The sequence below is a fragment of the Panulirus ornatus genome, chromosome 30 (assembly GCF_036320965.1).
Source record: "Panulirus ornatus isolate Po-2019 chromosome 30, ASM3632096v1, whole genome shotgun sequence".
Taxonomy (NCBI): Eukaryota; Metazoa; Arthropoda; class Malacostraca; order Decapoda; family Palinuridae; genus Panulirus; species Panulirus ornatus.
Window position 1 is genome coordinate 11310631 of NC_092253.1, and position 72089 is coordinate 11382719.

At 39.3% G+C, this 72089-nt stretch overlaps 1 protein-coding gene across 1 annotated transcript; it reads left to right on the plus strand.

Annotated features, from left to right (window-relative positions):
- Positions 1 to 8637: 8637 nt before the first annotated feature.
- On the plus strand, positions 8638 to 32999 carry LOC139758269 (glutamate receptor ionotropic, delta-1-like). Its single transcript, XM_071679480.1, has 7 exons — positions 8638 to 8840; positions 9123 to 9287; positions 21134 to 21375; positions 22802 to 22986; positions 24019 to 24249; positions 26117 to 26295; positions 32810 to 32999. Exons 1-7 carry the CDS (start codon positions 8638 to 8640, stop codon positions 32997 to 32999), a joined length of 1395 nt encoding a protein of 464 aa, XP_071535581.1.
- The last annotated feature ends 39090 nt before the right edge of the window (positions 33000 to 72089 follow it).

The window sequence follows — 72089 nt, forward strand, 5'->3', positions numbered from 1 at the left end:
AGGAAGTGCCAGAAGAGATTGAGTGCAGAATGGAAAAAGGTGAGAGCAAATGACGTAAGTGGAGCGGGGGAGGAATGGTATGTATTTAGGAAAGCAGTGATGGCTTGCGCGAAAGATGCCTGTGGCATGAAAAAGGTGGTAGGGAGGCAGATTAGAAAGGGTAGGGAGAGGTGGGATGAAAAAGTAAGACTGTTAATGAAAGAGAAGAGAAAGGCATTTGGACGATTTTTGCAGGGAAACCATGCAAATGACTAGGAGATTAATAAAAGAAAGAGACAAGAGGTCAAGAAAAAGGGGCAAGAAGTGAAAAAGAGGGCAAATGAGAGTTGGGGTGAGAAAGTATCATCAGATTTTATGGAGACTAAAAAGATGCTTTGGGAGAAGGTAAATAAAGTTCGTAAGACAAGAGAAGAAATGGGAACATCGGTGAAGGCGGCAAGTGGGGAGATAATAACAAGTATTGGAGGAGTGAAAGGGAGATGGAGTGAGTATTTTGAAGGTTTCTTGAATGTGTTTCATGATAGAGTGGGAGATACAGGGTGTTTTGGTCGAGGCGGTGTGCGAAGTGACAGGGTCAGGGAGAATGATTTGGTAAACAGAGAAGAGGTAGTAAAAGCTTTACGGAAGATGAAAGCTGGCAAGACGGCAGGTTTGGATGGTATTGTAGCGGAATTTATCAAAAAAAGGGGGTGACTGTGTTGTTGACTGGTTGGTGAGGATATTCAATATACGTATGGCTCATGGTGAAGTGCTTGAGGATTGGTAGAATGCATGTATAGTGCCATTGTACAAAGGCAAAGGAGATAAAAGTGAGTGGTCATATTACAGAGGTGTAAGTTTGTTGAGTATTCTTGGGAAATTACATGGGAGGGTACTAATTGAGAAGGTGAAGGTATGTACAGAGCATCAGATTGGGGCAGAGCAGTGTGGTTTCAGAAGTGGTAGAGGACATGTGGATCAGGTGTTTGCATTTAGAAATGAATGTGAGAAGTATTTAGAGAAGCAGATGGATTTCTATGTAGCATTTATATACCTGGAGAAGGCATATGACAGAGTTGATAGAGATGCTCTGTGAAAGGTAGTAAGAGTATATGGTGTGGGTGGTAAGTTGCTAGAATCAGAGAAATGCCTCTATCGAGGATGTAAGATACGTGTACGAGTAGGAAGAGAGGAAAGTGACTGGTTCCCAATGAATGTCGGTTTGCAGCAGGTTGTTTAATTTGTTTATGGATGGGGTTGTTAGGGAGGTAAATGCAGGAGTTTTGGAGAGAGCGACAAGTATCCAGTCTGATGTGGATGAGAGGGCTTGGGAAGTGAGTCAGTTGTTATTCGCTGATGATACAGCGCTGGTGGCTGATTCGGGTGAGAAACTGCAAAAGTTGGTGACTAAGTTTGGTAAAGTGTGTGAAAGAAGAAAGTTAAGAGTAAATGTGAATAAGAGCAAGGTTATTAGGTACAGTAGGGTTGAGGGTCAAGTCAATTGGGAGGTAAGTTTGAATGGAGAAAAACTGGAGGAAGTAAAGTGTTTTAGATATCTGGGAATGGATCTGGCAGCGGATGGAACCATGGAAGCGGAAGTGGCTCATAGGTTGGGGGATGGGGGCGAAAATTCTGGGAACCTTGAAGAATGTGTGGAAGTCGAGAATATTATCTCGGAAAGCAAAAATGGGTATGTTTGAAGGAATAGTCGTTCCAACAATGTTGTATGGTTGCGAGGCGTGGGCTATGGATAGAGTTGTGCGCAGGAGGATGGATGTGCTGGAAATGAGATGTTTGAGGACAATGTGTGGTGTGAGGTGGTTTGATCGAGTAAGTAACGTAAGGGTAAGAGAGATGTGTGGAAATAAAAAGAGCGTGGTTGAGAGAGCAGAAGAGGGTGTTTTGAAATGGTTTGGGCACATGGAGAGAATGAGTGAGGAAAGATTGACCAAGAGGATATATGTGTCGGAGGTGGAGGGAACGAGGAGAAGTGGGAGACCAAATTGGAGGTGAAAAGATGGAGTGAAAAAGATTTTGTGTGATCGGGGCCTGAACATGCAGGAGGGCGAAAGGCGTGCAAGGAATAGAGTGAATTGGAACGATGTAGTATACCGGGGTCGACGTGCTGCCAATGGATTGAACCAGGGCATGTGAAGCGTCTGGGGTAAACCATGGAAAGTTGTGTGGGGCCTGGATGTGGAAAGGGAGCTGTGGTTTCGGTGCATTATTACATGACAGCTAGAGACTGAGTGTGAACGAATGGGGCCTTTGGTGTCTTTTCCTAGCGCTACCCCGCGCACATGAGGGGGGAGGGGGTTGTTATTCCATGTGTGGCGGGATGGCGATAGGAACAAATAAAGGCAGACAGTATGAATTATGTACATGTGTATATATGTATATGTCTGTGTGTGTATATATATGTGTACATTGAGATGTATAGGTATGTATATTTGCGTGTGTGGACGTGTATGTGGGCGGGTTGGGCCATTCTTTCGTCTGTTTCCTTGCGCTACCTCGCTAACGCGGGAGACAGCGACAAAGCAAAATGAATATATATATATATGTATATATATATATATATATATATATATATATATATATATATATATATATATATATATATATATATATATATATATATTATACAATTTCCTCCAACAGCAAGGATTGAAAGCCTGGACCTTATTGTAGCAGGTGAAAACACTAACGTCTCGGCTATGATCGCCCCTAATGGGGAAATGACTATTCGATTACTTGTCCTTCGTCTCTCTTCCATAAGTAACGTGGTCTAGACCGGTCAGTTCCCCTCAGGCTTACATTACCAGTAGCTAGCATTTGACAGACCTTTACTGTTACAAGTAGAAGTATATCAACACGAAATATAGTGCATATGAACGTGCGCTTTCATAAAGCACATGATGTCTTCCAATCGCAAGAACTCGAACCCAGGACCTTGGCATGGTAGTAGAGAACGCTAATTACGATCATAGCACAGTGGTTTGCAGCCCCAACTACCGCGCCAAGGTCCCGGGTTCGAGTCCTTGCTGTTGGAGGGCATTACGTTTTTTATGATGGTTCGCGTTCATATGCACTATATTCGTGCTCATGTATTTCTCTACGTTTGACAGTAAGGTTCTGTAAAATGATAGGTACTGGTAATGTGAGACTGTTAGGATTTGATCGGTCTAGACCCCGTTGCTCATGGATATGAAATAAAGGGTATTCGATACTTGCAATCGTATTATCATTTCCCTATTAGGGAAGATCATAACCGAGCGGTTAGCATTCTTAACAATACGTCAATGCTCTATTTTCCAGTCCTTGCTGTTGAAGGGCATTATGTCACTGTCATGAAAATATAAAGCTTTCCTGAATGAACTTTTTCCTTCTCATCGTCACACACGGCGCTACTGCCTATAGCTGGCAAAAATATGACGTTCCTTTTACCTATCCTCTACTGAACACTGAACATGTGAATCTAATCTTTATGCAGGAAAATGGAGCGGAAGCGGAGGTTCAAACCGACAACTATGTCTGAGCGTGTGAATATTGTATGGATGTGGATTAATGGCGTCCCGACACGTAAAGTAGCACAAGATTCGGGGACCAGTGTGACTACTGTCTGCAGATGGATTAGGCGGTGGAAACATGAAGGAAACGTTTTCAGGAGACGTGGACGTAAGGAACGCCACATTAGAACTGAAGAACATACAGCTACTGCTCATAATATGAGTTGTCCTAATCCTCTATCCTCAATGCATTTTGTTCCAACCCCTCAGTTGTCGAAACAAAACCAATACAATTATATGACGATGTCTTTTCCTTTCACATAATTGAAAAACTTAGGTTCTATGATCGTTACTGAAAACATATATGGAATGTTAAGGAACATCTGGATATCAATTGGATTATCAGATTTTGCAGCCATGTGGGTCGAAAGGTGAGTAAACAGAGACATGTTAATGACCAGAAACAAGAAATGTTCTTAAGGTTTCATAGATTAAATAGTGTTTCTGAAATGATATTCAATTCCAGACTGAACCTCTTTGGTGACTTAAACGCATCCATAGGCCGCCCAGGGTCGAGCGTATAGGTTCGAATCCTAGTTGCAGCAGTCGGTCCACAGTCAACAAAACATTCACATTTTTCAATGAAACGTAATAGAGATTTTTGGACATAACTTTAATATGGCAACAATCACCATACTAGTATCTTGAAATTGACCTTCCAAGCTCAAATATGATATTTTCTCTTCAGATGTTTCCATATCACCGTAAAATATGTAAGAAGACTTCATTACTGACAGTCCAACAGGCCACATCTTATCAGGCTTCCAAAGTTTTTGAGTACCCTCGAGAGTATATGTTTAATGATAAAATACGTTTATCTATGATATCTGGATATCATTTGTAGTGTGATAAAGTGATTAACTTTCTGCCCTAAAGATTTTGATTATCCTTTGTACCTAGTGTTGAGCTGACAGAACTTACACCATATCACTGGAGATCAGACCTGCACAATGATCTCATTCAACCTAAAGGAAAAAAGATGATTATCAGGAATTAAGATAACTAATTATACAAAGTTCAACGATGGAGATAGGGATAGGCTGAAGTATTTGCGTTTGCATATTTCTGTACGTCTCTGTGCTTGTGTTTGCGCGGACAGTTTTTTTAAATTTGTTTATGTATACTTGTATGTATCACTGTATGTTGAGTCATTAAAGATGAATATGTTGTCGAGGATGCGAGATATACCTTCTTAAGCCTTTGATAAAATCATTGAAAAATCAATATTCCTTGAATATATCATTTAATTGGCAGATTTCTTTATGTATATCAAATACGAAAACGTCACTTAAAACTTAGACTTTGAGAAGAAAAAGAGATCTCTTTATCAGAGAACCGGCACCTCACTGCCAAGTAATGACCCATTACACAAGTCTATAAGTGTGACACTGAACCAAGTCTCAACAACCGAATTAGATTATAAATCTAAGCTTCACTGAGTTCTCATTCATCACCAGTGACCCCTTTTACACCCAACAGGCGCCCGTTAGCCTTCACAACATGAACCTGTACATAAATGCCAAATTTATGATCACAGAGGGAGTCGTCCTGGTATGTAATCAATTAGAAATCCTGACTGTAAGATTGCTATTAGCACTTAATTATCAGTTATCATTGATAGGTAAATAACTATCAAGGTCAAGCAAACACAGATATGTTAATGTCACGATTTAAAGACTAGAGAATAGATATATGGCAGGAGTGAGATATGGAACGAGTGAGAATCAATGTCCAGACAACCATGTCCTTTCCTTCATTTGTTTTTGTACCTTCGACATTAGAGATGTGTTTTGATCTGCATTTTCATTGTCTTTTATATCTTACTTTACCTTACATAACAGAACACTGCATTGTTTTCCCTCGATGTTACACACAAATCACAACCACTTTCTATGAAGGTTACACTCACAGCGCTGCCCATCATTCACACAGGAGAATTGAAGACAATGCTCAACTCTCCATATCAGGAGCTATCGGGATTCATGACTTTCATCAGTAAGAACCTATGTTCTACGTCTTTTCTTACCAAAAGTTTCTCAGCTTCTTCTGGCAGTCACCTAACACACTCTTTTCTATCATAACTTAGTGTCATATTCATTGTTGTCTCAATCATTGATCGTTTATCACTCTATGTGTAAACAATGAGAACCTGAAATTTAGGTGATCAACAGTTAAAACTTCCGCCAGTATTTGATCCCACCACCTCACAGGAGAAGCCAAGTCTTGGGCTTCATAATTTTGTGAGTGTCGCGGTTAGCATGATATCCCTCACCCAGTCTGGGCAAAGGAAGATAAGGAGTGGGTCTTACGTTTGCTGGTATAAAGTTCTTCGTGATGACAATAACAATTTACACATATGAAAATGATTTCCCCATTGCGTACCCAAGAGTCGAAGCTGGGCAAGGCGGAGAGAGCTCGCCTCTCTACCCTTCGGGCGCTCAAAGGTAAAATTGTTTAGAGTGATTTTCATGTGAACATTACATATTCTGATATATGCTATATACATTCTATTCTATTGACATTGAAAAGAAACGATTCTATAGCAAAGAAAGAATACATATCACATTCTTCTTACGTCAGACATCTAAGGATATTCAATTTGTATTTGCTTTTTATTTTGTACTGATGATCCGCTTTCCTGGAGACGAGAATTTTTCTTCTCTTAAGATCTAAAGTGCTTGACTAAGAGAGGGATAAACATCACAGGCATTTGTATTAGGATAATAAGAGATCTAAGCTTTTTTTTTTAAAAAATTCCAGAATTTGCATACATGAAAATATTTCTCTCTTCCATGTACATAATGAGTCCTCCAACTCCGAATAATTTCGAAAACGCATGCAACATGATTCATTGTTTCGCACACACATTCCTTTGACCATTTGTATATTGAAAAAAAAGGAAAAAAATCTTTATTTTATATGCAAGTAAGATATCAAAATGGTATCGTTAACTTGTGACTCTGAAATTGAAAAAAGAAGTGCATAAGATGATAGAAAGAGACACAGTTAAATTGATATAAGAGATCTAGAAGTCAAACTGTATTTGAAGATTCAAGAGGGCCAAAAATTATTACATAAGGACCTGAAAGGGAGGAACAAGTGCGAAATAGACTAAAACCCTAAAGCAGTTCATGAATTAATAAAGGATATATCATCATGAGAGAAACAAATCTAAAACCCTTGAAGGAAAAGAGACAGATGAAGATGCATGACAAGATCTGAGGAAGAAACTAAAGATCAGTCTGTTACAATAAGGTTCAGTGCTTACACTCTGGAAAGGGGAAAGGGACTCTACAAAATATTGAAACTAGTCCATAGGAAATAAGGAAGCTCTTTAACAAGCTAAGCCTGCAAGAACCTCATGGACTGCATGATACATCTCCTTACACCCATCCAGAGAATGTGCGATAACCCCAGACAAACTAGTATTAGAGTTATTCAAAATCCCACTTTGCGAGAATAATATCCCAGCAATATGAGACAGACCCTCTGTGGAAATATCTCAGAAAGGCTACAGAATCAGACGAGAACATGCTTAATGATGAAACGTGAAAATAATGAAAGGCCTAAGATGTAGCAGAGAATGCACAGTACGGAAAGAGATATCAAGGCAAAACATAGAAATCGTCGACAAATAGTTACTGATATTCGATCCCGGAAAATGTAAAGTTAAGATTAATTGATTACCCATAATAAGTACCATGTCGGAATCTCCAATGTAAAAGCGACTTGGAAGTTGACATTCTGCTGAACATGTCATAAAAATATGTAGGATTGTGAATGTCTCAAGTAAATTTGGTCACCGATGAAATATTCCACACTTATGTGGAGAGTTACGTGATTTTGGAAGATATATAAAAGACCTACATTCGATTCAAGCATTCTTGTCATCTCACTTGAGCAGTCACAATTGTTGGAAAGGGTCTAAAACAACACAATGAAAATGGTACGAAAAAAGAATGAAATTAATTACAAAAGGTTGAACGAAGTATTCGATCGTCCAACATTCGAAGGAGTGATAACTTGAGACAGGCTGATCAAGCATGAATTATGTAGAGACCATGTCGACGTTGACATCAAACACTATTTTGAAGTAAGAAGAACAATCCCGGCAAAACCACAGACAAGATTAAGCAAGAAAAATGTAAGGAAGGATTATGAGGAAACATTTCTTCAGGAATAATCTAAGCTAAGTTAAGGTAGATGAGAGAAGCAATAGAAGATTCACAAGTTTGCATGACAAAAATTCAGTATGAAAGGCAGAGCCTCAGGAATGTAAAGTTCTCTTTCCAAATATTCTAGCAGGCTATAACAACCAGGGAACGATACAGATTTGAGTGATGGGATGCGGTATGATTGGACCTTAGTGTTATTGATCTCCCTTAACGTATGTTCATCAATATGTCTTCCATTTATAGATTAGGGAAATAGCTTTCCCTTTCAGAGTTCTGCCCTTCCCAAGTATTTCAGTGTTAGTCCGTTAATCATTCTCTGATGAGGAGGGAATTATAGCGGGTATGCATCAAGCTGTGATTGGCTCTTCTTGATAGCAAGCACCGTTCATTTTACTAACCATTGGCTTTGCTTTCCTCTTCAAGATTGCACCTAATTCATACATTTCAGTTCTCCTTATCAAGTGCATTACTATGATCATCACTTATCGTCTTAGTCTTATATTGTTGATATTATATGCTACTCTTGCTGTTTCTTCTGTAACTGCGGCAGATGATTCCAAGATAAGTTTCAGCTTGCGATATAATACCCTTCTGAATGTCTGTCTCCGAAGGTTATTTATACTGGGCTCTTGAAGGTCTCTGTGTCAATTTCACCAAATTGTTATAGATATATAGATTTATTGGAAAAAGAATATTCTTTTTTATTGTTGATAACAAATTCATCATTTCAGTAACTTCTATTGCTTAGTAAATTTACTGTTATCATGAAGAATGATATTGTTAACATTTCATCCTATTGTACACCAATATACGTCTATCCGTAACCATCGCTGTTTTTTCATCGCACCGTCAGACTTCTCTATACGCATATGATCCAGTGGTAAGGAAAGAAGCCAATTATTCTCCTGTTCACGATGCAGCGATGTTCAGCCTTTTTCCTGTTCCTGCTTACTGTTGCGGCGATTGACACAGCGGCCCAGAGAGCTGATACTGTTTTTGAAGATGGTCACCAAGTGGCAGTGGTGGTCGGCCAAGTGGTAGAACAGTACTTGGCTAAGTGTCACCTGGTGCTGGCCGCTACAACACAACATTCCCAGCTGCTACAACACATCAACAGGTAAACTGCTTTGAAATAAGTATTGTCAGTCCTGATATCTAATAGCAATAGAAGCAATAGAAGCAATAGAAGCAATATTCGTACGTGACAGATTCCTCAAAAACTAGTGACCAAAAAAGATTACTGCCAACTGGCTTCTAGTGTGATTATGATTGTTAATGAGCTTGATAGGATCCTTCTCTTATACATACTGAACTACTAGTACTTCTGCACTCTATCATACGTACGGTGCTTTACAGAGAACAGATTAGAGGATTTTAGGTCATCTTTTTCTCCTTCCAGGCAGTTATGTGATGATGACGTAGGCAGCTTGGTGGTGGAGGCGGAGTCGTTGTTTTCCCAGGACCAGCCAGCACAGGACCACCTCCTTCAAGGACTGTGGGGGGAAGCCCGGCACACCTGCCGCGCCCTGATCCTCCACCTGACCGATGACACCCTGGCCTTCAGGTGATGTGTGACAAACACATGTAATAGGGTTCAAACCCTCTCTGACGAGTCTCACGGACCAACAATTCTTGCATGTGTAGACTGCATGTGTAATTTCTTTAAAACTGTTTTTATTCATGTGTCTTTTGCTTTCTTTCCGTTGAATGAAAAAAGAATAGAGAATTTGACCATTTTTTCCAGATCCTCTTCCTACTGTATCTGTACCTGTCTGATCTGTTATTACCACCACTGCTAGCGGACCAACACTACTTGCATATATATATTTTCTGTTTTACCAAAAGTGATTGAAAGAGCATGGGAATTTTTCTTATTGTTGTGAATGCGACTATAAAATAACTTGGTAGTTACACTGCGATTTGGTCAACTTATCTCACCCATTGTCATAGAGGTGTATGATCATGGCAATATATGAGCAATGAATGCACGTAAATGGAAAGGTTATAACTTGATGTGATCATAGATGATAATACATACGGCCTTTTCTTACAATGCTTCAGTTTTCAAGGCATAGTTACTAAAACACGTTCAGCTGCATTATCAGGCTAAAGAGAACTTGTAGATATCTATCGCAAAAATTCGTTTTGAATATATGAGGTATTAATTTTGACCTAAATCTATCCCTCTGTGAATGATCCACGTGATCTATACACTCTTGTCCAGTACAGATTTGCACTAAAGCCTAATATTCATTAAATTCTTTTCTATTCCCGACACTTTTTCTCCTTTTCACCATCGATCCCCATTCTTCCCCAAATAAACAAATTATTCATACGCAGAAAACTTTACATTCCTCCACGTCCTTCAATTCTGCTCTCTCCTATCCCACTCGTTTCGACACAACTTCTTCAATAAAGTCAGACTTGGCCAGGATATCTCAGTGTGGTGGTTAAATCTAAACCCTCGAAGACCCAGTTAAACTTATCCTTCTCTCTCTCGAAAATTCCTCGCAAATCGTCTCTCTCCTTTGACGGTTCTGTAACTCCACCTCTTAACTCCATGGATATACTTGGTATTAGCGTAATACCCACTCTTTCTTGGAAAACCAACATTACGGAAATAGATAAGGATGCCCCTAAGAAACTAGGAGTCTTGTTTAGATGTCTTAAATTTCTTTTCTTCTGAACAGTTGCTCCGTTTATACAAAGGGTTTATTCGTCCTTGTAAGGAGTACTGCTCTCACATCTGTGGTGGTTCTAGCTCTGCATTCCTAATTGACAGAGTTAAGTCGAAAGCGGTCCGACTTGTGAACTCTCCCAGGCTTATTTCCAAACTTACTCTTCGCCGCAATGTTGGATCATTTTCCCTCTTTTATATGCATTACTTAGGTTTCTATTCCCATGAACTGGCTGCTTGTGTGTCCCACCACTAGCTGGACAACGCAATACTCGGCAAGCTGCTATGTCATATGATTACTCTGTGGCAGTTTGCAGCTGAAGGGTAGGCCCCTTTGATACTTGCTTCTTTCCTTACGCCACGAAGCTCATAACGGTCTTCATGTAAACTGTGTTCACATCATATCTTAAGTATTGTCGATAACAATATATGGGATCACAAATGTTAAGTAATGTAATTATCTTTCATTGTAAAGATGATCAACCCTACCTTAGTCCGTGTAATACAGTTGTTCCTGGTGACATGTTAATTTGTTTACCGGGTCTCACTGTACTCTTGGTAGCTCGTATGTTGCAAGTGACCTCGACTTATTCTTCGTTATATTTTGCTTATAAGGCGCATTGCATATCATGTTGGTTTAGAGCATAACCACTGTTTTTTTTCTGTTTTTTTCAGGTAATTTAACACAGCCTTTTGTATGAAAAATAGTAGCATTAGTTTTCACTTCACTAGCAGTAGATGCATAGAAGGTAAATCATCTATATAACTTTTTAAAAGTATACTTACATGAATGTCAAATTATCTTTGATTATATGATTATCTTTATCAACTCAGTTCAGGGAAGACAGAATCATACGATAAGGCTTCCCCAAAATCAAGAGGGAATGACCACAACAACTAGTGTTTTAGCACAGTAGATTTAACCATCTTGATTGCTAGTTTATTATCTCTGTAACAAGAACACTACACTCATATCTAGATAGTATACCCAGAAGAACTTTTAAGATCATCATAGAAGGTACCTGATATGGGACATAAGGCACAGTGTATCAGTTAACATGGTCAAATTTGCGGGATTCACCACAGCATTTCTAGTACCTAAGCATACTGAATGCTAATACAACTGACTGTGGCCTACGGTGAAAATTTACTCGACAAATTCTATTCTTTACACAGGTTTTTTGAGATGTCTGGGCTATGGCTGTGGCCTGAAATACACATTTTGATACTGGGTGAGCGTCCAGATATGGAAGGTACACTCCTCCATCCAAGTCTCCACAACGCTAAGCACCTCCTGTATTTTGTTCCTCATCTTTACAAGAAACTCTCACAGAACACGAAGCTTAAGAGAGGAACCACTGAGAAAGGTACAACCAGCCAACAGTGATACGTTTCTGCGTGTACTCACTTGTCAATATTGAAGGTGCTGTTGCTAACAGTTTTTTATCTCTGGTCAGTACTTTCCAAGAAAGGCTGCACTACTCACTATCAAGACACTGCAGTAGATAATCCCTTTGAATATGATTCCAATAAGGTATCAATTTTCACTGACGCACATGGAGGATACTTGATTCCTGATGTATTCCTTGTGTGTAATGGAAAGTGACTAGGAGTGGCTGGAAGACTTCCCCCTTTCTGTATTTCTCTTTGCAAAAGTTGGAGCAGGAGAAAGAGCCAGATTAGAAGTGCTCATCCTCCTCGAAGGCTCAGGGTGAGGTGTCTAAGTGTCTGTGGATGTAATCAAGATGAAAAAAGGGAGAGATAGGCAGTATGCTTGTGGAAAGGAACCTGGGAGATCTACCTCTGAATGAAAGAAAAGTAAAGGTACAGGGAAAGAATAGTTTTGGAATGTCTTAGGAGTAAATTCAGGGGTTCGTGTGAAATCAAGAGATCAGGAAGGAGTAGCACATCTGCTTAAACAGGAGTTGTAGAAATGTTTGAAACGTTGTAGCGAAGGGAACTCCAGACTAATGTGTGTAGAAATGAGACTGGATTCCGAGAGACGATGATCATCAACGCTTATGCACGTGCTCACGAAAAGAAAGATGATGAGAAGCGAATGTTTTGGGAGCAGCTGAGTGAGTACGTTAGTTAGTTTGATGCGAGAGATGAGTTAAGAATGAGTAATGAGGCTATATTTGGGTGGTATCGTGTATTCAGTAAGGGTATGGAAATTGATGTGATGAAAATGAAGTTTCTAACGACAGTTTCTTCATATGAGGAGGGTTAATGGAATAAGAAATGACAGTGTAAGAGAGAAGTGTCGCAGCAAGAGAAGTATGTGTGTAAAAGCTGAACAGGATGTGCTGAAATGGTTTGGGCTGAGAGAGAGGATGACTAAGAAGCTATACTTGTCAGAAGCAAAGGTAGCAAAGAAAAGGGGAAAGTCGAAGCGGTGGTGGAAGGATGGAGTGAAAGATACTTTGAGGTAACCGGAACCTGAATATGTAGATGGGTTTCAAGCGTGCATGGGATGTCGGGAAATTGGAGTGACAGGATATATAGGACCATAGTGCTTTCTGTGAACTGAACCAGCGCATATGAGATGGTGATGGAAAGCTAAGGAATAGCCTATAAGACCTGGTTGTGATAGGAAGCTGTGGTTTCTGTGCATCATATATGACACCTAGAGAATGGATGTGAGCAAATGAGGTCTTTGTTCGTCTGTTCTTGTCTCAACCTCGCGCAAAAACAGAAACTGCGAACAGATATGAAATTCTGCTGCTATTTTGTAATGGTAGCAGCAGGTGGCAGGCAAGTACCCATCAGGGAGGTATTACCCCAAGGGATTCAAGAGCACTGCGGCGTTTGTTATGTGAGTTTTTATGGCCCAGAGCGTTGTCATTTTTTCCCCTTTGTTTACTGCACATGTGGGTTGCTAGTATTCAACCCCAAATCTCACACCTTCCTGTTCTAATATACAAAACTTGACAGTACATAACTTACACAAATTTTGTTTTCCTACATTTGCACCTGACCTTTGATTTACTTAAGACCTACTGCAGTAGAAACGAACCGCTAAATCTCTGCGCTGATTCGGAGCGGCGCCACTGGCTGAGAGGGATTGGCTGTTATGATACCTCCTTCTCCCCACGAAGAGCTAAGCTGTGAGATTTCCCTCCTGTGTCTCTCTTTCTTCATGTAACCTTTCTTCCTTTCGTTTCCTGCCTCAGCATGGAGCGGGACGGTGAAAATGTACCGACGGTGTCTGTACTGTAACAACGGTGAGGTGGGCATCCACTTCCATCGTCACTGGAAGTTATCTAACCAGCACCACACAGATGACATATTCCTAGGTATGTTGTATTCCTTCTTGATGCCACATTAATGATAATCAGTTCTAAAAAGCCTTTATCCCTGGGGATAGGGGAGAAAGAATACTCCCACGTATTCCTTACGTGTTGTAGGAGACTAAAAGGGGAGGGAGCGAGTGGATGAAATCCTCCCATGGCGTTTCTTAATTTTCTAAAAGAAAGAACAGAGAAAGGGGTCAAGTGAGGATATTCTCTATAAGGATCAGTCCTCTCTTCTTAACGCTGCCTCGCTGATGCGGGAAATGGCGAATTAAGACATGTTTTGGAAGGAGGTAAGTAAACTGCGTAAGACAAGGGAGCAAATGGGAACTTCAGTGAAGGGAGCTAATAGGGAGATGATAACAAGTAGTGGTGATGTGAGAAGGAGATGTAGTGATTATTTTGAGTGTTTGTTGAGTGTGATTGATGATAGAGTGGCAGATATAGGGTATTTTGGTCGAGGTGGTGTGCAAAGTGAGAGGGATAGGGAGAATGATGTGATAAACAGAAAAGAGGTAGTAAAAGCTTTCCGGAAGATGAAAGCGGGAACGGCACCGGGTTTGGATGGTATTGCAGTGGAATCTATTAAAAAAGGGGTTGACTGTATTGTTAATTGGTTGCTAAGGTTGTTTAACGTATGTATAACTCATGGTGAGGTGCCTGAGGATTGGAAGAATGCTTGCATAGTGCCATTGTATAAAGGCAAAGGGGATAAAAGTGAGTGCTCAAATTACAGAGGTATAAGTTTGATGAGTATTCCTGGTCAATTATATGGGAGGGTATTGATTGAGAGGGTGAAGGCATGTACAGAGCATCAGATTAGGCAGTTTGGTTTAAGAAGTGGTAGAGGATGTGTGGATCAGGTGTTGCATTGAAGAATGTATGTGAGAAATACCTGGAAAAGCAAATGGATTTGTATGTGGCATTTATGGATCTGGAGAAGTCATACGATAGAGTTGATAGAGATCCTCTGTGGAAGGTATTAAGAATATATGGTGTGGGAGGCAAGTTGTTAGAAGTAGTGAAAAGTTTTTAACGAGGGTGTAAGGCATGTGTACGTGTAGGAAGAGAGGAAAGTGATTGGTTCTCAGTGAATGTTGGCTTGCGGCAGAGGTGTGTGATGTCTCCATTGTTGTTTGATTTGTTTATGGATGTGGTTGTTAGGGAGGTGAATGCAAGAGTTTTGGAAAGAGGGGCAAGTATGCAGTCTGTTGGGGATGAGAGAGCTTGGGAAGTGAGTCAGTTGTCGTTCGCTGATGATACAGCGCTGGTGGCTGATTCGTGTGAGAAACTGCAGAAGCTGGTGACTGAGTTTGGTAATGTGAGTGAAAGAAGAAAGTTGAGAGTAAATGTAGATAAGAGCAAGGTTATTAGGTACAGTAGTGTTGAGGGACAAGTCAATTGGGAGGTAAGTTTGAATGGAGAAAAACTGGAGAAAGTGAAGTGTTTTAGATATCTGGGAGTGGATTTGGCAGCGGATGGAACAATGGAAGAGGAAGTGAATCATATGGTGGGGGAGGGGGCGAAAATTCTGGGAGCGTTGAAGAATGTGTGGAAGTCGAGAACATTGCCTCGGAAAGCAAAAATGGGTATGTTTGAAGGAATAGGGGTTCCACCAATGCTATATGGTTGCAAGGCGTGGGCTATGTATAGAGTTGTGCGGAGGAGGGTGGATGTGCTGGAAATGAGATGTTTGAGGACAATATGTGGTGTGAGGAGGTTTGATCGAGTAAGTAATGTAAGGCTAAGAGAGATGTGTGGTAATAAAACGAGTGTGGTTGACAGAGCAGAGGAGGGTGTTTTGAAATGGTTTGGTCACATGGAGAGAATGAGTGAGGAAAGATTGACCAAGAGGATATATGTGTCGGAGGTGGAGGGAACGAGAAGTGGGAGACCAAATAGGAGGTGGAAAGATGGAGTGAAAAAGATTTTGAGGATTTGGCCCTGAACATGCAGGAGGGTGAAGGGCGTGCAAGGAGTGGAGTGAATTGGAACGATGTGGTATACCGGGGTCGAGGTGCTGTCAATGGATTGAACCAGGAGAAAGAATACTTCCCACGTATTCCCTGCGTGTCGTAGAAGGCGACTAAAAGGGAAGGGAGCGGGGGGGCTGGAAATCCTCACCTCTCATTTTTTTTTTTTTCAATTTTCCAAAAGGAGGAACAGAGAAGGGGGCCATGTGAGGATATTCCCTCAAAGGCCCAGTCCTCTGTTCTTAACGCTACCTCGCTAATGCGGGAAATGGCGAACAGTATAAAAAAAAAAATATATATATATATATATATATATATATATATATATATATATATATATATATATATATATATATATATATATATATAAGGAACAGAGAAGGGGGCCAGGTGAGGATATTCCCTCAGAGGCCCAGTCCTCTGTTCTTAATGCTACCTTGCTAACGCGGGAAATGGCGAATAGTTTGAAAGAAAAGAAAGACAAAAAAAAAAAAAAAATGTATATATATATATATATATATATATATATATATATATATATATATATATATATATATATATATATATATATATATATATATATGTGTGTGTGTGTGTGTGTGTGTGTGTGTGTGTGTGTGTGTGTGTGTTGGAAAGGATCACATTCGAGCCCGTGATCAAGTATATTCCTGTGAGTCCACTAGGAAATGAAACACGATTAGTTCCCAAGTGCACTTTTGTGTAATGACGAAGATACCTAGCTGGGACACTATATGGTCAGCAATGAATTGGAGAAAGATAACACATATATATGGACTTATCAAAAGACATAAACCGAATTTTGCTACAAGGCCTTTAGTGAGTTAAGTAAGCTCAATCACACATAAATTGTCGATGGTTGTTTAATTTCTTAATGCCATCAATGGGTAAGATATCAGTATCTGATATCTTGAACAATGTAGATTTAGCTAGCAAGCTTAATACTCTCATTGTTAATTTTGATTTCAAACTTGTTAGCTCTGATGTTTCTTCACTCTTCACAAAAGATCCTGTTGATGACCTCTTAGAATGTTTATTTCATGTTTTGGATGATATTCATTCACCTGTTTAAAGATGTGTTTTTATTGAACTGATAGAATTGTCTGAAAGAAATTGTGTATTTCTATTCAATGGAGAGTATTATGCTGAAAAAGTTGGTATGTCAATGGTTAACCCTCTTTCATCTGTTTTAGGTAATCTTTATATGGAATTCTTTAAAGCAAAATTGATAAAGGATAATTTATCTTCTAATGCAATTTGGTTTACGCAAGTAAATGATGTTCTTTGTGTTTAGCCAGCACAGGGAAATTTAAAAACATTTGTCCCCTTACTGAACAATTTAGTACCTTCTATCAAATATACTGTGGAAAATGAAAATAATGGTATATTACTATTTCTATATTGCATGACCCATAGTGATGGAAACAAGTTTAAGTTTAGCATATGCAGAAAACCTGCCAATGCATGCTCATATATCCATTATTACTCAGCGGAGCATAAAGTTAAACTACCATCATTTCAGTCTATTTTCCTTTGGGCATTATGCATTTGCAGTCCAGAGTTTATTGATGATGAGTTTGAGAAGATATATTCTATTGGATCCAAGTTAAAGTATCTTAGATATTTCATTGACAAATCCCTTAAGCTGGCAAAGAAATGACTTTATATAGTTGAACCCAAACCTCCTTTTGACACCAAGAACCTTTTAAGGGATCCGTTTTGATAATAATTTTACTTTACTTCCCATGTTGCTCAGATCTCATAATGTAAATGTTGCCCTCAGCAACAATAATACCATAAATGATATTTTAATCAAGAACTTGTCAGAAAGTTCTGCTGGATGCATCTCTAAAGTACCATGTAGAAATTGTGATAACTTTTATGTTGGGCAAACAGGTAATGATTTTTCTGCTAGACATAAGCAACATAGATATAGTTTAAGAACAGGACAAGACTCAAATGTCTTGTTTAACCACTTTAAAATCTATGATCACTGTATTACTGGGGTAATGTCATCTCCAGTACAACGAGAATTATCAATGAATCTTCTGTCATTGAATACATAAAGAGGCATAACCTTAATATAAGTGAAGGTCTATGCCAATTGGATAGCTTTATTATTGATAAAACGTGTAAACAGATCCTCTTTTTGACCACATAATAAGTTTAAGATACGCTTGTAGTCAGTGTTGGACGCACCAGACCTCCATTCGGACAGTCACTTGTTTACCAAATGGCGTCTTAGTTATGTCTCTTCGTTGTATATCAACTGACTGTTATATTTCTTTCTTGTATCTCTCCTGATGATGTAATTATTACACGAAAGTGCACTTGGGAACTTTTCGTGTTTCATTACCCAGTGGACTCATAGGAACATACTTGATCACGATCTCAATTGTGATCCTCCCCAGGATATATATATATATATATATATATATATATATATATATATATATATATATATATATATATATATATATATATATATATATATATAAGATTCTTTGATTATAGACAGAGACATCGATACAAAGAGATGAATTCATCGACGAATATGCACGTAATTGTCTATGTAAAGGAAGCATTTTTTTTTGAAGCCTTTTATAGCAAAATTTGTTGCAAATAACCTCAAGTCCTCCATTACAATCAGAAAAGTTTTTGTTTTAAGTTAAAGTTATGCTTCAGACACATTCGAAAATTTTTGAAATCATAGAATTCAGCGTTTCACGAAACCACTTGTTTTCATCAGGCTTTTGAGTATTCTAGATAAAAATCTGTCTAATTTCATGTTTTCTTAATGTAAGGTGATAATGAATCTTACATGTAGCAATGATTAATATTTCAGAGCAGCCAGAGGACTTCATGGGCCATAAGTTCGACATCTTAGCTATTCCCTTCTTTCCGTTCTCGAGTTTTAAACGGAATAGTGAGGAACTGGGAACCACTTACATCCCCTTAGACTCCGTTGATATTAGAATGATGAACAGCTTCACCGCCCACGCCAACTTCACGTAAGATGAAAATGCATATATACCATCCATTGGACATAGACAATATTATTTTGTGGTACGTTAATCATGATATCTTCATGGTGTAGAGGATAGCTTTACTGATAATGAGTCGCACATGTTAACACCTTCCATTCCTTACTCAATTCACTAGCTGCATTTACTCTCACCTTTTGCCATCCTTCACCAAGTCTCGCTTGGTATAATTCCGATTGGTATTTCTTCTCACACATCGTTCTTACAAGCTCCCCTTCTTTCTACACCCTGTTCTCACCCGCATCACTTATACTTTCCGAAAATCTCCACAAACAGTTAACCATTGCACCCACATTACTTAATACCCCCATGCTCCAAGCTATACCCTCATCTGCCATATTATTCACTTCCGTATTCAAAGCACCTACCATTAAGGTTCTTGATATTAGCAATACAGATCTAATATCATTACGGGTAACCTAATCAGATGAGGGGTACAATGTGATTGGGTTGTTAAGGTTTACAAGGTGATCGCTTTCTTGCCAATATTTAGATATAGCATTACTGTGGTCACCAATGCGTATTGAATGACTGTGCCAAGGGCATATCTCAGAATCTGAATTTTTGGAGACAGTGACCCCTAGATCTCTCACACTACCGTGTCTTTTATCTTGTGGTCCATTAGTTCATAATCAAATTATTTATATAGGTTTCCGACTTGTAATAGCTTACATTTATTGATGTTAAATGGCATTTGCCATTTATGTGACCAATCAGAGATTTTATCTAGATCCTCTTGTCTATGTTAGCCTATCTTTTTCATTTAATATGGCACTGAAGATTTGCGTGTCACCTGCAGATTTGGAGACTGGGCTATTGAGCCCTACGCTAATATCATATTTGAAATGGGCCAAGTATCGGCCCCTAAGGGACTCCATTAGTAACGAGTGACCATGGTGATGAGTCTCCATTCATTAGAAGTCTCTCTTTCCCTATCATGTAACCAGGATTCAATCCAATTTCCTTGGTAGCCAGTAATTCTTAGGGACCCGGACTTTGTACTTCAATTCAACATTTTCGAAGGCTTTCTAGAAGCTCAAAAATATCCTATCTATTGCTTTTCTCTTGTCGTATCTATTGAACAACCTATGACGATATGCAAGAAGGTTAGTCAAAGCATAATCTGCACCTCATAGAATTATGCTGTGTAATATTGATCAAGCTGTGTTGTTCCAGATAAGTTACTTATTCATCTCTAATCGACTCCCGAGTTCACATTTAATTGATATGAGGGTAATAGGACGATAATTACTAGGTATTTCGCGGCTTCCATTTTTCTATATATAGGAGTGATGTCTGCTAGTCTCCAGTCCTGTGAGACTATTACATCTTATAGAGATTTATTGGAAATATGGCTTAACGGTCCTGAAAATTTTGCGTTTGACGTTTTCAATTACTTCTTGATAGAAACGATCTGGACCTAGGCTTATATCAGGCTTCAAGTTATCTATCCGTGTTTGTACTTCTCCAAGTGTGACGGTGAATTCTTGTATCGTGTGAGTGCTGTTTATAAATGTTATTGTTTTCAAGCGTAAAACAAAACTAGAAGACTTGTTCAAAGTTGTTGTTACGCTTTTATCTTCCAAAATGGGTTCCCATTCTTTGTTTACTAAGGGTTCTATTCCATTTCTTATATGTTTCTTATTACTGATATATCTACCAAATCTTTTAGAATCTCTATAGCTATCTCTTGCAATACTCACTTCCTCTTTCTTGGTTTCTTCGATAAAGCTTCTCACTTGCCTTTTGATTGTGTTGCGTTGCGTTGCAATATTTGGGTCATTATCTGATTTCATAAGTTTAGAGAGTTTTCTTCTGCGTCGTATTGCTTATACCATGTCTTGGAAGTACCAGTCAGGCTTGTTTTTGGTTTTATTGTTGATGTCGTGCATGGGAATGGCTGTGACTTGATGGTGCATAAAATAACACTTGAAACTGGCCTATAATTCCTTTGGGCATGAACCAACAAGGGCGAGCCTCTTTAACGCGTCGTGCAGTCCATTGTAATCCGCCCTTTTAAAGTTAGGGTTAAGAGAGAGAGAGAGAGAGAGAGAGAGAGAGAGAGAGAGAGAGAGAGAGAGAGAGAGAGAGAGAGAGAGAGAGAGAGAGAGAGAGAGAGATGAAGAATTTGGAAAAGATCCGAATACAGTAATTCCAACCAAATGAAAAATAAATCGATGGAAAGGCATATCACTGTATTTCCCTGCATAGTTTTATTTTAAAGGAAAATATTAAAAAAGATCAGATGAAGTTTAGATAGTGTGGGGGTGTTGTGCGAGGACTTATTTTCACTTTAGACAGTAGTACTTTTTCAGATAAACAGAACAACATTTCAACGTAGTGTATGTTTACTACTATCCCTCAGGTTATCCCCCCAGCACGTAACATGGAAGCATCTTTCACAGGTATGGGGTGCGGGAGCCACCGGATGGTCAGTGGGGTATGGACCTTGGTAACGGGAACTGGACGGGGATAATAGGCACCCTCCAACACCAGCAGGCAGACTTTGGCCTCGATCTCAACCTCACACCAACCAGAGTACACGTCGTGGATTACTCCGCCCTTTACACCCAGGAACGCATCGCTATATTTACTCTAAAGCCAAGACTCCTGCCACAACATCTGGCCATCATCAGACCGTTCTTAGGTATTGCTTTGCCTCTCGTTCTTCGCACGACCTGAACCACGGTCTTCCTCCTTGTATATTTGCTCAGTGAATCTAGCTATCTGACGGTATATGTGGTTCGTTCTGCTCAAACACATCAGTTGAATTACTTCATATCCTGTTTCTAATTAGTGATGCTACTTGGACCACTCCTAGGTATTTCTGGTTCCATATTTCACACCGTCAAGTGAACACGGGCTCTACTGCACATACTGAAGGGAATGGTAAATATAAAGATCATACGATTTGTTTAATGGATCTTGCTAAGATACTGCGGTCTAGTTTTTTTCCTGTTTCAGGGTGATGTATTCCGTTAGAAATCAGTGAAGAAATTTCCTGATAGCGAATTCACCCCCTTATAATTCTTTCTGAGGCATCCTAGTAAAGCGATAAAAGAATAACTTAGATATAATTCACATACATATACGAAACAGTGTAATGGGAAAGAGACGTATTTGAGATAAGCTGTTCTTACATCCGTTCACAATTAATAATTCTGTCCATTGACTGCCCGTTTTAACTACGATATTTCATCTCTTCCTAAAATTGACAATGATCGTTCATTCTGCAGTTAACTATCAATAGATCATAAATCCCAAAGTAATCCCACAAGGTCTTTCGAAACCTTGATGCGATGCCATCTAATCCCTGAAATAATCACAGGGATCAAATGTTGAAAATGGTCTAAAAAAAACTAAGATATCCACTGATGACATAGTTTTAGAGAGTGTTACTCATTCTTCTGAAAATATTTATGAAGAAGATACATATATCAATGGAAATAAGTCTCAAGTTATGACAAAGTGATAATATTGTTTTGTAGGGAGTTAGTTGAAGTACTTTGTCATGGAATGAGCGACCGACATGTGTTCAACACAAAGACGCCAGATATCGTTTTCTAAAACTCTTCTTCTTTTACGTTTTCAGAACATTTTTCTTAAAATGAAAATGGTTGATACACCACATCTGTTCTTAAAAATCTGTTCCTTAATCAATGAATGTAATACTGTTCGGATAACAGCGCGATAATTTTGCTTGTTCATTACAGATGTCACTCATACGTTTCAATTATTTTGAGAACTGCCTATAGAGTGAGCCAAAGATATAATCTCGTGTGTTTTACGTCGTCTCAGGGAATGAACAACTTCGTTCTCATTGCTTATTCATGCATTTCCAAAAGCAATGTACTGTTTTCTTAGTATTACCCTGCAAAAATTTCCTCATCCCTTACTGCCTTAATTGAGAGGATAATTTCCCCATTTAGACATTTCAAGAAGGCTTCTGATGGTCAACTCATCTAACTTGAATATCAAATTCTTATCATGATTAGCTCGAAGTAAGGGCAAACTAGTTTATCGAGTTATATGGGACATATTCTATGATTTACTTTCTCTGGTGATATCTTCAGGAATGGTCTGGTTGACACTGTTCGTCAGTTTTCTTGTGTGGTGCGTCGCACTGTGGCTGATGCAGAAGGTTTGGTCGTTGATGGCAGGCGGTCAGAAGCTGGAACTCAGCTACGTCTTCCTGTATGGTACGAGCGTGTTGATGGAGGAATATTCCCATAACCCTGCTGGTAATCCTACTGGTCGGGTTAGTGACGCTTGTACAAGTGCATGTTGGTGTATATGTTTAATGAAGGGTACATTTGTGTGTGTGTGTGTGTGTGTGTCTAGGAGTGATAGCGGTTTGTGAATATCATTGGTGTGTTAACGGTAGATAGTTATACACTCCTGTGGCTCCGTCTCTTAACTTTGTATACATGTACCATGTCTTTACTCCCATTTGCATCTGAATACACACACACACACACACACACACACACACACACGCACACAGGCGCACACACTCACACACACACAAATATATTTATATATATATATATATATATATATATATATATATATATATATATATATATATTTATATACATTTTTCCTGGGGATAGGGGAGAAAGAAAGCTTCCCAAGTTTTTCCTGCGTGTCCTAGAAGGCGACTAAAAGGGGAGGGAGTGGAGGGCTGGAAATCCTTCCGTCTCTTTTTTTTTTTGATTTTCTTAAAGGGGAGCAGAGAAGGGGCGAAGTGTGGATATTCCCTGAAAGGCTCAGTCCTCTGTTTTTAGCGCTACCTCGTTATTGCGGGAAATGGTAAACAGTATGAAAAAATATATAAATATATATACATCTCTCTCTCTCTCTCTCTCTCTCTCTCTCTCTCTCTCTCTCTCTCTCTCTCTCTCTCTCTCTCTCTCTCTCTCTCTCTCTCTCCTGTAGGTTTCATCATGGTCTTTGCTTTTATACAATTCTCTTCCTTCTTTTGCCTTTCCCTCTTTATATAACCTGTATTCCTTTCAGAATCAGGTCTAGAGTCACTTACGGAACCCTGTTTAATTTCAACTCTTTCTGTCTTCTAAGTTTTGCCTGTGGATGCCCGTCTCTGTGTATGTGTATGTCTCTATTCCTAAATGTATATATTGTTAACTGTAAGATTACATGTGCGTGCATGTATGTTTACGTATATAAGTATGCGTTTTTTGGGTGCCTATGTGTGTGACTTTGGATATGTGTTTGTGGATATGTTCAGTAATGTTGTACTATCCGTTGTGTAACTGTAATGTACTTTCAGGTGTTGGTGGGAGTGTGGCTATTGTCGTGCCTTATACTGACGAACACCTACCGCTCCTCCCTGATGTCGCATCTTATCGTCCAGGACAAGATGCCTACCATCAACAGCTTCCAGGACCTGCTGGCCCGTGAAGGCTGGGGCTGGGGGACAAGCTTCGCCAATGATTCCACTTCGTTGTATTTCAAATATCATCCAGATCCTGATATGCAGAGAATTCGTGAAAATATGCAGGCAAGTTGTGATGGAATGATCAATACATGTTGAGGATTAGAAGAGAGAGATTGTTTAAGATATAGTCATTACCATTGTTTATTTGACACTTGTTGCATCTTCGACTTGTCATCTTTCTTTCCAGTAATTATTCTAAAGCAACGATTTTTTCACAGTATTCAAAGTCATGCCAATTAACTTGGCATAAGGTATGTTTGGATTATATCTTTCTCCTTTGAGACAGTTGTCTTGGATATGTTTAAATTTATCTTAAACAATTTATCTAAACATGATGAACTTTGAATCCAGTTCACTTACAGTGGTAAATGTACCTTAGAATCCACGCAACGTCATAAGTTACCTTTCGATATTTTCATTTGCATGTTATTATGCCGTCCAAATTGCTTGTAGAAGGTGATCTTTTGTCCCTGCTTCACAACAGTATGTTCTGATGAGCCAAGAAAATAAATTCTGATATTGTAACCGAGGTCATCATCTTACCAGTGTCAAGCGAGATATCTGACCTCCGCAAATAAATTGGCTTGCCACAACGCGTCACATATTTAGTGTGATTCACTGTGAAACACCTGAACGTGCAAAATGGATAACCACTAAAGTATTTTCACTGTATGCTTGATATGATCACATTGTAATACTATTGACTTTTGACGAACCATATATTCATTATCAAGGGAATTTATTTACGACACTGTTGTAACGTAAACTCCATACTGCAATGGACCACTGCATTTGAAACCATCATTTATCAAATATATTCTCATTAAATATTCTTTTCACAACTGTAGGAACCGACATTATGAAAGCTAAGAAGAGAGACTGGATGTTAGAGGATAAGTACTACAAAAAGGCATTAGTGACACTTACTTTGTCGGGGTAAATGCAAAGAGTCACCACATTAAGTGAACATATTTTCTCAAAGTCTTTACATTACACATCAGTTATATCTGCGAAGATACCAGAGGAAGTCTAGATTGTGATAAACAAAAGAGTATGGTGGCTAACTTTTGGCTCTTTCCAACGACGGAAAGTTATAATTCTTCATTTTAGAGCCGTTCCCAAAGTTAGAGATGCTCAGAAGCCATCACCAGAGTCTATGTTATCAACAAAGTCTATGTTATGTACAAAGGCTATGTTATCAACAGAGTCTGTGTTATGAACGGAGGCTATGTTATCAACAGAGTCTATGTTATCAACAGAGGTCACTCACGCACAAAATTCGACAACGAAGTGGTGACCTACTCATTAATGAAGTTGCCGCTGAACATAAAGTGTCGCAGATCGTCTTACCATAATTCTGGGAAGCACGTACCTCACGTGTGCAGCCCGTGCTTATGTGCACTTGTTCCATATTTACTTATTTCGCAGGTCAGAAATGTCGCATGGCATCGGGATACCAACGCAGAGCAAAGGGACTTTGCTAATATCTTACTACACAGTTGATGAAAGGGGATCACAGAGCTGTAATTCTGCATTCTTCCTCTTGAGTAATATAACAGAGAAACTTTATCGACTTTTATACATATTGGCCGTCAGTATGTTAGGAAGAGTTAAATCCAAAAACATGCATCCCAGATATCTTTTCCCCTAGTAACAGAAAAATTTTACTTTCTTGTGCGTTCCTATATGATCCAGGAAGGACAGTCACTCCTTGCTTAGAAACTCACTCCACAAAAACCAACTTACTCTGCTGAAGTTATCCATCATCCCGTAGGTAGCACCTCAATAACTTCGATAGTTTCCACTCTTCCGTTATTGCATTTTAGAATTGAGATTGTACCAACATCTGCAAGCCTTGATGAAAAAGAACCGCCTCTTAATTCCTGTTTGACGCTGCTTTTACTAACCGAATTTCTACTGCAACCCCCAGTATGCCTCGACTGACGAGCAGTTCCGGAGAGTGTTGAAGGGGAGCTACTCACACATCACCTACAAGAACTTTGGCTTGGCGATCGTGGCTACCAGCATAACTGACAGCCGTGGCTACACACCCATCCACGTCGGCAAAACAGAGTACCTTCTGTTCTTTGGCATGGGATGGGCATTCAGGTGAGTCTATGGCAGGTGTTAAGTGTAGGCCATAATATGCGAGCGATGGCTGTGACTTCTTATCACTTTAAGCTTGAAAAAGAATCTTGAGCAATCAAACCCTGCAACAGGCTCTCGATTACCCCATATATCTTAATGACAACTGTTAGCCTCTGATGGTGTAAGTATGATGTTTTTACTAATGAATTTTGACACTATGGATATATTTGATTATCACTCAGGCAATTGTGAATACATAAATTTTTTCTTCTGTCTTATATCATGACCATTAGTAGGGTTAGTTTGAAGGTCAGGACAACAGGCTCGAAAGTTTGGAAAATAAGTGCAAAGACCAATGTCTGTTTACAGACACACATAGATCATTTTTTGTTAATAGTAAGATACTAGACGCAGTTTCATCTAAAAAAATGAAAATTGTTCGAGAGCTCATTTTTTCACATCACACATCTTAATGAAAGAAAGGTGGTACTACCTTTTAGTGATTCCTAATTCGACGATGAATGAGGAATACACAAAATTCCAGCTGTATCATTCATTTACATATGAAGCAATTAAACTGTTCAGCCAGTAAAGTGTAGAGTTAAAAGAAAGTCACAAAAACAATTCCTGTTTCTCGATATACTCTCCACTGATCCTCAAGCTCGTGTAATGGAAGTCATCTGTCTGTTGGTCAGACCAGGCACACTAGTCTTCATAAACTCATTATATAAGTGGCGACCAGGCAGGTGGGAAGTCATCTGTCTGTTGGTCAGACCAGGCTCACTAGTCTTCATAAACTCATTATATAAGTGGCGACCAGGCAGGTGGGAACTCAAGTATCGAGACTACTAATAGTCACCTGAGGCTGAATCAAGTGTGGTCGAGTTGCTTGAAACCACAAACGCGAAAATCAGCTCGTGTATTACCAGTCCTTAAGTCTGGCTCCTTGCTAGGGAGAAGGAACTAACATTTAGCCAATCTTTTTCGACTGTTTCTTCCTAGATCAGTAAGTAATTTCTTAATCGCTCACCCACAACAGTCGTTTGTGATCGTTGGTCTACATGGGATATAGTCACTCAGCAGACTCCATGAAACATTGCAAAAAATAGTAGCTATGATCCGGCCAGCCGGGGGTTCTGTTCTGTGCTTCTTGGCGGTCGGAGAAGTCTGGTGTTTTCTTTCTATGGAATCCAACATAGACTCTGTAACTAGAGAGAAATATAAAATAATGTGTCTGAATTGGCCTCATACAGTCAAGCACCTTGCGACTTTAACCGACTTCAGAAAACGCTGAGGGATAGGCTTCATATTCTAATATAAAGATAAAACTTCAGATTAAGAAGAACATGGCAAAATGATTAATAGAAATTACCTATATATAGGAAGAAACAAATTCTGACTCACTTATTCACTATTGCATTTCATGATGCTCACATAAAGAAATTAATCGTGTCATCCGTCTTCTTAAGGTTATACGAGATGTGTGAACATTCGTGTATTGATGAGGAAACTGGGAGAGAGATCAAATGATATATTTCAGGGTCTGTATTATCCACAGTGGTTTATTTCCAATAAATGTTTGGTAGCAGGAGAAACAAAGAATTCAAACAGCTCTGCTATCGCCAATGATAAGAAAAAAAATAAGAGTATTGTCATTTCTTACAATGAAAGTTTCAAAAGACTAAGGAGAACTTCCCCCAAAAATCTTGAATCGGATTATCTTCATTCTAATCTACATACACCCTAAGTGATAAGCTAGTAGGAAAGTAGTCTAAGAATATAAAAGGCACAGGTTTAGATATATCACTTTGCACAGAATGCTCACTTGGTGCATATATTGGTGAAATAGGAAAATATCTAAAGAAAATGGTTTATGTATATGAGGAAGTAGTAAGAAATGAAAGTGAAAAAATATTTCATTTTCAGTTTTTTCTTGTCCTGCCAGAAATTTCAATCATACGATAGACTATAACATCCATAACCTTGTTTACAAACTTACTGATAATGTCAACTAACAGACTGTTGAATCTAATCCAATAAATGTCATATAAAGTTCTACATTATCAGATGGGCAGTTGAAGATTATAAACTTGATTACTTAGGGAAGTAAGTGAGGACTCCATCATCCCGTCTGCTCAAGAACTTGACCTTTCAGGTCAAATCACAACGAGTGTCATGACCTAACATGAGAGGATTACATGTAACCTGAGGCAAAGGTTATTGGTAGTCATGTGCAAAGGTTAGCTAAGGTTGTATGTACTGTTGTTCCCCATCTCTACTGAGGTTGTATGTACTCTTGTTCCCCGTCTCTGTCACTGTTAGAACCAGGTGATTAGGGTCCGTCAGGGGGCAACAATGTAGTACAGCATCAAAAAACATGTGTCTAGGAAGATTGATTTTATATTCATGTGATGAAAAGTGCTGCTGCCAGTACATTTCTCGTACAGAAAATGAATGAAATATGTTATCATATGAATGGAACAGTTTATTATTGATAGAATTGAATGTAAGGGGCTGCAGGGTTCACATGATTGCTGCAAAAGGCGGTCCAAACATCACTTGGAGGCGGTCGAATTTTTGTTTACGTTGGAGGCTCCAGTCATAGACAGAAGTCCACATCAAGTCCGAGCCTTAATTGAAATATAGAAAGAACAATGGAAGGAATAAGATAAAAACAAAGGAAAGCTTTTACGAATTTTGGAGCAAGTGAAAAACCTGTCTTTTAGATTGTGCCAGGTCATAGTTATTGGGAAAGACATGAAAGGGTAAATAGTTTCAAAGCTTCGAGGTGTAGGGAAAGAAACAGTTATCAAAACGGCACAACCTCGAGTTGCCCACGGCCACACATTAATCATGTGACGCAACAGCTTGCAGAGTATTGCGTGGTATAGCTGGTGGGGGCCCACAAGCAGCAGCTTTCGGGAGCAAAAACACTAAAGTAATACCTACAGAAGAGGGAAAGTGAAGCACCATTACGGCGTATAGCAGGAGAATCAAGTTTTGAAGTTAGCCTGGAAGAGTTTTTAAGTCGGACAGATGTGCGAGCAGTACTCCATACAAGGACGACTCAGTCCTTTGTATAAATGGAGCAACTGTTCAGTAGAAAAGAAATTGCTCCATCTAAACAGGACTCCCAGGTTCTTAGGGGAAGATTTAGCCGTTTCTGTAATGTGGGGTTTCCAAGAAAATGAAGATGTTACAGTAAGGATATATTTTTTCATATTTCATCGCCGTTTCTCGCCTTAGCGAAATAAAGCCAGGAACAAATGAAGAAGGCCGCATTCAGGCGCATCCATTCTTTATCTGTCGTGTGTAATGCATCGAAACCACAGGTCCCTGTCTACAACCAGGCCACGCAGACTTTTCTATAGTTTACCCCAACCGCCTCACATGCCCTGGTTCAGTCTATGGAGAGCACGTAGACCTCTATATACAATATTTTTTCAATCTACTTTATCCCGTGCACGCCTTTCACCCTACTTTATGTTCAGGACCCGATCACTCAATTTCTTTTTTTTTCTTTGTAGGCGGTTCGATTTCAGTCCATGAAAACATCTTCATGAGAGTGTGGACAGGTCAGTGGAGCGGGTTGTCTTCACTGGCTGTCTCGTGATGCTAAGACCATGCATTTGTAGCATCATGTCTTGATCCACGTTCTGATTACTGATTTTAGGCTGTTCTCTGATAATTGCTTCAGCGATGTGTAGGCGTCTTGTGTCTTGTTCTCGGCGTAGTATCCTTGTAGACTCAACACTTGTCTTTTGTGTTAGTGTAGTCCCATGCTTCTTGGTGACATGTAGTTTCATGAAGCCTTCTTGTAGGTGTAGGGCAAATGTTCTGAACAGTGTACAGGTTGTGCTTCTCACATAGGAACTCACAATCTCCTTGTTCATATTTGAATTGATAAACTACGGCGGATTCTTGTAAAGTGTCTTGTCTTATTAATAGAGATTTGCTTAGTATGAAGTTTATTGTTTTACTTTTGTTTACTTTTTTGTTTGTTTCTGTAGTAGATAACTTTACACACAAACATTTACTAACACAATATCAATCCTAAAACCCTCGAAATCACCCAACTCCTCTTCCTCTTATCACTTTATATCACTTCAATTCTCATATCAAAACTGTGTGAAAGAAGAAAAGATCCACAATAGTTTCAAACTAATCGTCCAACTCTTATCCATCCAGCTTGGCTTCGGACGCAAACACTATAGCCTACACAACATTGCCTAGATGGATTCAACATGCTGCAACCCCATTCTGTACAGGAATTGTGTTAATAGACATCAACAAAGCACTTGAGAATGTCCTCTCTTACACCCTCACACAAAAAATACTTAACACTAGCCTCCACAACAGCGACGGAGAGTGGCTAGCCAACTTCATCGCTAGCCTCACTGCCAGAGTCACTCACAATGGCTTCACCTCAAACACACTTAAACGCTACAATGGAGTTCCCAAGGAGCATTTCTTTCTCCAGCTCGTTTCACTGTCTTCCTACACGACCTCTCATTACATCAGGCAAATCTCAACATGAAGATCATTTCGTATGTAGACGACCCCACAATCACATCAAAACGCGCTGGCATCAAAGAAGCAACATCAAACAGAAAGCTCTACACAACACAGCTTGAACAATGGCTCGCCCAGAAGAGAGTGTAAGCATCGCCAGAGAAGGCTTCAATTACCCTTTGAATCCAGATAGACATGAATCACGCTCACACCCTCTAGTCATCTTGACTAGGCAGTCTCTCCCACTGAGCAAAACGCCAAACATTCTATGCGTCATATAAGACACACATATAACATTTACTCCCCACAACATCAACTTGAGAGAAAAAGCAGAATACAAAATAAATGCCCTCAGAGCACTAGAATGGTATCAGATTTAGACAAGAAGACGCTTTCATCATCCTCTTAAAACGATTCCTCCGCTCTACTTTAAACTGTCTCGCCTGTCTGATATTCTATCCCCTCAAAAGCAAATATAACTAATCTACTAATCATAGAAAATAGTGCAATCAAGATGCCTAACGACAATAAATACAAAACACCTTCATAATGTAAGAAAGATCCTCCCATAACACTCCCACTTCAACATAATCGGCACATCACTATCACATTTCGTAAGCATTCAGGTCATGAGATGTGATGAGGGGATCTCACGGACCATTGGTTGGTCTTAGATGGAAACAGGAAGCTTTTGCCACAGTCTATCCCAACATTAGCCTACCAGGCGGTGGTCACGATATCAGTTCTCAAGCGCTCTGTAATGAATCGGTTCCATCGTTTTCATGTGCTCCAGTACCCGTTAGTAGGTTCCAATTCTATAATGTTCTATACTTGTCACTGAATCATCAGGTAAACAGGTGAAATTGGACCACTTACTAAGTTATAGCAATCAGAAACGCACATACGTCATGGAAAATTACCACCACTTTCATTAATTAACTGCAATGTTTACCTTACTAAATAAGTGAAATTATGTTTAGCCCAGTTAGTTCGATAGTAGACACAGTAAAAGTTCAAGTTTCACAATAATGTCTTTCGTAAGGATGTAATTTTCACGAGTGATTCTTCCGCGCTTTGAACTGTGCTTAGTTGGGTAGGCGAGGTCGACACACACACTCTCCTTGCTCCTGTCGATGAACACATGTATAGTGAGTGTATGTGGTCTTAGAATTATCTTTACCACCTAAAGAAAGTGTTAACACCTAAATAAAGTGTTAAAGATTTTTCGGTTAGTACATGTAGCTTACGTTGACGGCCTTAATGACCCTGGCAGTTGATAGGCGTAAAGCCCAAACAACCGATCATCCTTCTGTCGGCCTGTGAACACGAATGTTCACTCCCCTTGTCCTGACCAAGTGGTCCAACCTTGATAATCTGTGAGTAGTCAGCCGGGTTTCCATACCTCTTAATGGTATACCCGATTAGGCAAGTTATTTATCTCCGTAGCAATTATCGTTAACGGTGTGAGCTAAATAACTCATTGCACCTTAAGTAACCTAGTGTAAAGATTGTTGTGTTTCTGTTCTTTGGCTATACCCTCTACATTGCGCACACCACTAAGAGTTTTACTGTTATGCACACTGTGGTCTAGTACACTCAAGTTGTGGTCTTCTCTAAGAGCTACCCCAGGAGAAATACAATTTAGATGGAGTTCAGTGCAGGTCAACTCGTCGTCACAGCCGGGGATTAGTGAAAAGCCAGGGAGGAGAAGTGATATATATATATATATATATATATATATATATATATATATATATATATATATATATATATATATATATATATATTTTTTTTTTTTTTTTTTTTTTTTTTGCTTTGTCGCTGTCTCCCGCGTTTGCGAGGTAGCGATATATATATATATATATATATATATATATATATATATATATATATATATATATATATATATATGTGTGTGTGTGTGTGTGTAAAAGCATCTATTGTCATTGCTTCGACATTCATATTACGTAAGAAATGTAAAAGATTTTTCTCTTCATTATCAACGACCGATGTTTTCATGCAGGAGAGGCGCCCCCTTCCGTCACCGCATTAGCACAATGATGCAACACATGGTAGATGCAGGATTGGTAGATTATTGGCTACAGGACATTCTCTCTAGCAATAGGAGGAAGACGAAAACAGAAAAAGACCCGGGAGAAGAAAAGGAGCTGAACGACTACGATATCATTGAGGTACTACATACGACAGCATAGTTACTGGCAAGTTAACAATATAACCATTAATTTTTCTCCTGTAACTTGGTCATCTACCATTTTTCATCATTACGTTTGCTTAAATTGCAACAGCTGCTGGTAGGTCATGAAATAAAGCGCTTTAATTCTTTCCTTATAGACGTGATGCCTATCTTTTCAACCTTACCCAACATAACCGAGGATAATCTAAGTAAGGATGAATTTCTTCTGAATATTATAGTTTCCCTTCGCGTTGCGGGTCATTAATACTGAGATCTTTAATGATCTATCATTATCTTATCTTGATGTTCTTCTCATTACTCGAGGTTGGTGACCGTAAGGTGCGCCTGGGACTTGCTCACCTGCAAGGTGCCTTCTACCTTCTGCTGCTAGGCTGTGGTCTGGCTCTCTTTATGTTCCTTGGAGAGAATTGCTCCCACTACAGCAGCTCATCATCACACACGTCTCCTCTGCTGGTGAAGAAGCTTGTCCAGGAGAGCACCACAGATAATTATTCTTAACTCAACATAGGTCATCTTCACCAAAGCAGCTGTACAATCATAGTTGCTAGCTAAAGATTTTCTCGTTACTCTAACTAATATTATTGGCAGTTCCGTCTGGTTGACGGTGGTGTGTACCTTAATTCACACCTAAAGCTTTACGCATTGGAAAGGATTTCCCTGAAAAGTAATTAATCAGGGCCTGTGTCATCTTTTCATTTACATTTTTTTTTGACTACATATAATTTTTCTTAACTGATCCATTTAACAAAACAAGGCTGACGAAATGGAAAGAAAGAATTGGTTAAGGTCATGAGGTGGTAAGACTAAAACACTGAATTTAATTATGAGTGATACAAACGTATACAAATGGCATGTATGTTACGTCCCCGTCTGTAGAAATTGCCTAGTTCACATACTGAGCAGTCATTTTACCTAGTTCTTGAAACGGGCAATGTGACTGCTTACGTTATAGTTTGGGTAATTTAGCTGTCCAATACATGATCTGAGTAGGCTAAATTTCTCCTAGTTCATGAGCTACGCAAATCGCATGAATAAAAAGAAACACATTCATCAGTCACTTTATAGTATATTTTGAAGAAAACACTTAAATCCAATAAATACAAAAGTATTAGAAAAGCAGAAATTGATCTAAAACATAAAAGATTTCAATATGAAGGACACATGAAGAAGTCTTGATCAATGTTTCCATATGATTTATGGGTATGATATAAAATGCTGCAATGAAGAATGCCTTTCCAACACGAACGCTAATTTGTTAAGGTAGCCACTTTTGCAGTGGCACTTTCTAAGTCCAAAGAACTCTCTACGCGAATAATTTCTCGAGTCCATAGTTGTTCTTAAGGAATCTCAAATCATTTAAAACCACAGAAACGCAAAAGCTTCACTTCATTTCCAACAAGTCTGAATTAATTTCTTTCAACTTTTTGTCTCTATCCTGCGCAATTCCATAGAAATTAGACAGACGTCTTCTGTTACGGTCAAAGTGAGACTTTGGTCCAACGACGTTCTCGACCACGTCAGTAGAAGGCAGTGATATCATGGTTGTGGCAAACATCATCCCAGCCTGTTGTACGATCCCCTCTCCTGTCTTGCACGTCTGGCAAGAGGAAGATTCTCCTCTCCACTCCCTGAGATCTGCTCTACAGGAGCTGACTCTGTTTACACTGAATCAGGAGCATCTTCTGCAACTGGAGTTGTGGATCTACTCAATGTTGCTGTTAAAGATGGCTCATCTGGTATTGCTCTTGCCTGTTTGAGATACATTGTATACAGAGTGTAATTTGTATTCATAATCTTGATTAATATGTCGATCCTACAAAACACTGTAGAAGCTAAAAATGTATTAACAGATTTTATAAATGTTACCTACAACGTGTCTTCCAACTGACAAAAAATTGAGAAGGGAATTAAATGTGAACATATGTTATAAAGAAACTATAGTTCACAGGATACTTAACTAGCAGGAGTTTCTTTAGCCTTGTATCTATGCAGGTTAAAAGTCATATGCAGGTAATAGTCTCACCCACCATATTTGGAATATATGCTCGAAATATGGATGTATTGATTATGAGATTACCTTAATGATATCCTTGTTAATTTGATCAAATGGTCTCCCAGCATCCATGACTGATTGTTGATGTATTTTCTTGTTAAGATTTATAAATTTTCTCTCAAAATATGTACTGACACTATAATGAAAACATACAAAGTTCTCCCTTTAGTATAATTTAGGAGAAAATAGTGTTATATCTTTGATAACTAAATTAATCCTATCCTTACATAGCTGTAGATATTGTTTTAACAGACCATCTAATACAAGGATTACTATCCAGATAAGGTGGTAGAATACCTATTGCTTCTCTGTCCTCAGTGTTTTATTCATTTCGTTATGCATCATGTTAAGCATCGTACACAGGATCCACTTAGTAAAGGTCTGCATTGTAGGGTTGAAGAGCTTCGTGGCAAGGTCTCGCCCAACAGATATGTGTCTTTCACGCCAAACGCGTCTGCTACGATGGCTCAAGCAGACAGGCGTGTAACGTAACTTTTGATTAACAATTTGGAAGTAAATGGCCTGGAAGGATTTACTTCGCCCCCCTCCACCAACCTATGATTCACTTCCGCTTCCACGGTTTCACCCACTCCCAGATATCTAAAACACTTCACTTCCTCGAATTATTCTCCATACAAACTTACATATCATTGGACTTTTGCCTCAACACTACTGTAACTAATAACCTTGCTCATATTCATATTCACTCTCAGCTTTCTTCTTTCACACACTTACCAAACTTAGTCACCAGGTTCTGCAGTTTCCCACCCGAATCAGAAACCAGCGCTGTCATCAGCGAACAACAACTGACTCACTTCCCAAGCTCTCTCATCCACAAGAGATTGCATACTTGCCCCTCTTTCCAAAACTCTTGCATTTACCTCCCTATCAACCCCATCCATAAACAAATTAAATAGCCATTGAGACATCACGCACCCATGCCGCAAACCAACATTCACTGAGAACCAATCACTTTCATCTCTTCCTGTACGTACACATGCCTTACATCCTTGAGAAAAACTTTTCACTGCTTCTAACAACCTGCCTCCCACACCATATATTCTTGATAGCTTCCACAGAGCATCTCTATCATCTCTATCATATGCTTCTCCAGATCCATAAATGCTACATACAAATCCATTTGTTTTTCTAAGTATTTCTCACATACATTCTTCAAAGCAAACACTTGATCAACACATCCTGTATCACTACTAAAACCATATTGCTCATCTCCAATCTGATGCTCTGTACATGCCTTCACCCTCTCAATAAATACCTTCCCATACAATTTCCCCGAAATACTCGATAAACTTTTATCTCTGTAATTTGAGTACTCACTTTTATCCCTTTTCCTTTGTACAATGGCAATATGCAAGCGTTTCGGCAATTGCAGGCACTTCACCATGAGTCATGCATACATTAAATAACCTTACTAACCAGTGAACAATGGTCATCCCCTTTTTTAATAGATTCCACTGCAATACCATCGAAACCCGCTACCTTGCCGGCTTTCATCTTCCGCAGAGCTTTTACTACCTCTTCTCTGTTCACCAAATCATTCTCCCTAACCTTCTCACTTTGCACACCATCTCGACCAAAACACCCACTATCTGCCCCTCGATCACCAAACACATTCGAAAAACCTTCAAAATTCTCACTCCATCTCCCCAGATATCTGAAATACTTCAGTTCCTCCAATTTTTCTCGATTCAAAGTCATATCCCAGTTAACTTTTCTCTCAACCCTACTGAACTTAATAACCTTGCAATTATAAATATTTACTCTAAACTTTTTCCTTTTACTCACTTTTCCAAACTTGGTCACCAACTTCTGCAGTTTCTCACACAAATCAGCCACTAGAGCTGTTCCATCGGCGAACAACAATTGATTCATTTCCCAGGCGTATCATCCACAGCAGACTGCATACTCGTCGCTCTCTCCAACTCTCGCATTTACCTCCCTAAACACCCCATCCATAAACAAATTAAACAACCGTGAGGACATTACACACACCTGCCGCAAACCGACATTCACTGGGAACCAATCACTCTCCTCTCTTCCTAATCATACATAAGCCTTACTTCCTTGGTAAAAAACTTTTCACTGCTTCTAGCAACTTATGTACCACACTATACACTTTGAAAACCTTCCACAAAGCATCTTTATCAACCCTATCATATGCTTTCTCCAGATCCATGAATGCTACAAACAAATCCATAAATGCTACAAACAAATCCATTTATTTTTCTAAGTATTTCTTACATACATTTTCCAAAGCAAACACCTGATCCACACATCCTCTACCACCTCTGAAACCACACTGCTCTTCTCCAATCTGATGCTCTGTACATGCCTTCACCCTCTCAATCAATACTCTCCCATATAATTCCCAGGAATACTCAACTAACTTTGCTTCGGTACAATGGCACTATGCACTCATTCCGGCAATCCTGAGGCACTTCACAATTGTCCTTACATAGAATGAACATCCTTACAATCTACATGTAGTTTTTAGGTCACTTATTGACTCCCCACCATCAAAAGATTATGCACAGTAGTTAGCTTTTCTTGCATCCCCCATCACGAATTGGGAATCTATGAAGATACTGTAGTGGAAGAATGAATCCCGAGCGTCTGTGATGCAGTACTTAGTATAGTGGCAATCAATACTGGCAACCAGACAGGTTTCATTGGTTAACCATATAGATACTAGCGATTACTTAAGAGGCAGAGCTTTCCAGTAGATACAAATATCTAGGAGCTGAGATGATAATGAAATTGTATATATTCTCTATATGACAAGGTGTTTTGATACATTATTGAATATTGTATAGCCTTGCATACCTACGCTTAGTTTGTGTTATATACGTGAAGCTTGGGCACTTGACAGTAATCTGAAGCTTTCTAGCAATAAAAGAACATAAATGAGAATCTATCTTGAGTATATCTTTATCAACAGCAAAGACAAAAATTTACTTAAAAGGACGCAGGCTCCATCCCTACACTAATATGGTTAGCGTAAAATTTGTTTTAAAAGAAAATGTAAGATAAAAATATTTTGATAAACTAAAATTCCAACTTTCATGCCTCATTATCCCCGAGACAGGCTTCATATTACTCATCGTGACTTCTCCTGCCACCTCTATTTCTGATTCACTCATATCCTCCACTTCCACTCGCCTGTCGAGAAGACGTTCTCCAAAAACACTGTCTCATTTTAGTTTCTCAGCGACTACCCTACAAGGAGCCATCACCTACATATGTAAGGGTTGTGAAATGGTGATTTTTTTTTTATCTTGGTTTACATTTTTGATTATCTTATCTAAGCATGTTATGAACAGTGGAATCATAAAATACTGTTTTACTCCACTGGGTACATCAAATAATTTTCAGTTTTCAAATGGCGTATTTATTTGAAGGATGTAAGGACTATAAGCATTTTTCATTCTATTCAGTAATCAATCATTCACTCCATATTATGACACCAATTTTCATTATTTGGATTTCAATGTAAATTCAAAAGCTCTCTGCAGGTGAGCAAACAGTATACATAAATAAACTTTCATTTGTTTTTTCTCACAATATTTGGAGATATCCTGTCTTCCTTGGTACATGTTGGATTAATGATCTATTGTCACCATCGGATGATATTTCTGGTATGAATTAACTTTGGTAGAAATCATTTTGTCTCAAGTGAAGATACCGTAATAGATGACGGGTCTCTGTTGGAATACGATCAAAAACTAAAAAGGCTCGGGTCTGGGTTTGGAAGAGTGTCTAGGAGGAAGTTACGTCAAAGTGAATAAACGAAAAGTAATGATGCCTGGCAAGAGAGAGAGAGAGAGAGAGAGAGAGAGAGAGAGAGAGAGAGAGAGAGAGAGAGAGAGAGAGAGAGAGAGAGAGAGAGAGAGGTTTGTATATGAATAGGAGTGGAGTGCATATAGAGGATCTGTGGTATTTTAGATACCTTGGAGTGGATGTAGCAGTTAGTAGAACTGTGGGAGCTGACATAGATATATGGTGGGTTAGAAGGTTTAGAAAATAAATACAGGTTGCTGTCTGTAAAAGCAAAGATAGATGTGTGTTATGGCATACGCAATAGCCCAAAAACATATTGAACTTATTGTAACATTATAACAACAGCTAAAGATTTAGTGTTCATTGTGGTTGCAGGGCTGTGCTGTGGTAGCAGGTTAAATAGTCATAGATGAATAAAGAGAGATTCTTTGTGGCGCTGAGGAGAGGAGACTAATGAGGTGAGCTGCTGTAGACGGCGGAACTCCTCGAGGAACGCAAGGGAGGCAAGACCACAACCCAGTAGCAACAGGTAGAAGGCACCTTGTAGGTGAATGAGTCCCAAGCTCACCTTCCGGTCAGCAACCTAGAGTGAAAAGAAGTTTGATGACTTTGAAACATAAATCCACTGGAATAATATTGATGATTTTCACAATCAGATTAGAAAGAAAAATAAATCTCAGAAGTAAGGCATCAAGATGACTTCCCTCATTGTCTATCGTTGATGAGGATCGATACGAACAGAACCTCATTTTCGTGTATTTGAGGGAGATTCTTTTCTATGAATTTTGTAAATGTATATCTTCGTATATGCTATGGTTACGAAGTTACTGAAGAAAATTCTTGTACATAATTATGTTTATATTTGCGTATATTACCAACTTCTCAGTAATTACTCCCTCCATATGTAGTACCTCAAAGAAATCGTCGTCGATTCTTCCATTTTTTGCATCTGCTCTCGTTTTCCTCATATGACTAGAAATAATGTCCTCTGTCCAGTACTCTATCAATCCACCTTCTATCAGATGTTGCATCATCGTACTAAAGCGTTGACGGAAAGGGGCACCTCTCCTAGAACACGAGAAACTGGTTGCTGACTTAAAAGAGAAAAAGATTGTTTATTTCTGAAACATTCATAGGCATTTTCTTTACAAATCTAGAAAGAGGGTCACTAATTTTACTAGCAATCAGCCAGTCATCTGCTCAACCCCAGCCGTACATTCACTGAAAATCCTGATGAGTCACTGACCTCTTTTCCTGAACAAGTCAACTTCAGTCTCATCCACTCCACAAGGCTTGCCAAAAGGGCATTATTATATTACGTGTTAATAGATAGGCGTGTAAAAGAGAGATTTTTGGGATGTTAATGTGCTGAGTCGGGGGCCAATTGAGGATATTCCTTCCAAGGCTCAGTGCTTTGCTATTATCGATAATTCGCTAAGGCACAGCCCTGCAACCACAATGAACACTAAATCTTTAGCTGTTGTTATAACGTTACAATAAGTTCAATATGGTTTTGGGCTATTGCGTATTTGGTCTCCCACTTCTCCTCGTTCCCTCCACCTCCGACACATATATCCTCTTGGTCAATCTTTCCTCACTCATTCTCTCCATGTGACCAAACCATTTCAAAACACCCTCTTTTGCTCTCTCAACCACACTCTTTTTATTACCACACATCTCTCTTACCCTATTATTACTTACTCGATCAAACCACCTCACATCACACATTGTCCTCAAACATCTCATTTCCAGCACATCCACCCCCCTGCGCACAACTCTATCCATAGCCCACGCCTCGCAACCATACAACATTGTGGAACCACTATTCCTTCAAACATACCCATTTTTGCTTTCCGAGATAATGTTCTCAACTTCCACACATTCTTCAAGGCTCCCAGAATTTTCGCCCCCTCCCCCACCCTATGATTCACTTCCGCTTCCATGGTTCCATCCGCTGCCAAATCCACTCCCAGATATCTAAAACACTTTACTTCCTCCAGTTTTTCTCCATTCAAGCTTACCTCCTAATTCACTTGACCCTCAACCCTACTGCATCTAATAACCTTACTCTTATTCACATTTACTCTCAACTTTCTTCTTTCACACTCTTTACCAAACTCAGTCACTAGCTTCTGTAGTTTCTCACATGAATCAGCCACCAGCGCTGTATCATCAGCGAACAACAACTGACTCACTTCCCAAGCTCTCTCATCCAAAATATATATGAATGGAGAAAAACTGGAGGAAGTGAAGTGTTTTAGATATCTGGGAGTGGATCTGTCAGCGGATGGAACCATGGAAGCGGAAGTGGATCATAGGGTGGGGGAGGGGGCGAAAATTTTGGGAGCCTTGAAAAATGTGTGGAAGTCGAGAACATTATCTCGGAAAGCAAAAATGGGTATGTTTGAAGGAATAGTGGTTCCAACAATGTTGTATGGTTGCGAGGCGTGGGCTATGGATAGAGTTGTGCGCAGGAGGATGGATGTGCTGGAAATGAGATGAGGACAATGTGTGGTGTGAGGTGGTTTGATCGAGTAAGTAACGTAAGGGTAAGAGAGATGTGTGGAAATAAAAAGAGCGTGGTTGAGAGAGCAGAAGAGGGTGTTTTGAAATGGTTTGGGCACATGGAGAGAATGAGTGAGGAAAGATTGACCAAGAGGATATATGTGTCGGAGGTGGAGGGAACGAGGAGAAGAGGGAGACCAAATTGGAGGTGGAAAGATGGAGTGAAAAAGATTTTGTGTGATCGGGGCCTGAACATGCAGGAGGGTGAAAGGAGGGCAAGGAATAGAGTGAATTGGAGCGATGTGGTATACAGGGGTTGACGTGCTGTCAGTGGAGTGAATCAAGGCATGTGAAGCGTCTGGGGTAAACCATGGAAAGCTGTGTAGGTATGTATATTTGCGTGTGTGGACGTGTGTATGTACATGTGTATGGGGGTTGGGCCATTTCTTTCGTCTGTTTCCTTGCGCTACCTCGCAAACGCGGGAGACAGCGACAAAGTATAAAAAAAAAAAAAAAAAGAAATATATATATATTATGGTTGTTAAGTGTTCTGGCGTTTTTTTCAGATTGTTAACAGGAAGGCTGACGTCTGAATATTCATAATGATGAATATTCATGGTATTGAGCATCAGAATATCGTGAAATTCCTTTCGAGGAAAAATGTTTCAGTAGAACGAATATTCATCGTCCTCTGATGGTAGTTTACGGTGGTAACGTCTCTTCATGCACCACTGCAACATCTTCATGTGCCACTACAACATCTTCATGTGCCACCATAACAGGATTGACCAATGAATTCAATGCAGACTTGAGAGACTTGAAGATGATCGTCAGCATTCATTACGGTGGATCAGATCTTCAGTAACGAAATGTTTATCAGTGAAGTTTGAATTTCACATGAAAGTGCTGTGACCACCATTCATAAATATTCGAGTACGTTCATCATCCATTATGACAAATGAAGAGAGAAATAGACGAAAGGTGAAGAAAGGTATTACAAGCAGCTTATATAAGCATAAGAAATTCTGCAAATACCAATAGTGGATTCATGAGTTGGTCTAAGGTAGTGGGAGGAGTAGGTAGACTTTATTGAACGAGATGGGAAGTGGAAGAATCTGCGACCATAACATGAGAGTCAGGAAACAACACCTAGCAAGGTAGTGTCCCCTAGAGGTTACATATGCCTGTGTTTTCCCATCATGTTGATCCCTCTGAAGATGGTTGTATTGAACTGCTAAAGACATTAATCTCCGCTTGGGCCCATTGCTTACATAACAATCCCTTCGATCCTCTTTTAGGTATGCTCAACAAGGTGGGTCCTGAGTAACTTCCGCGCTCAGTACCAGATATTTATCCTTAGATCGCGATCTGCTTGAACTATATGAATGCTGATAAAGCCAACTTTCTTTTCCCGTTTGGTTACACGATATGAGACGGATCTGCCGCTGAAATTCCAAGTCCTCGTTGCAATCTTTAAAATGAAAATCACGACTTCTAAACCCCGAAGAAGAATCGAACACAACCCTCAGCTTACAAGATTGTGGCCTCAATTTTCTGGGATATTAAATGGATTTTGCTAAGTGACGATATATTGCGTTAAACGGCGATCGCCGCATGGTAGCCCATTTAGAAAGAGTTGCGTTATGTCATCAAGGAAAAACAACATGCCAGAACGCCAGACTGCAAGGCTCTGACAGCACTTGCTGTCTTTACGGATTCAAGCAACTTGTCCTCCTCCTTACAGCCCATACCTGGTGTCAGGTGACAGTTATCTGTCAAAAGCTCAAGTCTTCCTTGAGTGGCCGCCACTTTCAGAATAAGATATGCTACGGAGGCTAGGGGAAACTTGTGTAAGAATTCTATCACGAGCTTGAAGGGCAAATGAAGCGAGTGCATCGAGGTAAATGAAGATTATATATAGAAATATGGAATGAATTCTGTGTCTTTTGGTTTTATGCTCTGTTTGCATATTTCTTTGATCGTGCCTCAGAAAACTGGGGCTTTGTGTATCCCCTACCTTGTATTCAGTGGCCAAGCAGAGATCACTGAGATAAGATCCACCTTGCTTTCACTAAGACATTGAGTGTAAGATTAAGATATAATATTCCCAAATAATGTTGTGCAAGGTGAAACTGCAACCTCAAGTTTTGCTTCAGATAAGAATCTTGTCTGCCAATCAGGAACTTCGACAGACTCCACCGGAACCGATAATCCTTCACAATAATCTTTTTTGGACCTATTTGGAGCGCCTCTCTCTCTCTCTCTCTCTCTCTCTCTCTCTCTCTCTCTCTCTCTCTCTCTCTACCTTGTTCGTGAAAGATGCTAAATATCTTTTTTTTCAAAGTGCACAAAATTACCAGAGGAAGAATATACTAACAAAACCATTGACTAGATCTCCTATACTGAGAGTTAAGCATTGGTAACTTTTGGGAAAAACATCAATTTACTGAACTGATCATTTCTAAGAATAAGGTCGGCTTGGGTTTGGCGCTGTAAGTCCCTAGGGAAGGTGTATAGCCATCCACCGAGGTCACCAAGCAGATCCTGTGCCCTGTGATTTCTTTTGGTTGCTAGGTATGACCAGCCTACAGTGTGTAAAGAATTGAACTTGCGGTGGGAAAGCAGTGCATCGATCGACCACAATAGCACCCAAGTGTATTTCTCTTGTCTCGAACGACAATATTTGCTCTGAAAGATTAGGTACTTAATAATATAACAATAAGAATACAACAAAGGATTTTATTCCCACTATGACTGTCTGTTATTCGGCTAGACCTAAAATTCAGAGTTCATTAGCATTATTATCCTGGCGAAGTCATCAGTTCCTAACAACTGGTCTGAAGTCATCTAAGAGAGAAAACTAACAACAAATCGTATTGTTTGAATGGTCATGATTTCTCCCAGCATAAGATGATTAAGAAGTTCCTCTCAGATCTTCCTTACTGCACTGAACACCAGCCACAGACTCACCTAAACGCCCATCCTAACCCAAGAGAGTAAGGGTACACTGTCCTACTGACGTGGATGGGCGTGTAGCCTCGGCTGTCAGTCATGGTGGCGGCCACTACCGCCATGCTAGGATTCTTGTATGTGATGTGGGAGTAGCTACCCTTCAACACTCTCCGGAACTGCTCCTCCATACCAGCATACTGTGGGTGCAGGAGAATTGATAGTGACAAGAACGTGTAATATCCTAACTGGCCAATTTGAAAACATACTCTTCACTTAATGCTTGTGGGAGTTGAGGATTGCCCTAATCCTAAAATACAAGTAGAGAAGAGAGGCAACTGTCTTACCCGACCAGGTGAACATAGAGGATGATGAATGACTTGGCAAAGTGGTAAAACCTGGAAAGTGTTAAGCAGGGAAGGCAGGTGAATGAAGAATTCTCGAATGCTTGGAGTATAGATATATGGGATTATGATGTTGCATTAAACGACGACCGATCTTTGGACGACCTTCATACAATAAATATGCAACTTTTTTTATGCATAGATTAGGATGAAATTTACTGGATTGAATTGTTATCAGCTTCTGGAAAAATATGTGCATAAAATCTTGTATAATGTTCTCAATGAAGGTTAAACCGCAGCATAAAAATTTTGTCCTATATCTTACCTGCATCTCCTTATAGATTTTCTGTATATCAGGCGAGGGATGATGCTTGTAAAACAAGGTTGAGGCATCATTTACGGAGCTTGTCCCCCAGCCCCAGCCGTCACGGGCCAGCAGGTCTTGGAAGCTGTTGATGGCAGGCATCTTGTCCTGAACAGTGAGGTGCGCCACCAGGGAGGAGCGGTAGGTGTTGGTGAGGATCACACAAGCCAACATCCACAGCCCCACTAACACCTGCAGGTAGACCCAGGCATTATGACACACACACTGTAACATTACTGCATACATGAGTACGCATTGTATGCAAATGATATGCACACACACACACACACCCACACACACACACACACACACACACACACACACACACACACACACACACACACAACACACACACAGAGGACATGGACTCCTGCTCGCCTTTCAGGTAAGAGTCTAAACCTTCTGGCGGGTCTTTCACATTGATCAAGAAAATGGGTACAAAGCAGAACTCTGGGGCAGTCGATAGGTGACCTACATCCATGTAGAGAAGGTTCTCCTATGTGTCCTTTGTTCCCCTCCACTAAGATAATCTTCTGTTCATTGAAGAAGTTACCACCTTATTCCGGTCTATCGATCCGTTTTCTTAATCAAGATCCCATGCAGTATAGTGTCAAATCCTTTCGGGTAATCAGGATTGAAACAATCTATCTAGCCTTTCCATTTGTCTAAGATAGAGCTCATTCTTCCCACAGAAATCTGTAGAAAGTCAACCAATTGCTTTTTCCATAACGTTTTCAGCACCTTGCAGACCACACTCGTCAGGGGGACTGGTCTGTAGCTCAGACTCTCCTCTTGGTCTCCTTTATTTCGATGTGTATGACGTTTGCCGATATCTATTCCTTCTGCACTTTCTCTTTCTTCAGTGTATTTTCTTGAAGTGTATTTCATGAGGTGTGTGTAGCGTGGCTGCACGCATCTTTAACATATTTGATGAAACTTCATCAGGTCTGTTGAGTCTTGACATCTTTTTCTATTAAAGTCTCTTCTACAAATCTGAGTGTTTTCTGTGGCCCTCTTTCCATCCCATCACACTAGTGCTGGGGCTAATTACCTTCCATTTTGAAAACATTTTTGAATATAGTCTTCAGTTCCTCACACATCCTTGCATCATCCTCAACCTAAACACATTTCAAAATTGGTCTAATACCTGGTTGATGAAATTCACCTCGAGTAAATGTAAATTGATTTAGATAGGACAGATAGAATGAAAGCCTATTTTTGGCAGTAAACAAGCTTTAGTTTTCTTTTATGCGTCCCTACCTATCACTAGAGTCCCACATTAGGAGAACAAAACAAGAGACTAACGTCTGCTGGCGAATGATAAAATAGCTTTCAAAAAATGGATTAGAAAATGTTAAGCAAGTTGGTTATATCCTATGGACCTCTATGATGTAGCGGTTAGCGTTTCTGAACGTGCCTCATTCACAGGGCGCCAATGTCCAAGTGCGTAAGTTCGAATCCTGGTTGTGGCAGTTGGTCTACAATCAACCTAGGTGCTCGTCTCCTCTCGGGGGTTTGCTTTTAAATTGGGTACCTTTATCAGTCTATGGTATACATACATATATATATATATATATATATATATATATATATATATATATATATATATATATATATATATATATATATATATATATATATATATATATATATATATATATATATATATATATATATATTATATATATATACATATATATATATGTATGTATATATAGAAGAAGGAGTCACGCGGGGAGTGCTCGTCCTCCTCGGGGGCTCAGATTGGGGTGTCTACAAGTGTGTGGATGTAACCAAGATGACAAAAAAGGAGAGATAGGTAGTATATTTGAGGAAAGGAACCTGGATGTTTTGGCTCTGAGTGAAACGAAGCTCAAGGGTAAAGGGGAAGAGTGGTTTGAGAATGTCTTGGGAGTAAAGTCAGGGGTTAGTGAGAGGACAAGAGCAAGGGAAGGAGTAGCACTACTCCTGAAACAGGAGTTGTGGGAGTATGTGATAGAATGTAAGAAAGTAAACTCTAGATTGATATGGGTAAAACTGAAAGTTGATGGAGAGAGATGGGGGATTATTAGTGCATATGCGCCTGGGCATGAGAAGAAAGATCATGAGAGGCAAGTGTTTTGGGAGGACTTGAATGATTGTGTTAGTGGTTTTGTTGTACAAGACCGGGTTATAGTGATGGGTGATTTGAATGCAAAGGTGAGTAATGTGGCAGCTGAGGGAATAATTGGTATACATGGGGTGTTTAGTGTTGTAGATGGAAATGGTGAAGAGCTTGTAGATTTATGTGCTGAAAAAGGACTGATGATTGGGAATACCTGGTTTAAAAAGCGAGATATACATAAGTATACGTATGTAAGTTGGAGAGATGGCCAGAGAGCGTTATTAGATTACGTGTTAATTGACAGGCGCGCGAAAGAGAGACTTTTGGATGTTAATGTGCTGAGAGGTGCAACTGGAGGGATGTCTGATCGTTATCTTGTGGAGGGGAAGGTGAAGATTTGTATGGGTTTTCAGAAAAGAAGAGAGAATGTTGGGGTGAAGAGAGTGGTGAGAGTAAGTGAGCTTGGGAAGGAGACTTGTGTGAGGAAGTACCAGGAGAAACTGAGTACAGAATGGAAAAAGGTGAGAACAAAGGATGTAAGGTGAGTGTGGGAGAAATGGGATGTATTTAGGGAAGCAGTGATGGCTTGCGCAAAAGATGCTTGTGGCATGAAAAGCGTGGGAGGTGGTTTGATTAGAAAGGGTAGTGAGTGGTGGGAAGAAGAGGTAAGATTATTAGTGAAAGAGAAGAGAGAGGCATTTGGACAATTTTTGCAGGGAAAAAATGCAAATGAGTGGGAGATGTATAACAGAAAGAGACAGGAGGTCAAGAGAAAGGTGCAAGAGGTGAAAAAGAGGGCAAATGAGAGTTGGGGTGAGAGAGTATCATTAAATTTTAGGGATAATAAAAAGATATTCTGGAAGGAGGTAAATAAAGTGCGTAAGACAAGGGAGCAAATGGGAACTTCAGTGAAGGGGGCTAATGGGGAGGTGATAACAAGTAGTGGTGATGTGAGGAGATGGAGTGAGGATTTCGAAGGTTTGTTGAATGTGTTTGATGATAGAGTTGCAGATTTAGGGTGTTTTGGTCGAGGTTGTGTGCAAAGTGAGAGGGGTTAGGGAAAATGATTTGGTAAACAGAGAAGAGGTAGTAAAAGCTTTGCGGAAGATGAAAGCCGGCAAGGCAGCAGATTTGGATGGTATTGCAGTGGAATCTATTAAAAAAGGGGGTGACTGTATTGTTGACTGGTTGGTAAGGCTATTTAATGTATGTATGATTCATGGTGAGGTGCCTGAGGATTGGCGGAATGCTTGCACAGTGCCATTGTACAAAGGCAAAGGGGATAAGAGTGAGTGCTCAAATTACAGAGGTATAAGTTTGTTGAGTATTCCTGGTAAATTATATGGGAGGATATTGATTGAGAGGGTGAAGGCATGTACAGAGCATCAGACTGGGGAAGAGCGATGTGGTAGAGTATGTGTGGATCAGGTGTTTGCTTTGAAGAATGTATGTGAGAAAGAATTAGAAAAGCAAATGGATTTGTATGTAGCATTTATGGATCTGGAGAAGGCATATGATAGAGTTGATAGCGATGCTCTGTGGAAGGTACTAAGAGTATATGGTGTGAGAGGCAAGTTGTTAGAAGCAGTAAAAAGCTTTTATCGAGGATGTAAGGCATGTGTACGTGTAGGAAGAGAGGAAAGTGATTGGTTCTCCGTGAATGTAGGTTTGCGGCAGGGGTGTGTGATGTCTCCATGGTTGTTTTATTTGTTTATGGATGGGGTTGTTAGGGAGGTGAATGCAAGAGTTTTGGAAAGAGGCGCAAGTATGCAGTCTGTTGGGGATGAGAGAGCTTGGGAAGTGAGTAAGTTGTTGTTCGCTGATGATACAGCGCTGGTGGCTGATTCATGTAAGAAACTGCAGAAGCTGGTGACTGAGTTTGGTAAAGTGTGTGAAAGAAGAAAGTTAAGAGTAAATGTGAATAAGAGTAAGGTTATTAGGTACAGTAGGGTTGAGGGTCAAGTCAGTTGGGAGGTAAGTTTGAATGGAGAAAAACTGGAGGAAGTAAAGTGTTTTATATATCTGGGAGTGGATCTGGCAGCGGATGGAACCATGGAAGCGGAAGTGGATCATAGGGTGGGGGAGGGGGCGAAAATCCTGGGAGCCTTGAAGAATGTGTGGAAGTCGAGAACATTATTTCGGAAAGCAAAAATGGGTATGTTTGAAGGAATAGTGGTTCCAGCAATGTTGTATGGTTGCGAGGCGTGGGCTATGGATAGAGTTGTGCGCAGGAGGATGGATGTGCTGGAAATGAGATGTTTGAGGACAATGTGTGGTGTGAGGTGGTTTGATCGAGTAAGTAACGTAAGGGTAAGAGAGATGTGTGGAAATAAAAAGAGTGTGGTTGAGAGAGCAGAAGAGGGTGTTTTGAAATGGTTTGGGCACATGGAGAGAATGAGTGAGGAAAGATTGACCAAGAGGATGTATGTGTCGGAGGTGGAGGAAACGAGGAGAAGTGGGAGACCAAATTGGAGGTGGAAAGATGGAGTGAAAAAGATTTTGTGTGATCGGGGCCTGAACATGCAGGAGGGTGAAAGGAGGGCAAGGAATAGAGTGAATTGGATCGATGTGGTATACCGGGGTTGACGTGCTGTCAGTGGATTGAATCAGGGCATGTGAAAGGTCTGGGGTAAACCATGGAAAGCTGTGTAGGTATGTATATTTGCGTGTGTGGACGTATGTATATACATGTGTATGGGGGGGGTTGGGCCATTTCTTTCGTCTGTTTCCTTGCGCTACCTCGCAAACGCGGGAGACAGCGACAAAGCAAAAAAAAATATATATATATATATATATATATATATATATATATATATATATATATATATATATAATCGCTACTCATACGGTTCCACGAGAATACTCTTGAAAATGTACCACTAACCCTTCCAGTGGGGTTAATAGTGGGGCTGGAGGAAAATTCCTCCATCAAGACACTCCAACCGTAGAGGAAGACGTAGCTGGGTTCCAGGCTCTGACCGTCTGCCATCAACGACCAAACCTTCTGCATCAGCCACAGTGCGACGCACCACACAAGGAAACTGACGAACAGTGTCAACCAGACCATTCCTGAAAATGTCAAAAGGTATAGTATAGAATATGTTCCCTAATGGTATGAGAAACCATTCCAAATGTTAGTCTCGACTGCAAATTTGAATATCTTACAACGCATGGATACGTTACGTCTATTCATATCTGTTATTCAACCTCTTTTTTTCCAGTAGGTTTTCATTCAAGAATTCATTGAATGTTCTCTAAAAATCTAAAAATATATCGGCAACTGCAATATTATCATCGTACATGTTGATTGTACCGTAAAAGAAATTAGTTGATGTTTCAGGAATTAAACAAATATCTTAGAAAACTACATCGAAAATCGTTCATTATGTGGCGGGCCTCGAAATGATTTACAATATTGTCTTGAATAAGGTTTTCTTCCCCAAGTTTACAGTCCTCAGACATGAAGGTATTTTTGGCGATACTTTATGTTCAGGCTTCTTTTCTTGTAATAAGTGACTTGCTTGCTAAACCATCACGTTTTCTCTTATTTTATTTTCTGATTAAACTTAGTAGAGTCTGCCATGTATTTACTGCTAATACATTTGGTGCTGATAGTGTAATATTAACTTTTATGTAACATTTTATAGGATATTTTCCTCTCCTGGCAATGATACAGGATCTGGGACATGAGTCCATTTTGGCATGTATAGATATCTAAGACAATAATTTCGAATCTTTACCATGGTACCAATACATCAAATGCTCACTCAGAAAGCCAGCTTACTGAAATCACCACTTTATTCATATCAGGGATTAAGTCCCTTTGTATAGAAGGCTTTAAATTTCTTTATTGATAATTGCTATCTGCAAACCTTATCTGGGTACCACAAAGAAAATTGTTGGTAAAGAATGCTTGTTCTTAGGAACAGATACAGATTTGGTTTATGTGTTCTTTTCAGTTCGAGTTATGCTAATCAAGAGGGCAAAGGAGGAAAGGGCTCGAAATGTAGGCAATATACCATAATCCTTCTCATGATAGTCTTAGTGCTTATTTCTATGCATATATGTTTATATGACGAAACATTTCCTGGTTAGAGAGGATTAACCATTAAAAGTGTCGTGTTTAACATTGTTAAGTGCGTGGAACCTAACCAACATATGAACTTTGTGTTCAATGCGTTATAATGTAGTTGTATACAAAGGAATACAAAGGAATTCAAAATAGTAATAGACCATTGGGTCATGATAAGGCTGCTTATGAAAGCGAAAAATTTCATAAAACCACAGATTAGTGTTGTAAAAGTTGAAAGGCATACAGATGATTAAAGGGAAAACATTCGAAACTGTTCTTGTAACTCAAATGAAATGATAAATCCTGGACTTGAAACGAAATATTTAACAGGTGGTGTGCACTTAAATGTATCTGTAGCTCTGCTTTCAATCACTCTCATTCGTAAATCTTTCCAAATGTTAACAAGCAAAGGTGCTTCCCTTCATCTGAGGTAAATTATTGGCCCACGAGTGAAATCGGTCGAATCACTTCTTAAGTAGCTTGTAAGATAGAGGTAAACGAAGCCTTCGATCATTTTGATCATCTGTATTACACCAGCTCCTAGCGTTCTCTTTCCTTAGGTAATTGGATTTAAGCTATTTAGTCAGCTGTCATAGGATATGATTCTCAGCCAGTGAATTATCTTGGTAGCTCAACGCTGTACTTTCTCCATTTTGTCTACATCAAGATGGGGACGTACCAATGAATTGTAGAGAGCGATGATTTCTTTAGACTGGAATTTGAAATACCTACCTATGAATCCATGAAATTTGTTTGCCCTTCCTACGGCTTCGCTGCATTACTCACTCTGCTTTAGGTCACCAGGGAGTATTTCGTTCAAGTATCTTTCCTCATTTGGTTTTGGTAACTTGGTTTCTCAAATTTTATCAGCGATTTGTAAAACTTTGCACTTATCGATATTGAATTTCAAATGCTACTTATAAGGACCTGTTCACCAGTTTATCTATGTCACTTGAAGGTTTGGATGTTCAATTTCAGCTGTATAATTACTTCCAAGCCCCCAGTTATCTTGAAATTTTGATATCTTACAATATAGTCAAACACCATTGATAGTAATATATAAGACAAAGAGGACCAGTCAAAGTACTGATCCCTGTAGCACACCACTTGTCCCGTCTGTTCATCCTAAGACTTGACCGTTAATCACTGTTTTTGCCTAAGTCCTGACAGCAAACCATCTAACCACCGAAGAAGAATTCCGTCGAAAAAATTGGAGATGTAAGGATGGAATGAAAAATATTTGGAGCGATCGGGGCCTCAACATACAGGAGGATGAAAGGAGTGCAAGGAATAGAGTGAATTGGAGCGACATGGTATAGCAGGGTTGACGTGCTGTCAGTGGATTGAACTAGAGCATGTGAAGCGTCTGTGGTAAGCCATGGAAAGATTTGTTGGGCCTGGATGTGAAAATGGAGCTATGGTTTCGGTGCATTACACATGACAGCTATTGACTAATTGTGAAAGAATGTGGCCTTTGTTGTCTTTTCCTAGCGCTACCTCGCGCGCACGAGTGAGGAGGAGGTGCCATTTCATATATATATATATATATATATATATATATATATATATATATATATATATATATATACTTATCTATCTATTGTACTTTGTCGCTGGTTCAATCCAATGACACCACATCGACCCCGGTATACCACATCGTTCCAATTCATTCTATTCCTTGCACGCCTTTCACCCTCCTGCATGTTCAGGCCCCGATCACTCAAAATCTTTTTCACTCCATCTTTCCACCTCCAATTTGGTCTTGAACTTCTCGTTCCCTCCACCTCTGACACATATATCATCTCTGTCAATCTTTCCTCACTCATTCTTTCAATGTGACCAAACCATTTCAAAACACCCTCTTCTGTTCTTTCAACCACACTCTTTTTATTATCATATATCTGTCTTACCCTTTCATTACTTACTCGATCAAACCTCCTCACACCACATATTGTCCTCAAACATCTCATTTTCAGCACATACACCGTCTTCCACACAACTCTATCTATAGCCTACACCTCACAACCATATATCATTGTTGGAACCACTATTCCTTCAAACATACACATCTTTGCTTTCCAAGATAACGTTCTCGACTTCCACACATTTTTCAACGCTTCCAGGACTTTCGCCCCCTCCCCCACCCTATGATTCACTTCTGCTTCCATGGTTCCATCCGCTGCCAAAGCCACTCCAAGATATCTAAAACACTTCACTTCCTCCAGTTTCTCTCCATTCAAACTTACCTCCCAAGTGATTTGTCCCTTAACCCTAGTGTACCTAATAACTTTGCTCCATAATAATCTCCATTATAATTATGATAATAATAATAATGATAATAATAATAATAATAATAATGATAATAATAACAATAATAATGATAATAATCATAATAATAATAATAATAATAATTATAATTATAATAATCCCCATAATAACCTCCATTGAATTGAAATACATAGTCTTTTGATGGAGATTATTATGCTCAAAAATTTGGTATGGCAATGGGTAGCCCTCTTTCACCTGTACTAAGTAATCTTTATATTGAATTTTTTGAAACAAAATTACTAAAGGATATCTTACCTTCTAATGCAATTCGGTTTAGGTATGTACATGATATTCTTTGTGTTTGGCCAACAAATGAAAATTTACAAATATTTCTCCCCTTACTTAACAATCTAGTACTTTCCATCAAATTTACTGTAGAAAATGAAAATAATGGTATGTTACCATTTTTAGATTGCATGATCCATAGACAAGGAAGCAAGTTTAAGTTTAGCATATACAGAAAACCCACCAATGTATGCTCATATATTCATTATTACTCATCTCAACATGACAGAGTTAAATTATCATCATTTCAATCTATGTTCCTTAGAGCATTACGCATTTGCAGTCCAGAGTTTATTAATGATGAGTTTGAGAAGATATATTCTATTTGATCTAAGTTAAAGTACCCTAGATCTTTCATAGATAAATCCCTTAAGTTAGCAAAGAAATCATTCTATAAAGTTGAGCCCAAACCTCCCATCGACACCAAGAATCTTTTAGTTCTCCCTTTTGATAATAATTTCACTTTACTTACCCTGTTGCTTTAACCCTTTAATGTAAATGTTGCCTTTAGCAACAATGATACTATAAAGAATATCTTAATCAGGAATTCACCAGAAAATTCTCTTGGATGCATCTTTAAAGTGTCTTGTGGAAAATGTGATAAATTTTATGTTGGTCAGACTGGTAAGGATCTTTCTGTTAGACTTAAGCAACATAGATATAGTATAAGAACGGGACAAGAATCAAATGCCTTGTTTAATCACGTTAAAAACTATGATCATTGTACTGGCTGGAGTAACGCCATCTTAGTTATTAACTCTAACTCTATTACCAAGAGAAATATCATTGAATCTTCTATTGTTAAATACACAAAGAATTATAATCTTGATATTAGTGATGGTCTATAGAAATTAGATATCTTTGTTGTTGATGAAATTTGTAAAATGATAAGTTTATGAACGCTCGTTGTATATTTTGGACAATCACATGTTTACCAAATGGCGTCCTAGTTTCGTCTCTTCGATGTATATCAACTGACTTATATTTCTCTCTTGTGTCTCCCCTGATGATGTGATTATTACACTAAAGTGCATTTGGGAAGTTATCGTGTTTCATTTTCCCCGTGGACTCATAGGAATATCTTGAGCACGCGCAAAATTGTGATCCTTTCCAACATGTCTACATGTATATATATCACAATGCACATAGATGCTGTCATTAATCTACGCATTCAACTCCTCTCTTTAAATCAAAGGTTTATTACTATATCACTGAGGTAGAACACCTTACCGAAGAAGGAGTTCCCGGAACCGATCTAGGAAAGTACTCCTGATTTAATAACGACGTCAGTTTTTTATGAAAATTTCGAAGATGATAGTGATATCTCTTCAACAGCTCCTCCGATCTCTTCTTCAGTACGTTGTTAGCACCAATATGTGAAATAGAATGTGTCCTTCATCATCACCAACACAAACCACTATTACAGCGTCTACATCTTAATCTACCACGACAACTGGAATACAAAAACGTTTACGTTCTGAATGGTTCCTTACGCTTTGGAATGTTTACAATCTACTGATGGTGACAGAGCGTTAGGATAACTGGTCATTGATTACAGCTTGAATGAGTGTTATGTGTTATGATCTGATGTAGCATAGTAACAAAGTACACTTGTGAGAGTATGCATAACCGTAGAATTATCTTAAACACCTGCAGAATATGTTAGATTTTGAACTGTGGTTTCATAATGCTATTGTCAGATTTAAGGACTCCTAAAAGTTGAATTGCGTAAAGTCAGAACGACTAACTAAATTTTTTTTGATATGTAAGTCAGTTAGTAAACGTAAATGATTATGATTCTGAACAAAACTAAAGATTACTGGAATATTCCTGTGAAACTTTTAGCAGTTTTCATTGGTTTATTTACATTTTGCTTCTGATATCGACCTGAAAGTGAATCACAAATTATTGAATTCACTAAAAGGCTATCTAATCCCTATTTACTAACAGGAGGCATTCAATCTAAGAAGAAAGAAGAGGAGTATCTGAAATATCACACATATCTTAAGAAGAACCATTAAATACGTCACATGAGCTTGACTAAAGAACTCTCCAGAGAATAAGGATCCATTGATACTATTAAATGATCTAATGATATTATTAAGAGATATGTTTGAAGGAATAGTGGTTCCAACAATGTTGTATGGTTGCGAGGCGTGGGCTATGGATAGAGTTGTGCGCAGGAGGATGGATGTGCTGGAAATGAGATGTTGAGGACAATGTGTGGTGAGAGGTGGTTTGATCGAGTAAGTAATGTAAGGGTAAGAGAGATGTGTGGAAATAAAAAGAGCGTGGTTGAGAGAGCAGAAGAGGGTGTTTTGAAATGGTTTGGGCACATGGAGAGAATGAGTGAGGAAAGATTGACCAAGAGGATATATGTGTCGGAGGTGGAGGGAACGAGGAGAAGAGGGAGACCAAATTGGAGGTGGAAAGATGGAGTGAAAAAGATTTAGTGTGATCGGGGCCTGAACATGCAGGAGGGTGAAAGGAGGGCAAGGAATAGAGTGAATTGGAGCGATGTGGTATACCGGGGTTGACGTGCTGTCAGTGGATTGAATCGGGGCATGTGAAGCGTCTGGGGTAAACCATGGAAAGCTGTGTAGGTATGTATATTTGCGTGTGTGGACGTATGTATATACATGTGTATGGGGGTGGGTTGGGCCATTTCTTTCGTCTGTTTCCTTGCGCTACCTCGCAAACGCGGGAGACAGCGACAAAAAAAAAAAAAAAAAAGAAGTGGAATAATGCGACACCTCCCTGAAGAAACTAACTAAACATATTGTTTGGTTTCTGTAATCACCATCATGAGATATTTGCAGTGTGAGGTATGAGATGATAGCAGTACCTATGAATGGTTTGATAAACGCCGCATATTGTGGCTCAAGTCCTGGCTTTAGAGAAAATATAGCCAGGCCATCATAGGCGTAAACGATGGAGTAATCCAAGATGTGTATCCTGGTAGGTGTGAGGTCGAGGTCGAGGCCGAAGTCAGCCTGATGGTGTTGGAGCATCCCTACTATCCCCGTCCAGTTCCCGTCTGGCAGGTCCACACCCCACTGACCATCCAATGGCTCCCGCACCTCATACCTGTAAAAGAAAGATTCACGTTACTAAGAGAAACAAGACTTGTACAGTGTGTATCGATTGTGGATCTGGGAAATAAGAATGTGATTATGCATGCTCTGATGATGGAATAGAATTGCATTCATTACTGGTACTTTACACTTTCTTACGTTTGAGTGATAGATAATCTATTAATGTGATGTAAATTTCATTTAGAACAATGACAAAACTAGGTCACTAAACTAAATATCGACATAGGATGTGAGCTTTAAGCGTTGTAATGGTGCAACTGTGACCAGTATGAGGGTTACGAAACAATCTTTTGGTAACTTAATTGGAACCATGTAAGGTTATGTTGCCTATACGTCACATCTTCGAGGGATATACCAATGATACATCAAAAGATTCTCATCACCACGGCGGATGATAAATTGCCATCCTCGTACAGGAACAAAGATTTTTTTTCTATATTTTATCCCTTGGGATAATGGAGAAAGAATACTTCCTTCGTTTTCCGTGTGTCGTAGAAGGCGATTTAAAGGAGAGGGAACGGGGAGCGGGGAGCGGGGAATCCTTCTCTCCTGTTTTACTTTTACAAAAGAAGGAACAGAGATGCAACCTAAGAGAGGAATATTTCCTCTTAGGCTTATGTCTGTCCTTCACGCTACCTCGCTAACACGGGAAATGGTGAATACGCTTAATATATATATATATATATATATATATATATATATATATATATATATATATATATATATATATATATATATATATATATATATATATATATATATATATATATATCTTTCCACTTCCAATTTGGTCTCCCACTTCTCCTCGTTCCCTCAACCTCCGACACATATATTCTCTTGGTCAATCTTTCCTCACTCATTCTCTCCATGTGACCAAACAATTTCAAAACACCCTCTTCTGCTCTCTCAACCACGCTCTTTTTATTTCCACACATCTCTCTTACCCTTACGTTACTTACTCGATCAAACCACCTCACACCACACATTGTCCTCAAACATCTCATTTCCAGCACATCCATCCTCCTGCGCACAACTCTATCCATAGTCCACGCCTCGCAACCATACAACATTGTTGGAACCACTATCCCTTCAAACATACCCATTTTTGCTTTCCGAGATAATGTTCTCGACTTCCACACATTCTTCAAGGCTCCCAGAGTTTTCGCCCCCTCCCCCACCCTATGATCCACTTCCGCTTCCATGGTTCCATCCGCTGCCAGATCCACTCCCAGATATCTAAAACACTTCACTTCCTCCAGTTTTTCTCCATTCAAACTCACCTCCCAATTGAATTGACCCTCAACCCTACTGTACCTAATAACCTTGCTCTTATTCACATTTACTCTTAACTTTCTTCTTTCACACACTTTACCAAACTCAGTCACCAGCTTCTGCAGTTTCTCACATGAATCAGCCACCAGCGCTGTATCATCAGCGAACAACAACTTACTCACTTCCCAAGCTCTCTCATCCCCAACAGACTTCATACTTGCCCCTCTTTCCAAAACTCTTGCATTTACCTCCCTAACAACCCCATCCATAAACAAATTAAACAACCATGGAGACATCACACACCCCTGCCGCAAACCTACATTCACTGAGAACCTATCACTTTCCTCTCTTCCTACACGTACACATGCCTTACATCCTCGATAAAAACTTTTCACTGCTTCTAACAACTTGCCTCCCACACCATATATTCTTAATACCTTCCACAGAGCATCTCTATCAACTCTATCATATGCCTTCTCCAGATCCATAAATGCTACATACAAATCCATTTGTATGTATATATATATATATATATATATATATATATATATATATATATATATATATATATATATATATATATATATATATATATATATATATATATATATATATTTTTTTTTTTTTTTTTTTTTTTTCATACTATTCGCTATTTCCCGCGATAGCGAGGTAGCGTTAAGAACAGAGGACCGGGCCTTTGAGGGAATATCCTCACCTGGACCTCTTCTCTGTTCCTTCTTTTGGAAAATTAAAAAAAAAAAAAACGAGAGGGGAGGATTTCCTGCCCCCCGCTCCCTTCCCTTTTAGTCGCCTTCTACGAAACGCAGGGAATACGTGGGAAGTATTCTTTCTCCCCTATCTTCCCTATATATATATATATATATATATATATATATATATATATATATATATATATATATATATATATATATATATATATCTTTTCATTTAGTTTATCTTATTATACTTTGTCGCTTTCTCCCGCGTTACCGAGGTAGCGCAAGGAAACGTGAAAGAATGACCAAACCGACCCACATACACATGTACATACATACATATCCACACACGCACATATACATACCTATACATCTCAAAGTATGCAAATTTACACACACAGACATATATATATATATATACACATGTACATAATTCATACTGTCTGACCATATTCATTCCCGTCGCCACCCCGCCACACATGATATAACAGCCCACTCTCCCCGCATGTGCGCGAGGTAGCGCTAGGAAAATACAACAAAGGCCACATTCGTTCACACTTACTCTCTAGCTGTCATGTATAATGCACAGAAACCCTAGCTCCCTTTCCACATCCAAGCCCAACAAAACTGTCCATGGTTTACCCAAGACGCTTCGCAAGCCCTGGTTCAATCCACTGACAGCACGTCAACCCCGGTATACCATATCGTTCCAAATCATTCTATTCGTTGCACGCCTTTCACCCTCCTGCATGTTCAGGCCCCGATCACTCAAAATCTTTTTCACTCTACCTTTCCACCTCCAATTTAGCCTCCCACTTCTCCTCGTTCCCACCACCTCTGACACATATATTCTCTTTGTCAATCTTTCCTCATTCATTCTTTCCATGTGACCAAACCATTTCGAAACACCCTCTTTTGCTCTCTCAACCACACTCTTTTTATTACCACATTTCTCTCTTACCCATTCATTACTTACTCGATCAACCCACCTCACACCACATATTTTCCTCAAACATCTCATTTCCAGTACATCCACCCTCCTCCGCACAACTCTGTCTATAGCCTACGCCTCGCAAACATATAACATTGTTGGAACCACTATTCCTTCAAACATACCCATTTTTGCTTTCCAAGATAACGTTCTCGACTTCCACACGTTCTTCAGCGCTCTCAAAACTTTCGTCCTCTTCCCCATCTTATGATTCACTTCCGCTTCTATGGTTCCATCCGCTGCCAATAGATATCTAAACACTTCACTTCCTCCAGTTTTACTTCATTCAAACTTACCTCCCAGTTGACTTGTCCTTCAACCCTACTGTATTTAATAACCTTGCTCTCATTCACATTTACTCTCAGCTTTCTTCTTTCACACACTTCACCAAAGTCAGTCCCCTGCTTCTGCAGTTTCTCACCCGAATTAGCCACCAGCGATGTATCATCAGCGAACAACATCTGACTCATTTCCCAAGCTCTCTCATCCACAACAGACTGCATACTTGCCCCTATTTCCAAAACTCTTGCATTCACCTCACTAACAACCCCATCCATAAACAAATTAAACAACCATGGAAACATCACGCACCCCTGCCACAAACCAACATTCACTGAGAATCAATCACTTTCCTCTATTCCTACACGTACACGTCTCTTACATCCTCGATAAAAACTTTTCACTGCTTCTAACCACTTCCTTCCCACACCACATACTCTTAATACCCTCCATAGAGCATCTCTGTCAACTTTATCTTATGCCTTCTGCAGATCCATAAATGCTACATACAAATCCATTTGCTTTTCTAGGTTTTCCCACACATATTCTTCAAAGCAAACACCTGATCCACATATCCTCTACTACTTCTGAAACCACACTGCTCTTACCCAGTCTGATGCTCTGTACATGCCTTCGCCCTCTCAATCAATACCCTCCCATATAATTTCCCCGGAATACTCATCAAACTTATACCTCTGTAATTTGAGCACTCACTTTTATCCTCTTTTACTTTGTACAATGGCATTATGCAAGCATTTCTTCAATCTTCAGACACCTCACCATGAGTCATACATAAATTAAATAACCTTACCAACCAGTCAACAATAGAGTCACCCCCTTTTTTTTTATAAATTCCACTGCAGTACCATCCAAACCCGTTGCCTTGCCGGCTTTCATCTTCCGCAAAGGTTCTATTACCTCTTCTCTGTTTCCCAAGTCATTCTCCCTAACCCTCTCAATTTGCACACCACCTCGACCAAAACACCCTATATCTGCCACTCTAACATCTAGACACATTCACTTAACGTTCAATATACTCACTAAATCTCCTTCTCACATTTCCTCAACTTGTTATCACCTCCCCATTAGCCCCTTCACTGATGTTCCCATTTGTCGTCTTAAATTACACACTTAATTTACCTCCTTCCAAAACATCTTTTTATTCTCCCTAAAATTTAATGATACTCACCCCAACTGTCACTTGCCCTCTTTTTAACCTCTTGCACCTTTCTTTGGTCCTCCTGCCTCTTTCTTTTTTTACATATCCTAGTCATTTGCATTACTTCCTTGCAAAAATCGTCCAACACCTCTCTTTTCACTTTCACTAATAATCTTAATTCTTCATTCCACCACTTTCTACCCTCTCTAAATATGTGTATATATATATATATATATATATATATATATATATATATATATATATATATGTGTATATATATATATATATATATATATATATATATATATATATATATATATATATATATATATATATATATATATATATATATATATATATATATATATATATGTGTGTGTGTGTGTGTGTCTGTGTGTGCATGTCTATGTTTGTGTGTCTGTGTGTTTGTGTGTTTGTGTGTCTGTGTGTCTGTGTGTCTGTGTCTGTGTCTGTGTCTGTGTGTTTGTGTGTATATGTGTGTGTGTGTGTGTGTGTGTGTGTGTGTGTGTGTGTGTGTGTGTGTGTCTGTGTCTGTGTGTGTGTTTGTGTGTGTTTAGAAAGATCAATAGATCTAGATCTAGATATAGATATTCCTCTTACGTGAAGTTCGCGGAAGCGACGAAACTATTCATCATTCTAATGTCAACGGAGTCTAATGGGGTGTAGGTGGTTCCCAGTTCCTCACTGTTCCGTCTTAAGCTCGAGAAAGGAAAGACTGGAATCGCCAGGATATCGAGCCTGTGTCCCATGAAGTCCTCTGGCTGACCTAAAATTTAAGTTAGTGTTAAACTGATGATCCTCTCCAACTTCACAATTAGGATATCTGAAACTTGTCAAAGGTATTAGGTAGCAGGTTAGAAATCTGTTAAAACAATGTGGACAAACGAAATGTAATCTCGTTTTTTGGAGCACATACCAATAAGAAATTCCCGTCACCAAACATATTTTCTTTTTTACATTGTTCTTGAAAACTTATGATTCTTCGAGTCCCTTTTATTTAGTCAGTTGTAATTTATGATCCGTGATTATATCATTATGTAAAATGTTGTTTGTGTTGCCATCTGTTGATTCTTTGTGACATTCAAATCTTTTTGATCTCTTCCGAGTAACAAGAACTTCAACTTGATCTTGTTCTCTTTCAATCCACTATTATCTAATATTCTTTCCTAGATTCCCGTTGCTTCCTGATTTAATTTCTGTTTTTTACATATTTCTCTGTGACAAGTGTCCTCTGCTTACACAAGAGTCGTGATTGATGACTTTTGATGTTGGTTTACAGTATTGATGACTTATGTATTCTTATAAGCAGTAGTTAAGACCATACTCTACCTTGCTTGGCACCTCTGGTTCTCACAAGCAATTTTACAATTTCAGAAGTTGTATCAACTTTACTTGTGGAGAAAATGGAAGCGACATCTGTTGTTTCTGACTATTTACTCTATGGTCTGATAGACGCTTCCAGAATGTATATCTAGTACAAAATCAAAGCTTTCTGCAGGTCAACAAATAGTATAAACAACTTAATCCTAGATTTTCAATCCTTTTCCGTACTTGTCGGAATGGAAAAACCCATTCCTCTGTTCTTTCGTAAATCAGGTTACGATTCTCTTCATTACGGTATAATTATATCTCTGTTCCATTCTCTAACATCCACTCATATGTCTTAAACACTTGGTTATTCAGAGAAATTCCCCTATAATCAATCCTCATATTTTTCTCGACTGTCCTTTTATATATGTTAGGCACATGGTCTATTTTCCCCTGTCACCAAATATTTTTTCTTTTCTATTTCTCGTTTCTTTTTTTCTATTTCTTCCACTTTTCCTTCACTGAAGGAGGAAAAGAGTGGATAAGGAGGAGAAGAAAATGGCTTTCTTGATAAGGACATCCTTCAGTTTCAGGGTATGATGTAAGATTGCCTATTCCAAAAGTGGATAATGGACAAAATAACATGGGGAAAGGCTTATGAAGTAAAGATGCTGCCTTTCATGTTCTGGCCTAGAATGGCTTTCAATCACCTCTCAGGCAACCGAGCTAGTGAGTATATATCTCAAACATGTAATGCAGACTTGATCTCTGATGTAAACTATTTACACGTAAGGAGCCCAAGAATCGAACCCGGGTCCTCAGTTATACGTGGCAGTCACACTGAGAGCCCGGGATTGAATTTTGTGGTTCGTACAGGTAGACAGTATACATCTTGTATCATGTGTTCATTTCACGTCTGATATATGTGCATATTACTGTGAGACGTGGGAGGCAGCATCTCCATGTCGCAAGGATGCGTGATGTAACGTTGGTGTCCGTGTATCAGAGAAAGGTTACGTTGGAATATAGTTTCAAACTCAGTCTACGGGACCAATTTTTAAACTTATACCGGTGCTGTTGGCAAGACAAAGCGAAGCGCATTCATGAAAACCTTAGGTGGTCAGGACAAACAAATTGCCTTATTACCAAACCTCTGTTCTCAGCAGTACAAAATGAAGCTCAAGACAATGATCATTCAATGTCGGCAGCGTACTACCCTGTGCTAGCCAGTAGCTCATCAGGAACAAGGTCTTTATGAGTAACAATGAGGTAACGACAAAGTTACAGTGTTTATAGGTAAGTTTTATCAGGTTTAGGATAGAACTGCTCAGTTGTATTTGAATGTATGTTTTAATGTTAGATAACTTAACTATGAACTATAGAATTTTAACACACACACACACACACACATACACGCATGAATATATATACATATATATTTTTATTATATATATCATTATACTTTCTCGCTGTCTCCCATGTTAGCGAGGTAGCGCAAGGAAACAGACGAAAAAATGACCCAACCCACCCACATACACATTTATATATAAACGTCCACACACGCACATATACATACTTATATATCTCAACGTATACATATATATAAACACAGACATATACATATATACACATGTTAATAATTCATACTGTCTGCCCACATTCATTCCCGTCAACACCCTGCCACAGATGACATAACAACCCCCTCCCCCAAATGTACGCGAGGTAGTGCTAGGAAAAGACAACAAAGACCACATTCGCTCATACTTAGTCTCTAGCTGTCATGTATAATGTACCGAAACCACAGCTCCCTTTCTATATCCAGGCCCCACAGAACTTTCCATGGTTTATCGCAAATGCTTCACATACCCTGGTTCAATCCATTGACAGCAGGTCGACCACGGTATACCACATCGTTCCAATTCACTCTATTCCTTGCACGCCTTTCATCCTCCTGCATGTTCAGGCCCCGATCACTCAAAATCTTTTTCACTCCATCTTTCCACCTCCAATTTGGTCTCCCACTTCTCCTCGTTCCCTCTACCTCTGACACATATATCCCTTTTCTCAATCTATCATCACTCATTCTCTCCATGTGACCAAACCATTTCAAAACACCCTATTCTGCTCTCTCAACCACACTCTATTTATTACCACATATCTCTCTTACCCTTCCATTACTTACTCGATCAAACCACGTCACACGACATATTGTTCTCAAACATCTTATTTACAGCACATCGACACTCCGCACAACTCTATCTATAGCCCACGGCTCGCAAAGATATATCATTGTTGGAAACACTATTCTGTCAAACATAACCATTTTTGCTTTCCGATATAATGTTCTCAACTTTCACACATTCTTCAAGGCTCCCAGAATTTTTGCCCCCTCCCCCACTCTATGATTCACTTCCGCTTCCATGGTTCCATCCGCTTCCAAATCCACTCCCAGGTATCTAAAAAACTTCACTTCCTCCAGTTTTTTTCCATTCAAACCTACCTCCAAGTTGACTTGACCCTCGACCCAACTATACCTAATAACCTTGCTCTTATTCACATTTACTCTCAACTTTCTTCTTTCACACACTTTACCAAACTCAGTCACCAGCTTCTCCAGTTTCTCACACGAATCAGCCACCAGCGCTGTATCATCAGCGAACAACAACTGACTCACTTCCCTGATGATGTGATTATTACACGAAAGTGCACTTGGGAACTTTTCGTGTTTCATTTTCCCCGTGGACTCATAGGAATATCTTAATCACGCGCAAAATTGTCATTATTTCCAACACACACACACACACACACACACACACACACACACACACATATATATATATATATATATATATATATATATATATATATATATATATATATATATATATATATATATATATATATATATATATATATATCTTTTAAAAGATTCCACTGCAATACCCTCCAAACCTGCTGCCTTGCCGGCTTTCACCTTCCGCAAAGCTTTTACTACCTCTTCTCTGTTTACCAAATCATTTTCCCTAACCCTCTCACTTTGCACACCACCTCGACCAAAACACCCTATATCTGCCGCTCTATCATCAAACATATTCAACAAACCTTCAAAATACTCACTCCATCTCTTTCTCACATATATATATATATATATATATATATATATATATATATATATATATATATATATATATATATATATATATATATATATATATATGTATATATACATATATATATATTGATATAGATGTATATCATCTATTTCCTCTTATGCATATATGCATACATTGATCACGCGAGCCGAAGTCAGGTGCCAGTTTGTCAACCAGCCCCATGAGGATGATGAAGACCTGGGTTTGGATTAGGCTGAATATCTTTCCCACGATTCGAATCCGAAGGGTCTGATTCTGGGCTGGTCCGTGCTCACTCATAGTCAGTAAAACAAAGCACTACACCATGTGAGTATATGTACATATGTGTGTGTGGGGATGGGGAGGAATGCAACTCATTCAGGGTCCATAGTCCTTCACATACCTAAGAACAGGTCTTCAGTGTCTTCATCGCCAGCTGTTGAGTTCCACTGGCGAAGCTCCTTAACATCTGCCTCACCATTGCTACAGTAGAGACATCGTCGGTACATTTTTACCTTCTCATTCCAAGCTGAAAAAAAAGAACGTATAATTAAGAATGTTATGTCTATATATATATATATATATATATATATATATATATATATATATATATATATATATATATATATATATATATATATATATATATACGAATACAGTGCATATGAACGCGCACTTTCATAAAACATATAACCCACAAACAGCCATGGTTCGAACTCAGGCCCTTATGCGTAGTAGGCGGGAGCACTACAACTAGGCTATGATCACCCCCTAATATTGAAATACCCTTTGTCTCATACACATGAGCAGCGGAGTCTAGATCGGTCAAATCCCAACAGTTTTACATTGCCAGTAGTTAGCAATTTGCAGAACCGTACTGTACAAACGCGAAGGTATATGAACACGAACATGATGCATATGAACGCGCACTTTCATAGAACACACAACCTTCCAATATAAGGTCTTGGGTTTGAATCCTGGCTACTGGAGGTTATGTGTTCTATGAAAGTGAGCGTTCATATACACCATGTTCGTGTTCATATACATCCGCGTTTGTACAGTTAGGTTCTGTAGCAAGTTAGCTGCTGGTAATGTGAGCCTTATGGAATTTGGCCGGTCTAGACCTCGTTGCTCTTGTTTGTGGCTTGTTTACCAAATGGTGTCCTAGCTACGTCTCTTCGCTGTATATCAACTGACTGATATATTTCTTTCTTGTATCTCCCCTGATGATGTGATTATTACACGAAAGGGCACTTGGGAACTTATCGTGTTTCATTTTCCCCGTGGACTTAGGAATATACTTGTTCACGCGCAAAATTGTAATCCTTTCCAATATATATATATATATATATATATATATATATATATATATATATATATATATATATATATATATATTATATATATATTTCTTTTCTTTCAAACTATATGCCATTTCCCGTGTATTATTACATGACAGACTAGGAAAAGACAACAAAGGCCACTTTGGTTCACACTCAAAGTCTAGCTCTCATGTATAATGCACCAAAACCACAGCTGCCTTTCCACATCCAGGCCCCACAAAACTTCCATGGTTTGCCCAAGACGCTTCACATGCCCTGGTTCAATCCATTGACAGCAGGTCGACCCCGGTATACCACATCGTTCCAATTCACTCTATTCCTTGCACGCCTTTCATCCTCCTGCATGTTCAGGCCCCGATCACTCCATCTTTCCACCTCCAATTTGTTCTCCCACGTCTCCTCGTTCCCTCCATTTCTGAGACATATATCCTGCTTGTCAATCTTACCGCACTTATTCTCTCCATCTGACGAAACCATTTCAAAAGAACCATCTTCTGCTCTCTCAACCACACTCTTTTCATTACCACACATCTCTCTTACCCTTTCATTACTTACTCGACCAAATCACACCACATATTGTCCTCAAACATCTCATTTCCAACACATCCACCCTCCTCCGAACACCTCTATCTGTAGCCCACGCTTAGAACCATATAACACTGTTGGAACCACTATTCTTTCAAACATACCAAGTTTTGCTTTCCCAGACAACGTTCTCGACTTTCACACATTTTTCAACGCTGCCTGAACTTTCGCCCCCCTCTCCCACCCTATTAATCATTTCCGCGTCCATTGTTCCATCCGCTGTCTAATTCACTCCCAGATATCCAAAACACTTCACTTCCTCCAGTTTTTCTCCATTAAAACGTACCTCCCTATTGACTCGTCCCGCAACCCTACAGTACCTAATAACCTTGCTCTTATTCACATTTATTTCAGGTTTCTTCTTTCACACACTTTACCGAACTCAGTCACCAGCTTCTGCAGTTTCTCATCCGAATCAGCCACAAGCGCTGTATCATCAGCGAATAACTGACTCATTTCCCAAGCTCTCTCATCCACAACTGACTGCATACTTGTCCCTCTTTCCAAAACTCTTGCATTCACCTCCCTAACAACACAATCCATAAACAAATTAAACAACTATGCAGACATCACGCACCCCTGCCGCAAACCAACATTGAATGAGAACGAATCACTCTCCCCTTTTCCTACTTCTACACGTGCCTTACATCCTCGATAAAACTTTTCACTGCTTCTAACAACTTTCCTCCCACACCATATATTCTTAATACCTTCCACAGCACAGAACATTTCTATCAACTCTATCATACGCCTTCTCCAAATCCATAAATGCTATATGCATATCCGTTTGCTTTTCTAAGTATTTTTCACATACATTTTTCAAAGCAAACACCTGATGCACACATCTACTACCACTTCTGAAACCATACTGCTCTTCCCCAGTCGGATGCTCTGTACATGCCTTCATCCTCTCAATCAATACCCTCCCATATAGTTTCCCTGGAATACTCAACAGACTTATACCTCTGAAATTTGCGCACTTATTTTCATCCTCTTTTCCTTTGTACAATGGCACTATGCATGCATTCCGCTAATCCTCAGGCCCCTCATCATGAGTCATATATACATTAAATAACCTTACCAACCAGTCAACAATACAGTCATCCTCCTTTTTAATAAATCCCACTGCAATACCATCCAAACTCGATGCCTTGCCGGCTTTCATCTTCCGCATAGCTTTTAGTACTTCTCTGCTTACCAAATTATTCTCCCTAACCGTCTCACTTTGCACACCACGTAGACCAGAGCACCCTATATCAGCCATTATATGATCAAACACATTCAATAAACCTTGAAAATACTCACTCCATCTCCTTCTCACATCACCACTACTGGTTATCACTTCATTAGCCCCCCTCACTGATGTTCCCATTTGTTCCCTTGTCTTACGCACTTTATTTACCACTTTGTAAAAATCTTTTTATTCTCCCTAAAATTTTATGATATTCACTCATCCCAACTCTCATTTGCCCTCTTTTTCACCTCTTCAACCTTTCTCCTGTTCTCCTGCCTGTTTCTTTTATACATCTCCCAGTCATTTGCATTATTTCCCTGCAAAAATCGTCCAAATGCCTCTCTTCTATTTCACTAATAATCTTACTTCTTACTTTGTGCACATTTTAAGAAACATAAACATAGTTCCATGGACAAGAGGGACATGATATACTTTATATGTAAGTTGTCTTAGTAATCAACACAAAGTTTGGCATAGATACTAATTACGTGATTTATTTGATGATGAAGACAGTGTCGACGGTACATTCATACACATTATTACGTTTAATAATTCTCTACTGACTAGAGGTGAGATAATATGTTTGTAACATCTCGTTCATAAAGCTAATTATCCGTACAAACATAAAAATGTTGACTGGCATTACCTTTCGTGATGGTTCCAATATTGAGTCTCATGTTCCATCTGGATTCTTCTGTAAGATGAACATCAAGATACAGGATGTGCTTAGCATTGCGGAGACTAGAATGGTGGAGCAAAGTCTCCATATCTTGCTTCTCTCCTACTATTACAACTCTTGTGTCTGGCCACAACCACAGCCCAGACGTCTTAAAAAGCCTGTGTCATGAAGTCTTAATTAGGTATTGTGATTCTATGGCCCAGAATCCTTAGAATCCACACACACACACACACACACACACACACACACACACACACACACACACACACACACACACATACAAATACACAGACTATCAATTTGGTAAATTTGAATATATTTTCATCAAGCTTCCACGTCTGGCTATGTAAGACTCACGCACACTTATTAGTTTTTCATCAGCTATTTGTTATCATTTTACTGTGAGTTACATATAGTTAGATGCATATTCCCACGGGATCACTGTTACCACGGGCTACTGTTAATCAGGATGTTTGAACACGTAAGAGTTGATCTGTTATCTGAACACGATGTTGAGTAGGTGTAGACAGAATCCCATTTCTCTTAGAAGAATTCACTCTAACATTTTCGTGTGTTTATTTTTCCACTTATTCTCACTCACCTAGTTTGCATGTAAGGGATCCCACTTTGCTTCAACCCCGTAAATTGGCTTGTGCGGACATTAAACCAAGTTCATTTTACTCTACTGCGTTGTAGAAAATGTAAGTGCATGATCATCACAATGTCTTGTTTCCGGTGGACTAGACAACTTCATGGTGAGTAGAAATACTGTCTTCCACCAAATAGTTATTCTTGCTGGAGCTGGACAGCAAGGGAGAACCTCCCTCTCTGACGTTTGAATTTCATGGGATACTAGTTTGGAATCCTTCTTGTCTAATGTCTGTGTTTTACTGTTTTCATATATAATTTGATCCAATGATAGAATAAAATTTTAGTCTTTGTAATTGCAAATTTATTTTGGAAATTATTTCAGTCACCTGGGTCCTTCATACGCGACTGTTTGAGAAAGATACCACGACTTACACAATCTTATGTTCATGAAACTCTTGCGAGAAGATATGTACAAATTGATTGTAAAATTTGATGATTCAATTGCTTATATTTTTAATCAAAAAGCCTTGAAGAACTTGAGCAGTGTAGTGCTGCACCCAGTATGACGAGGCATATTCATTACATCTGATTCCAATCAAGATGAAGTTAATATTCATTCATCTACAAAGCAAAAGAATGAAGACATTGAAATCTTGACATAAATCAATTGCAAAGACATACACAAGTTGCCTATCAGTCGCATTTGTTTTCTTCTTTCTAAGCCAGACTGACATGTCATTTACTGGGTCGAGGTGTCGGTATACATTTATGGCAATGGAGTTTTATTTTGCTTGTAATCACATCAGGAACAATGAAAGAGTCCTGTTGTCACCGAGCACCATTCCAAAGGCTCCTCAAGGCTAAGACTGGGCTGCTTCCACTAGCAGTGAAATGTAGAGTCTTGCAGTGAAAAGTTCTTTGATACAGCCTTTCCAAGTGTCTTTTCATTCGCTGAGAACCTCGTGCAGGCAGACTCTAGTAACACCAAGCAATAGAGCTAAGTACACATACAATCTAAGAAGAGAGTTTCTGTATAAAAGAAAAATAGTAGCGTTTCACAAGAACGATAGTCCACTGCCATGTGATCATATAGGGGTGTCGGAAAGTGTATGTAGTGAGAGAGAGAAATAAAGGGAAATTTGAGAAGATTGTATATAATCTGTTTCTCATTTTACTTAAGTAGATTTCTTATCAAATTATTGGAGGAATATACCAGCACAGTTGTCAACGACAACTCACTGCCAGATTTTTATTAAATTATAAGAGAATTATTCCAGAACAGATATGAACTACAACGCACTGCCAGATTTCAACCCATCTACACGAGTTATCAAGGCCACGTTTACTGCGGTTTACACTACTTTTAACACAGGAACATTTCAATCATGAGCGCAAATTGACTGCTGTCTCAGTGGACCGTCTAAGAGGGTTTGAGTTCTCATGATTATGTGTGTGTGTGTGTGTGTGTGTGTGTGTCACATCACCTGGTGGCCAGGGTGTGTGTGTGTGTGTGTGTGTGTCACATCACCTGGTGGCCAGGGTGTGTGTGTGTGTGTGTGTCACATCACCTGGTGGCCAGGGTGTGTGTGTGTGTGTATGTGTATGTGTGTGTGTGTGTGTGTGTGTGTGTGTGTGTGTGTCTTATCACCTGGTGGCCAGGGTGTGTGTGTGTGTATGTGTGTGTGTGTGTCACATCACCTGGTGGCCAGGGTGTGTGTGTGTGTGTGTGTGTGTGTCACATCACCTGGTGGCCAGGGTGTGTGTGTGTGTGTGTGTGTGTGTGTGTGTGTGTCACAACACCTGGTGGCCAGGGTGTGTGTGTGTGTGTGTGTGTGTGTGTGTGTGTGTGTGTCACACATCACCTGGTGGCCAGGGTGTCATC

Coding starts and splice junctions, on each gene's coding strand:
- LOC139758269 (XM_071679480.1), top strand. CDS start 8,638: ATGCAGCGATGTTCAGCCTTTTTCCTGTTCCTGCTTACTGTTGCGGCG. Junction 9,288..21,133: donor GATGACACCCTGGCCTTCAG/GTGATGTGTGAC, acceptor CATCTTTCACAG/GTATGGGGTGCGGGAGCCAC. Junction 21,376..22,801: donor CATCATCAGACCGTTCTTAG/GTATTGCTTTGC, acceptor TGATATCTTCAG/GAATGGTCTGGTTGACACTG.